Source organism: Trichosurus vulpecula, chromosome 5, assembly GCF_011100635.1.
Source record: "Trichosurus vulpecula isolate mTriVul1 chromosome 5, mTriVul1.pri, whole genome shotgun sequence".
Lineage (NCBI taxonomy): Eukaryota > Metazoa > Chordata > Mammalia > Diprotodontia > Phalangeridae > Trichosurus > Trichosurus vulpecula.
Window position 1 is genome coordinate 277898415 of NC_050577.1, and position 71256 is coordinate 277969670.

Genomic DNA, 71256 nt, shown 5'->3' on the forward strand with positions numbered 1-71256 from the left:
TTCTAATATATTTACCATGTGACCTTTGATATCTAGGTCATATATTGATTTGGAATTTATTTTGGCATATTGGTGTAGATGTTGGTTTAAATCTAATTTCCTCCAGACTGCTTTCTAGCTTTCCCAGCATTTTTTGTCAAATAATGAGTCCTTATGTCATTAGTTGAAGTCTTTGGATTTATCAAACACTATGCTGCTATGTTGTTTGCTTCTGGATCTTGTGTACATAATCTGATTAATTTTTCTGTTTTTAAACAATTACCAAATAGTTTTGGAAACTACTACTTTGTAGTATAGTTTGAGATCTGGTAATGCCAAATTCCATTCCTTCCTATGTTGTCTCGTTTGTTTGTTTGTTTCATTTCCCTTGAGATTGGTGTTCTTTTCTTTCTAAAGATGAATTTTATTTTATTTTTCTGCTTCCATGAAGTAGTTTGGTATGGCACAGAGTTTATAAATTAAATAAGGGCTATTGTAAAGATCAAATGAGATAATTTTTGTAAAGTGCTTTGTAAACCTCAAAGTGTGATAAGAATGCTACTGTTGCTGTTATTTTTATTATATTGGCACAGACCTACCATGAACAATCAACATTTCGTTTATGGCTGTTTTATTTCTACAGAAGCAGCATGGTAGAGAGACATCCTCAGAACCAGGAATGCCTGGGTTCAAGTCCCACCTGTCACACATGTTGACTGCATGACCTTATGCAAATCGCTTAACATTTTAGTGCTCTAAATGTCTCTATAAATCTATAAGCCACCGAGAAGGTGCCAACATACACTGGTAGAGGGAGTTTCCTCTTCAGCAAGCTCCATATATTAGTGAAATTGGTCCAGTCCCCCATCCAATCCTTTATTCTAAAGTGGTCACAAAGTTCCTATGTGTGTTTTGGTAGGGGAATTACCAGACATTTTATATGTTGTTTAGTTATTTTAAATAGAATGCTTTTTGGGGGATTCTCTTTCTGCTGACATTTGCTGGTCATATACTGATGATGCTTATGAATTTGTTTTATACTGCTCTACTTTAATGAAGTTATTATTCCAACTAATTTTTAGTTGGCTCTCTAGAAAAAGTGACAACTTGGTTTCTTTTTTGCCAAACTGATTCCTCCAACTTTTTTTCTTCTCTTTTTGCTAAAGCTAGTATTTTTTTATATTTTATTCCCCCCTCCCATTACACATAAAAGCAATTTAAAAACATTTTTTAAAAAGTATTGAGTCTCAAATTATATCTCTCCCTTCTTCCTTCTCCTCCCCCCTCCCTAAGATGGTAAGCAATCTGATATAGGTTATACATGTGCAATCATGTAAAATATTTCCATAATAGTCATTTTGTACAAGAAGACTCCAATAAAAAAAAGAATGAAAGAAAATGAAAAATAGCTTTAATATTAGGATTTTTAAAACTATATCAAATAATAATGTTAATAATGGACTTCCTTGCCTTACCCCTGCTTTTATAGAAGCTTCTCTAGCATTTCTCCATCATAGATAAAGCTAGTTCTTGATTTGATAGATAATGCTTACCATATAAATGAATCATCCATTTATTTCTGTGTTTTAGGGTTTTTAACATAAAAGCATTATTTATTTTATTAAAAAAGGTTTTTTCTGAATCTATTAATACAATGTGATTTTTATTATTTGTCATATTAATGTGGTTCATTCTGTTTATTATTTTCCAAACATTGAACCAACCCTGCATTCCTGTCATAAATCCAATAAATCCAAAACATAATCTTTTAAACATACTGCTGTAGTCTTTTGCTAGCATTTTTATTGAATAATTTTGAGTTGATATGATTTATAGTTTTCTTTCTCTGTTTCATCTCTTCCTAGTTTAGGTATCAGCATAATATCTATCTCATAGAAAGAATTTGGTAGGATCCCTTCTTTCACTACTATTGCAAAGAATTTTTGTGATATTGAAATTAGTTGTTCTTTGACGATTTGTAAGAAGTCACTTCTCAATCTATCTAGTCTTTTTATGAAGATGGAGATATGAAAGCTCCTTTATGGCTGGTGTGATAGAGATGATATCCATTTTATTTCCTCTTCATTTGTGAATTCTCCTTTAAAAAATTTTTATATTGGTAATTTGGTTTTCTTGGTTATTTTTAGAAATCAGATTAGCTAATAGTTTATTGATTTAAATTTTTTAAAAATAGTTTCTACTTTTATTTATAAGTTCAATTATTTTCCTCCAATTTTATTACTTCTTTGCTTTTCATAATTTCTATTTTTCTGTTTGGTTAGAGTGTTTTGATTTGTTCTTTCTTCCTTCTTTTTAGTTGCATGTTCAGTTCATTGACTTTTCCTTCTTTCATGAATGTATGTTTAGGGATATCAGTTTTCCCAAAGATTAGCCTGAGTTCCAAAGGTTTTGGTAAATTGCCTCATTGTTGCAGTTTTCTTTGATAAAATTATGTGTTGTTTGTATAGTTTGTTATTTGGTCCACCAATTCTTTAGCATTAAGTTTCTTAGTCTCCATTTAAGCTTGCATCCTTTCTTTAACTGACCTTTGACTATTGATTATAAATATATAGATTATATTTTTAGTGATTATTATTTTATTGAGTGGTGGTCAGTAATTTGGGTTTTTTTTTGCATTTATGTAAGAAGTTTTTATGATATAGGCCATGGTCACAAAAAGCTTATATCTTTATTGAAATATATATGTGTTATAATATTATATATATATGTATTTACACACATATAATATTCCATTTTATTTCCATTCAGTAATTACCAAAGCTATAACATATCTAGCTTTTCTAAAATTTTATTCAAGCCTTTAAAGGGTAAATGAAGTAATTTGCATTTACTTTATTAGATTTTCCTAAGTCTAAAAGGAGTATATTGAGATAACCAATTATTATAACTTTATTTTCTATTTTCTTGTGTAATTTGGTTATATTTTCCTTCAAATACTTAGATACTATACTATTCAGTGCATACATGTGTATATATGTATAGTATGTGTGTGTATAAATTTTACTGATTATTCACTGACTTGACAGGCTCTTGAGCAAACATGATTAAAGTAGTATTTTAGGAAGGTCACAACTCTAAATGAAAATAATTCCACAGGGTACCTTGGGCTCTCCTAGATTGTGAGCTCCTTGTTGTCTTTGGTCTTTCTTTGTATCCTCAGTGCTTAACACAGTGCCTGGAACTTAATAGGTGCTTAACAAATGCTGACTGCTGGGGTCAATTTGTTCAATTTGTCCACAAGAGCAGACTGTTAAATTTTCAGTGTGAGCATTTAAACCCTGGAAATTGGCAAGCACTACAATTCAAAGCTTTATTTGTTAATTGTCTAAACTTAAGAAAGTGATAGAGAAAATGTTAATAATGCAGACTCAATTTAAAGTGTATCTCCCTCCTCCTCCCTGCCCAAAGTTGGTTGTTAAATATTTATCAGCACACTCCCTACCTAGTTCAGGGCCAGCTTTACACATAGATTTCGAATCAGTTTCTTCATAGTGAGGTGATGTTGTTAAACTTTGCCTTTTCTTAATGAGAGCTTCACATTTAGTGACAGAGTAAGGGCAAATCCCCTCATTTCCTACAGATTCTGACTGATTAGAGCTGAATACCTGAATGGCTAAGTGTGTGGTGTGGCCTTCCCATCTCTTTTCTATAGCCAGTTACTGATCTAAAGTCATAATGACCATGGATTGTATCCCCTACTTGAAGAATCAGTGTAACATAGAAAAAAGCATGGTAGGCTTAAAGGCAGAAGCCCTTGGAGGAAAATGTTGGCTCCAATACTTATCAGCTTTATGAGCAACAATAAATATATCATCTAATGTATTTGAGTGTTTGTTTCCTCATCTCTACAATAGGGATATTAATGTTTGCATGAGCTACTTCATAGGGTTTTTTTTCTCACAAGAAAGTCACTTTGTAAATATTAACACGCTACAAAAATGTGACTTGCTTGGTATTATTTTTTCCTTGTTATCTGGAACTGTAGAGATTGGGGTGGGACTCATTACAGTTTTGCATTTGATCATATTCAGTTACATATTCAAGTTTCTAAGGGGTGGATGATATGCTATAAATACTGTAATTTTACCTTAGTCATTCACGACTAAGACTGCTAAAAAAAAAGTCAGAGGAAAACACAAGTACATCATTAAAGCATGCCTGAATTAAGTCTACTCAGAGGAAGCCCAGTAATGTTGAGTGAGTGCTGCCAGTCTATCCTTCAATTGCTACATTGTCTATTTTCAGTAGGAGCAGAGGTCTGAGAGGACTGTGGGTATTGACAAGCTGCCATATTTGGGGTGGGCTCACCTCTTGGAATGTCTTTCTTTCCTCACTTTATCACTATTTTTAAATTTGTGAAGTGGGAGGAAGGGAGAGTTTTTGCTTTATATTCTACCTGCACATCTGTTTTCCAAGAAGCCTGTGTCCACAAGATGCTGAAACATCCAAAAAAAAGTGAAAATCATAAATCAAAAAGCAATTTCAGGACACCAAGCAACTACTTTAATCCCCTTCATACAGACCTTACTGTATGCAACGTGCATGTGTTGCATTTCCGATTTTCATTTTTGCTGTTGGATGGTAAACATTCCTGTCTTAAAGTGTAAATGAAGTAATATGGCTGGGTAGGATGCCTGGGTTATGAATACTTGTATTTTGCTGAAACAAAGGCTACTGTAAGTGCCTTTGAGACATGTTCAGAGTATAGTTCGAGGCTTCTGTTTTATTCCCACCATAGCAGTTTTAGAAAATAGAGTGAACTCTCATTGAATCGACATCATAGGGGAGTGATGCACTCCACATAATTTAACTTCCTAGATCTATTGAAGCTTATTCCTTTAAGAACAAGCATTTAATGATTTTAACTATTTTGAGGGAAATCATAAGATCTAGAACTGACAAGGACCTTAGAATTCATCTAGTCCAATCTCTCAGTTTGTAGATGAGGAAACAGAGACTCAGAGAAGTAATATAACTTGCCTGTGGTCACATAGTCAGTTCATTGCAGATGTGGAATTAAAATCAAGACCCCCTCATTCTGAAATCAGGATTCTTGGTAGTTCACTGGGCTGCACCGAGATTTTGAAAAAAAATGGATCATAGGCTTCTCTGCCTTCTTAAACAGCACAAACCAAACATGATTTAACCTTGATTACTTAGGGTCATCACTGTGAGTAGTGATTACTTAGCTGGTACTGTAACAGAGTGATGCCCTTAGAGGCTATTGAAATGCATGGGGCTATTTGTCTTTGTACTCAATAATCCTAGACTTCCATGCTTTTCCAGTTCTTGTGACCTTCAGGCACTAATTAACATTATCTCTCACTTGCACAGAACTTAAGCTGCTTGCACCTAAGTAAGCCCCGGATCTCTGAGCAATTTCACATCCTGACTTTTTCATACAGAGGAGATCCTGGAATATTTCAGTCTCTGATCATCTCTGTTCTTCCTTCTGTGGTCTGAGCCATAAAGGGGGCATTTGTGAATGTGTAGAGATTCTAGGCAAAAAGACTCCTCAGAAATAGTACATGGTGTTCTCATTAAGCCAACCATCCCGGAGCTCTAGGAACATTACAAGGTTGTTGCTCTTTGGAAATCCACATTTTCCCTCCAGCTTTCATAGGAGAGACTCTAACTCAGGCATAGATAACTCTCTCACTTCAGCCCAAAATAAGAAATGAGAAGAAAAGGCAGTAGGTAGGGAGGTAGAAAGCTGAGGGAGTTGAAATATGACAAGGATAGAAGGGATGGTAAGGAAAGCTTTTTGGAAATTGAGACCCTTTCCCTCTGTTCTCCATACCTTATTCTAGCTGGATCTGCCTCCATCATAACCTGGGCCAAGATTACAGTTGTGACAAACTGTGTCCCAAGACTTTGCCTTTGGATAGCCTCCCACCTTCAAATTCCAGTTTTCAGAATCCTCCCAAATCTCCTGCCAAGTTGCATTGACTTAATATCTGACAGAAGGGCACAAGATTCTTTCTAGAACAAAGGACCAGTTGATCCCCAACTCATCCAGTCTTCAGATTCAGAGCCTTTTCTTCTAGCCCAGGGCTACCTCTCCCTCTTCTCCCTAGTCTCCTCTTTCAGCAACACATCCTTTCCCTTTCCTTCCCTTTCCTGGCGGAGGTAGGTCTCTTGTCTGTACCCAGTGTTTTAAGCTTACTCTGCCATTCCCATAGCCAGACGCATAAGTGAAGAAGCATTCTCTCACTCCTCTGATTCACATGGTCAGATCCCATGGCTAGGGACCTCAGGAGAAGAGAGACATGGGGGAAGAATTTGGATAGGGGAAAGTCCTAAGGATTTAGCCCTGGCTTCCTTGCCTCAGTCGCCTTGAATTCCAGATTTCCCTAACGGCTCCCCGCTGCCCCCTGCCTGCCCACACCTGAAGGTCCCTGTCCCTTCTTCCCTCCTCCATTCAGGGCTCAGTGCCCTCTCCTCTGCAAACACTTCCCTCCCTCTCCTGCTCCCTGGGCAGAGCTCCGAGGGGAGGGGCCGGAGACACCCCCTCCTCCTGGCAACTTCTCCTGCCTGTGGAGGTGGTGGAGGGGCGCTTTGCGTTCCTGAGGGAGAACGGGGGTGGGGGGCGTCCAATGTGACTCTCTTTCCTCTTTCCTCAACTGGGGACATCCTGGGAGAGGGAGGGAAATGGGGTGCTGAGAAGGAGACGTGCTCTAGAGAGGGGCAGGTGTAAAATGAGGGGCAGGGTGGGAGGAAGGGTCTGGCCCAGAACCTGGTATGGGGCAGGGGGAGGGGTCGGGGGAAGAAGCTCAGGTTACAGAGCTGCAGGGGGTGGAGGAGGTGGCCCGTGCTCTCGGCTTATCCGCTGGCTCCCGGGAGGGGCAGAGCGCATATAACGGGAGCCGCAAGCGGGTGCTAGGCGCAGAGTCCTGCAAGGCTGCTTGGGACTCCCTCTTGCTTGTCCTTTTCCAGAGGGGCCGGCTGCATGAGGGCACGGTAGAAACCGGGACCAGCACCTTCCTCCGCCGCCTCCTTCATCCTCCTCGGCAGAGGGTCCAGGGTTAGTCATGTTTCACCTGGGGGATCCAAGGACTCTGCTGCTTCTGGCCACTGCCCAGGTGCTGCTGATAGCTGCTGTCTGGTGTCAGGACGTGGATGTCCGTAAGTCGCTCTTTTCCTTACCTTTTCTTGTAGCTTCGTCCCAGCGCGACGAGGGTCCTCCTGGAGCCCACTGGTCATTTCTCCCTACTAGCAGGTGATATAGTAGCAAGTGATATCCGCTGGGGGCCTGAAGGGGATCAGGGACCCAGGGCTCTCTCACCAGGCTGTAGCCTTCTCTTCCCGAAAGCTGGGGTGAAGATACGGGAGGGGAGCTATTACAGCTGATGTCGGTAGAGCCACGGGTATGTCCTTAAATCCTTTAGGGTTATTCAGTGGGAAAAAAGTTTTCTGAGAGGGTTTATAAATTCATATTCTCTCTCCTTCTCTCCCTCTGTCTCTCTGTTTCTGTCTGTCTCTTTCTTTCTCTGTGTCTCTGTGACTGTCTCTGTCTCTTCTTCCCCCGGATATCCACACTACTAACGCTTCACACGCTTCACACTTCTCGCCTGAACAGTCAGAGGTCAGCAAACGGGTCACAGCCCATCTATCTATGGAGGAGAAGGATGGCCTGTGTCTGTTGGTTGACAAAGCAGCCAGGAGCCAAGGGGTTAACTTCCATGGTCTGGTGGGGGTGGGGGTTAAAAGGGGAGCTAGACAAAGGGGATACTCTGAGATAGACTTGCCACAAAGAAAGGTTTTTGTGCGGCTTTTAGAGACTTCACTCTCTTCCTTCCCACTACTGTTAACAAGGTGCAGTTGGGACCCAAAGCCACTTTCCTGCTGCATCCCAGAAGCCTTCATGGATTGCTCTCTGTCTCTCTCTGTCTCTCTCTGTCTCTCTGTCTCTCTGTCTCTCTCTCTCTCTCTGTCTCTCTCTGTCTCTCTGTCTCTCTCTCTGTCTCTCTCTCTCTCTCTCTCTCTCTCTCTCTCTCTCTCTCTCTCTCTGTGTGTGTGTGTGTGTGTCTCTCTCTCTGTCTCTCTCTCTCTCTCTCTGGAGGCCACCTGAAGGGTAGAAAGCATTCCAGACTCACCAGGCAATTTACTCCAAACACCCGTTAAAATAGCCACCACCCCCCTTACTGGGCTAGAGGTGGGGGTGCATACAAAGAACTACTTTGGTACAGTTATGGAGCTCTACACACCACAGTATCAGACGGTGGTGGAAGGGAATGCCAGTTGATTATGTCTATAAATCTCGATGCAACTGAGGGTCTCAAGGTTTACAGCCCAAATCCAAGCCCGGATCGCCCGCACCCTCCCTGCAACCCTCTTCGGAAAGGTTCCCCAGTCTGGGATTTTAGTCAGGACAAACGAAGCCTGGAAAGTTTATTAGGTAGAAAAGATTTTTTTTTCCTTTTCATATTTTTTTTTCTCCACGTGTTTGGGCACATTTCCTATAGCTGGGATGCCTGCCCCCTTCTTTGTATGTTACAGATTGTAAATCAATCTTAGAGGGAAAACTTTAAAGGGGGAAAAAGTCACTTTCCTGACGAGGCACTCTCCCTCTTCCCTGAAAGCAGGCGAGGATTCCAGAAACGATGTGGAATGCCGTCCCCACGGCACTCAGACGGAGTTTCCATTCATTAGCTGGGCTGGCTTGCCAGGGAGAGCTGGAATGGCCAGGGAAGTGCTCGCCATCAGGGGCACTGGGAGGATAGATCAGGGGATATACGAGGCAGTCCAGTGATGTGGCATTTTCTACACGCAGTCTGAGTAAATGATGGTCTTATCTTCTCCTGGCCACCGAATTGACACTTTCCTAACCTCAAATTCTCTTTTCTCAAACCTCCTTAACTACCGGTCTCTGAATCAGCTGTGTATTCGATCCAGTCTTTGAGAACGACCCCAACTCCAACCCCACACCCCCGCTACCAAAAAACAAAAACCCTTCCCCATCTAAAGTCCTTCATCCAGTATCTTGAATAGCTTTCTAAAATGGCAAAGGGCTTGCTGCTGTCTCTTGGTTCCAAGGAATTAATTTCGGAGGTGCCTGGTTGTGCCCAGAACTTCAGTGGCTCCTCCCAGAAGGCGGTTTAGGTAATGTTGCCCCAGAGAGGCTGCCCTGCCCGCGTGTCCTGGCTCATTTTCCGCTGCTCCCCCTGGTCCCAGAAATGTGACGTGGGGAACAGGCGCAGTCTAGAGAGACGTCAAAAAATGTTAAAAACCTAGAGATCGCTAATGCCTCCCCAAGGGACTGAAGTGTTTTTGGCTCGGGTGTCTTTGACCCACATCTGCATTTCAGAGTCTGCGCCTCTGAAAGCTCTCTTCAGTTCAAGCTAGAGACCTCAATCCCCTATTGTGAAGGTTTGTTTGCATTTGGGAGATTGGCAGCGATGGGTTCCAGATGGAGTTGAAATGCTGCCCGTATTTATTTTAAACTGGTTCCTCGCAGAGACCTGTGAATCGGGCTCTGTGTGAGCTCAGAAAAGACTCATTCATGAGAGGAGAGGTCCGGTGGGCTCCCCCAGGCTCCCACCCTTAGCACAATGCCCGCCGCCCCCACCTCCCAACTGCTACCATGGGGGCTCCAGCCCTTCTCTGGATGGCAAAGACAAACAATTCCCAGAAAGAGGTAGCTTTTTATAGGGCTCCCACAAAGGGTAACATACAGTACGGCTATAATTAGGGTAACCTTATAGGGGCCCAGTGTGATGCTATCAGCAGCCGTTTATTAACAGTAATTATGCCGATTAATGGTGCCGAGCCCCTCTGTCCACACCTAAGTTATCCAGTTACTACATTGGCTCGATTTTAAAGCAGCGTGTTTGTACAGAAGCACACTTCCACATGTTTCAGTCATAGATAATTACTCTGGCTTTCCTTTTCATAATTTACCTGCCCTCATACCTGACTCAGTTGTTCAGTTTCTGGTTCTGCTCAGCTCCTGACCCTTCTATGCTTTCTGCAGCCAGGTCCCAGTGATGCCCACAGGGGAAAATATCAACAGTACATGAGGCTATTTCTCCTACAGCTTTCCAGCTTTCCTTACAGGTATCCAGCCAACCCTGTCCCCACCTGGGTCAAGTCCCCGGGTCACCAAGGGTGAACCCATCAGCACCAGCAAACTTCATTCTAGAATTCCCTTAACAGCTGCACTTTCCCAAGCAGCTTCTGCATATCACCAGGATTTGCTTACTCTACCAATATTATACTTCTGGGCTAGGAGTATTTCCCCTGTGGAAAATGGAAAAATAAAAATCCCTTTATATTCAAATGGTAACACTATCTCTTCCAGAGCAGTGAGCAGGTCAGTCTCCTCTCTCTCCTTTGCTTTAGAACTCTCTCTTATTATTCAGTCCTTGATGCCCCTACTTTCAGGTTTTTGATGAGAAAACCAGCTCTGAGCTCTTCTGAGCACATGCTGCCAATGCAGCCAGCTCTTTGGCACAGTATACTCAGCTCCCTTGTCAACAAAGGGCTCCTTTGCAACACAAATTCCAGATGGGATGGGACGGTAAGCAGGACTCATCTTTGCTCTGCTCCCTTGGCCTTTTTGGGTAGTTGGGGCTGGATTGTCTAGACTTGACATGACTGGGCAATCTGTGCCCCTCCTAACAGCTGGGAAGCTGAATGTTGTGGAAATGAAAGTTGGCTCTCTCTAAGGAGACACGGCTAAGTGAGGCTTTAGGGACATGGATCATTCATTCATTCATTCCGCAAAGACTTTAAAAAAACCTGTTATGATGTACAAAGCATTGTCTTAGTCACTGAGAGGAGAATACAAACATAAATAAGACACAATCCTTGCTGTTTGGAGAAGGCATGTGTGCCCAACGTTTACATCGTGTGTTTCTGCAGTTCTGAGCATCTCCACCCTCCCCACACCTCCTCCCCGCTCCCCCCCCCCCCGCCCCTCCCCAATTCAGTCCTTTAGTAGGTATCTGATATTGGAGATTGTTACTAATATTTGGTTGGTAAAAACTCTGACAGACTCAAAAGAATTCTTTGAGGTCACATGTGGTTAGCCAACCCAGTAAAACCCAGGCAAAAGGTAGGATAAACCAAACACTTCTCACCCTGTTTCTGTGAGAACTACCCAGCTCTCCATTTCTCCTGTGTAAATCACTTCATCTTCAAAGAAGTGCCAATCCTGGAGGTCTCACTGGAATTACAGTTTCTTCCTCTTGCCTCCCCCACTCTGGCCTCTTTGTAGCTCAGCTACCAGAGGAGGGAGGAATTTAGGCTAGTATCCACTTGTGAACCTTCAGGGCCTACTCCCAAGAGCAGATATTCCCAAAAGGGCCTGAGAAACTGCAGAAAACATGCAGTGTAGTCAACTTGACTAACCTCTCTTCTGTCAGCTGTATTCCTGGGCCTGGGCACTTCACTGGTGACAATATCTTTGGGGGAAAAAAGTAAATCCTTTATGTTCCACTTTGTAGTTGTCTCAGAGGCAAAAGTGGTCTTTACTGACATTGAATTTATCTCTAAGACCTGAGTTTATATTTGACTTTTTGAATGGTAATGACTTCTGCAAGCAATGCCAACATTATAACCCTATTTCTCTTTTTCTTTTCTGACTTTCCTCTTTCTCACCCATTACTCCTACTTTCTTCCACACTCTTACCCTCCTCCCTTTGGTACAGAAAATGCAAACAGCTGTGTTCATGGAGGGCAGAGGTATAATGATAAGGATGTATGGAAACCTGAGCCTTGCAGAGTCTGTGTGTGTGACACTGGAACTGTCCTGTGCGATGAAGTAATCTGTGAAGACATGAAAGACTGTCTCCACCCTGAGATCTCCTTTGGAGAGTGCTGCCCCATCTGCCCAACTGACCCACCCACCGCCAGTGGTCGTAATTTATTTATTTATTGTTTCATAAATAAATTACTTGCAGTCAGAGCAAAAGCTTTCCCATGGATGGGGACCAGAGCCAGAAAGTAGGAGAAGCTGGTCATCCATGGGACTCCAGCAGCTGGGACTGAAAAGAAAGGCCACTTCTTGCTTACCCAAGACCCTTGGGACCACTCTTCTGGCTAGTGGATAGGAAATCTGAGACAGCAAAGGAGGTTTCTCTCTCCCTGCCCCTCTCTGCACTACCAGATAGTTACTGGTGGCACTGAAACTCAGTTTAGTCAGCTGGCAGTCCATCTAATACCCTCTGGAGAGATCTAGTAATTATCGTATGCAGAAAGAAGATCAAAAGCTCTTTAGCCAAGCCACAAATCATGTCTTCCTCAGTCACACACACCATTACTAAGAGAAGCCCCTTCAAATACACAGTCACCAGATTGGGGAAGAAATCATCTGTTGGCCAGTCACGAGACAGAAAGGACAGTTTTCCTCTTTTTAAGTACAGAGCTTGGATGATTTTACCCCCTTTCCATGTGCTTATCTCCCAGTCAAGGACAGTGTTACTAGGTGAAGTATGAACCAGGTTAGAGAAATCCTATGTGGAGGGTGGGGAGATTAGTTTGGGGCTGTGACTCTAGACCTTCTGTATCTGGTGTGAGGGCTCAGTCAATCCTTGTTAGTGTCTAGGGATGATATTGAGGCATCTTCTTTCCCTCCCTCTCCCCGCTCCCCATACTCATATTTACTCACATATCTGCTCCAAGTTTCTTGGTGGCCCCCCCATTGTTTCCCGTACCTTCACTAGTGGAGCTTAGTTTATAAGAAACAGAGGTGATGGAGAAGCAAGAAGTTGTCTTTCTGTAACACTTTACCTACACTGACTAAACTGAGAACTAATTTTAATGGCCCAAATTTCCAAATCATTTTTGAGGTGGCCAGTGTGAGTGAAGTGTTGCTTGCTAGTTACTTATTTTACTTGGGGAAAAATAATTGGGAGATTGTAATTTGGGATTATGCTGAAATGCTTTTTGTAACATTTGCATTTTGCTCTTTGCTGTGCTTGCTTGGAGGAGACAGGCACCTCTCTAAAGTAAGGCTTTCTAAGTAATCTTTAGCTTGGGAAGGTTGGGGGAGAGGGGTGGGAAGGGGCTTTCTGACTGGAAGCAAAATTAGACTGAACAAATCCTCTTATCTTGAGTGTTTCCTTTCTTTGTGGCTGACTAACTCTTCTCTTTGTTGCTTCACCACTATCTCACTTTGTTCATTCCGTTCGAGAAACCTAGAGAAATTTCCACTGTTCGTAGAGCCACATAGGCTCGAAGAGTCTGAACATCCTGACAGTTCTGTTTATAGGAATCACACATAGTTATTCCCTCATCATATTTCTCCCCTCCCCATTCAATCCTTTCTTATATCTTCTTTCCTGTTTTGTGTCCTTTGAAGGGTAATTATGTGTTTAATAAGAAGTTTTATTCATCCATCTCATGATACTTATGTTCTGTTCCATTTTTTCCCCTTTCTAAATAGGGCATCTGGGGCCAAAGGTGAGATTTTTTTTGTTTTTATCAGAAATTTTACTTATGTTTTCAGAGAGCTATTATACTTGCTCTCTTTGTATGGTCTTTAAAAAGTATCTCCCACCCAGTACAGCAACTCCCACCTCTGAAATCAGAGGTGCTTTGATCACAGTAAACTTGCTTGGGTTTCTGTTTGGTGGGGTCCCTGTAGTACAAGTATCTGTAGATTTACTTAGGGTAGATTTATTGCTAACTGTCTAATCTAGGGAATATTTTGCATTACAGGGACAGAAAGGGGAGCCTGGAGATATCAAAGATGTAAGTTGTCAGTTTTCCTCTACATACAGGTCATGTTTCTCAGTGCCATCTGTTTAGGGGTGTCCTGTTTGTGCTTTTCTCTAACTAGCGGCTCTGGGTTCCTTTTTTTTTAATACAGGTTGTAGGACCCAAAGGACCCCCTGGACCACAGGTGAGAAAAATAGAGAAATCAATCATCTCTAGCCCTGCCCCTAATTGAGCATGAGTCACTTGCAGTGCCTTGGATGTTATCTCACTGTTTTCCTTCTCTTTCAGGGACCTGCAGGCGAACAAGGACCCCGAGGTGACCGTGGTGACAAAGGGGAAAAGGTAAGTAAAAAAAGTACATCCATTGAGCCTTGTTGCCTCCCTGTTCCTTCTGTGGTCTCGCCACACGCCTGGCTACTTCCCCAAGGACAAGCTGTGGGCAGGTGGTTACTGGGCCCATGTCACTGAACACTGATGCCTTTATCTTTATGCCAAGGGTGCTCCTGGACCTCGTGGTAGAGATGGTGAACCTGGTACCCCTGGTAATCCTGGACCCCCTGGTCCTCCAGGACCCCCTGGCCCCCCTGGCCTTGGTGGAGTGAGTATATTTACTTTGCTCTCTTTCAGAAAACTGACCCATAAATGTATATTCTCATTGGTGTGCATATTGATCTGGCTGACTCTCAGGGATTTCCAGGAGTAATTAGACTCATTATACAACCTCTCTAGACCCTCCAGACTATAATTTAGCACAATATTGCCTTTATTCAGCATGAGGCTGGGGAGCGAAAGGCTGCCTGATCTAACTACACACTAGGGTTTTCAGTAGGGAAGAACTTCAGTTGCCTAACTTGGCCTCAGAGCCGTAGGACAGATTTATTCTGATACGGGAAAAGTTCGCCTGGATAGTTGTATGCATTGAAAGAAAGAGTGACCAGTATCCTAGCAGGGTATCTGTCACTGCATATGCCAAATACTTTCCCTGTTAGGTGGTCTGGGTCACTGGGGAAAACATTTTGGAATTGACTAAATACATAATTTCATAGTTTGGATATTTGCTATATTTAAGAAAAATTAACCTTTGTAAGTACATAGAGACCTACCACATCCATTACCAAAGTCTTTGGAGGCTGGTGATCTGGATTTCTCCTAGGGCACTGGTTGACTATTAAACTCTGAAGCCTTAAATCACATAAACAGTTTTTTCTTATGTGTAGTAATGACTATTATTAAACACAATTATTTGATAATTTTTTAAAAAATTTGATTAACCATTTCATAAAATTGAGTGAACATAGCAAAGGGATTGAAGGAATATCAAAAAGGCAAAGGGTATGGTGACAGCAAGATCACTTAAAAGGCATTTCCAACCCTTTCTGTCCTCAGTAGGTATTGTCCAGTAGTTGGAGTTTAATCGAACATGTTTCATCCCTTTTAAGAAATAATACACTTGATAAATTGAAGAAAACCAAGGTAAATTTGAGTCCCTAATGTTATGGATTTTGTTTGCAGAATTTCGCTGCTCAGATGGCAGGAGGGTTTGATGAGAAAGCAGGAGGTGCTCAGCTGGGAGTGATGCAAGGACCAATGGTAAGGAAGGCAGAAGTTATCTCAGACTGAAAGGGTCCATCAGCGAAGGGGACTATCTTAGAACCAGGGAACCTGGCCATTTCCATCAGAAAAAATCCCTGCTTATAGTAACGTCACTTTCCATTACTTAGCAGAGAGCTGACTTAAATGCTTGGTCTTAAATGACTTAGTCTTTCTTCTTTGAGTGCACTCTTTGTCAAATGCCAAGTAGTTTAAATGTATTACCACAGGGGGTTGGGAGGTGGTGTTGATGATGGTAGTGGTTGGATGGGGAGGAGGTGTGCGTGTGTGGAGTCATATAGGCTGATTTGTTTAAGGGCTAACCTCTGTTGCTTTTGGAGGGAAGGCTAGAGAATGTAGACAGCAGCTACTGTTCCTCAGGATCCCACAAGATTTTCAGCAGGAAATTTCAGCCCTGCGGCTTTACTTGGCACATGCTAAATGAAACTCAGAAACTTTAGTAAACAAGGCTGCTTTCCAGGACAAAGTCAGGCTGGGTTCTCTTTCTGAATGGTGGATGTGTAGGGAAGGAGGCCATATGAAAGAGGTGGCTGACAGTGGGTAACCCCTGTAGGTCACTCTTCCACTGCAGAATTACCCCATTGTTGCTTGTCTGGGCTGCTTGGCTTGGGTACAACACATTGGATGATGGTGGTTAGGCATCTCCTGTTAAGGGCCCTTGTTTTGTGTTCCAATGCAGGGCCCCATGGGACCAAGAGGACCCCCTGGCCCCTCTGGCGCACCTGTGAGTATAGTGACAGCCCTGATTTTAAATACTTTTCAAATGATTTTGTTTTTCAATTCTTTCTCTAATCTTCCTGCTGTGAGTGGCTAACCCAAACTTTCTGGCTTTCTGTTTTAGGGCCCTCAAGGTTTTCAAGGCAATCCTGGTGAGCCAGGAGAACCTGGAGTCTCTGTAAGTATCCAAATGTGGCTATGCTTCTTCCCCTGGGGATATCCACACAATACAACACTATTACCCCAACCACCAACACCTTTGGGGCCTACATTTGTTTCACTCCCAACAGAGAAGGCTAGCAGTGACCACCCAGGAATGTTATTACAGCATTATCTTTCTTGGGGTCACTATTACTAACCTAAGATATCCCATTACAGTGACAAGACAAAATTGCCTCACGCTGCTTGGCAGGCTGAAACCTTTAGGCTTTTGGCATGAAATAAATTTTGGAAACCACTGAGCTACCTAGTTGCTTAAAAGAATCCCAGAGAATAGATGTTTAAAAGTACATATTACAGGATCACCAAAGTCAATAATCCATATTTGAAACCATCAGGTTAAAGATAGTCAAAGGCAAAAAGAGCATGATACTTCTCTGACTGCCACCTCTAGAACAGATCTATAATGAGTGAGCAGGGCCAGGGAGCCCTTACTGCTGAGACTGTGCGAATGCAAATGAAACTAATTACCTTAAAAATCACCAATTTTAATTACTTTTCAAAGGATTTGGGACTACTAAGTGAGATGAGGGAAGGGCTAATTACAGAAGAGATGTGATCACATTTCTCTTTCCTGACTCCTAGGAATGAAATCTCAGCAACCTAGATTCTTCTTAGTATTCTCTTTATGAAACTGGCCCTTAACAACCAGCTGCCTTGCCTTAACAACTAGCTTGCCATTACATGACCAAAGGAGTTTGCATCCTTTCCTCACCCAACCCTGACTCAACCCCAGTATGATGGGGCTATACCTCAGGGTCATATGCCATGAGCATGGTCCCCACTCTTTTTGAGGTCTGTGGATTAGGTTTAGGTTTGTGATCATTCCCAAAAGTATCTGAGCTTCCCAGAAGAATCTTCATTTTCAGCAGCATCTGTCCATAGGGGGCCAATTTGGTGTGGTTCTCTCTTACTGTTTTCCAAGACAATAACATTTGTTTAAGAGTGGAGGCAGAGAAACTTTTTTCAGGCCTTCCTCCTGGCGGTGGTAGTCAGACTGTTTAACAGCCCTTACTGTTGCCCTTTGAATTGTGGGAGGTATCTGTCAACTGACTAAGCTCAGGATGTTGTTATCTCTCTTTGTTTCTAGGGCCCCATGGGTCCCCGAGGTCCTCCTGGTCCCCCTGGAAAACCTGGTGATGATGTGAGTATAAAATAAAACTGCTATCTTGAGGGGGGAAGATTGGAAGCCTGTGAAAAGTATGGAGATATTTGTTCGGTGTGATCCTTAATATAAAAGAGCCACCATTTTGTTGAATGTTGAATGCTTAGAAGGAAAGGAAACCTGCCTACTTTAGGAAAGGAGTTGTTTGACCCCACCTCCAGTTACATGGTGGGGTCAGTAAACGCATTGAGGAGAAAGACTCAAATTGGGAAGCCCTGGTCAGTGATGCCCATTTTCTATGGGAGAATAAGCTCAGGAGTTCATGGGATGATGGAGTTACAGATTGAGGGCTAGAAAGGACCTTTGAGATCATCTAGTTCTATCTCCTGAGTTCACAGAGAAGGAAACTAAGCTTTCCTAGGCTGTTGCTCCACACATGGTGGAAAGAAAAATGCTAGTCAGTAGCCCAAGAAATGATAGGAAAAGATCGAAAAATAAAAGCAGGGATAGAAAAATCACAAAGAAAGTAATATGTAGAGAAAGATAAACAATAACAGAAATGTCCAAGAAAATTAAACTGTTTTGATTTTAAATGAGTTAGAAAATAGACCAATTCATAATTTATAACTAATGTATAATTCATAACTAGTGAAAAGGAAAGAGTTGTATCTCTAAGCTATCACTTAAATCTAACTAGCATTCATTACAGAAGGATGAGTAGTTCCTAGTACAAATAATATTTCTCAAGGTTGAATTCATGTACCTGGGGTGATAGGGAGAGTGAAGTAGGCATGGTCTCTGCCCAGTTGTATTAGTTTTAAGATAGATCTTATTAGGTGACCAAGACTTTGGAGGCAATGGCAGGATAAGGACATGGGGAATTTGCCCATTGGTGAAGCAGTTGGCAAATGGAATAAAAGATTTTCTTTGGATGGGTACAGAGGGACTCTTGAGAAGTAGTAAGTTCTAAAGAGAAGTTTGAGGGATTAAAAAAAATGAGTCAACAACTGGGCAGAAAACCTTTGGTCTTTGAAGATGCATGGGATTGGAAATAAAAGGGGCCGTTCTGAGGGTCCAAGAGTGGCAATGGTGTTGTTCTGAAGTGAGCTTAGTGTCAATTATTGCTGCCCTCAGGGTGAAGCTGGAAAACCAGGGAAATCTGGTGAACGTGGTCTTCCAGGTCCTCAGGTATGTCTGCTACCTTTCTGCATCCCCAATACCAGCCTTTTCCTTAGAATGGAGTTAAGATGCTCAAACCTAGAACCCGACTTTGCTTAGTTCATTTATACAAAGTAAGCACTCAGGAAGAATTGCCTATTTATAATTATATTTATAATTCATTATAATAAATATATTTATAATTCTCCCAGCACAGCAGTGAGACAGTACTTTCCCTATGTTTCACTAAAACTTCTAGCAGTGGGAAATGCTGCTGTCTCTTTTTGATACACAGGGAAACATACATAGTGGGGAAGGGACACAATCACAGTCATGGATTTGGAGCTTCAAACCCACAAAGTCCACATTCTGGACTTCAATCATCCTGATTGCTTTCATGAGACTTTGCACTATTTCTTCAAAGTATTGTCCAAGAGATAGAGTTTGTACCACTTAGTGCCTTTCTGTTTCCTTTACATTTTATTTTTGGCTTGCAGGGAGCTCGTGGTTTCCCAGGTACTCCCGGTCTTCCTGGAGTCAAAGGTCATAGAGTAAGTATTTTTTATAACAGGGAAGGAGGGTAGTCATAGGTCATGGTGGGGTAACTGGGAGGAAAGGAAGGACTGGGGTAAAGGTAGGGATAGAGGTAGTAATGTCTCCTTGTTTTCCAGGAATGTGACTGAATTTCCTCTCTCACTCTCTAGGGTTACCCAGGCTTAGATGGAGCCAAGGGAGAAGCTGGTGCTCCTGGCGCTAAGGTAAAGAAATAAGAAGACACATAGAACATAGGTGCTCTGGGAGGGAACTTTTCCTTCAGTAAGGAAAATTCTACCAATCTAGAATTTACTGCAGGGAAGAAACACTAATGAGGCATTTCATACTCTGTAGATGGCTTAGTTGACAGTCTGTATTAACTTAAGGTAATTTCTCTTCCTTTTTCCTGGTGAGGACTGGGTGTTCCCAGGAAAGATCATAGGGAGCTTTCCCAATCTGAGATGTTAATCTGGGAGTGTCTGGTCAGTTGACAGGTTATGCAGACACTGCTTTTCCTGCTTTTTGCTCCATAGAGAATAGGTTCACACATGTTAACTTGTTGCCTCTTTTTCCCAGGGTGAAGGTGGATCTCCTGGTGAAAATGGTTCTCCTGGTCCTATGGTGAGTAGGGGTTTCATTTTTCAAGAACTTTGGAGCTAGGCTTTTCCTGGCACCTGAATCCACCTTGAGAAAAATCAAGCATTTTAACATTTGCCGTTGTTACGTCCCAGGGTCCCCGAGGTCTACCTGGTGAGAGAGGACGGAATGGCCCTCCTGGTGCTGCGGTAAGTGTGGAACCACAGCTCCTACCTCAGGGACCTGGGGTGGGCAGTAGTACCTGGGCCAAGCCTTAGGTTGGCTACTACCCTGGAGGACAGAGCGCCCCTCCATTATTTCAGTTATCTGTATTGCAAAGGTCTCACCTACTCCAGTGAAGCAGGTTTGTTCATTCTGAGCTCAGGCAAGTGAAATCTCTGCTTTGACTAAATGCAGCCTGATAAGAATTTTCCAAATTCCAATTTCCAGAGAAACTCAGAGAGAAACCGTTTTCTTTGCTTTTCTTCACCATTTGCTATTCCTCACCCAGGTGACTCCTTCTTCTCTAATTCTATAGCTTATTTTAAGTCCTCTTCTTTATGCTACCTTGCTCCTTCCCCTGAGTTTCCCAGGCAAGGGCTACAGTATTTTAGAGGACCTGAAAAAATCAGTTTGATGTTGTCAGATGCACACCAGCTGGTGGCATAATCTTGCCACCCTATGTTCCACTTTGCCCAGACAGCTTCAGAGAAACATAAGGAATTCTAGTAGCAGCACAGATACTTTGGCAAGAAAGGGGAAAGATGCCTGGTAGTCCCAGGCTCAAATGCTTGATTCTACTCAGAGAGTAATGATTTCTGGTTGAATGACACTATTAGCTGATGGATCACATCTATCTGACACTTTGAAGGTGTGCAAGGCACTTTTATATATTCTCGTTTGATCATTCTCTCATTTGAATATAGCTCTGCCACCTGCCGTCCTGGGATTCATAGTTGGTTTTGTCTGTCTTGCCTTTACTCCTTAAGTATTTCATAGTCTGTAGAGCCAGAAGAGATCTTAGTAGCCCCCTAGTCCAATCCTCTTGCTGTATATACCATAATATTAGGTCATATTTATATAATGACTTGGGGTTTACAAAGCACTTTCCATGCAGCAACTCTGTGAGGTGGGTAGAGGTGCTATATTTGTTCTGACTTTAGAGATGAGGAAACTGAGGTTCAGATTGTTGTAGAAAAAAGAGAAGGCATCTCTGCCTATTCATTCCATAAGTAGTTATTGCATGCTTGTTATTTGCATAATATTCCTCAAGGAATTCCAATCTCTTTTCTTGGAAGGCAAACGAGATAATTATGTAATATGCCTTATACCTACATGTAAACTTTAAAAACTCTATCTAAACTATATAAAAGTGAGTCATTATTGTTACAAATATAAATGCATGAGAGAACCAGAATACAAAAGCCAGTGCATGATAATGAAATCCAAAATGGAACACACAAAGATAGTATTCAGCCAAAAGTTCACTCACTGGCAAAACACAAAGAAGGGTAGTGGAACTTGAATTAATGAATGAAAAAGCATTCATTAAGCATTTACTATGTGCTTGGCATTGGGCTTTTGAGGGGATTTTAAAATTTGTATTTTAATAATTAAGTATGCGCAAGAGAAGGGAAAGACTCATAAAGGCAAAGAAGCCCCCTTGGGTATATGTTGGAAAGTAAAGAGAGGTGAGATTGGGTAGACATGGGATGATCAGTTGATGGAGGACCTCATGTTCTAGGATCAGCTTTGATACAACACACAATAGGGGACCACATTAAGTGTTTGCCATGGGTTCATAATATGATGAAAATAGTGCTTTAAGAAGATCATCCTTTCAGCTGAGAATATTCCATTACCCAAGCTAAGGGATCTCAGCATCCTGAGCGGGAGACGGATTGCTACATTTCTCTGATCACTGGCTAAAACAGCCATCTGCTGGCTTTACATTTGTATAGGAAAAATTGCCGCTTAAAAGCACATCAGTAAAATAACTAGGCATGACCCCCGTTCATTGGCAAGGGCTGCCAAAGGGCATGCTCTGGAGTAGTGTCACTTTGTGTGAGGAGGATTAGAGACTATTTGGCCCCAGCCAAGAAGCATTGCCATTCCTGCCAATTACCAGGATGCCAGCTTGTACATATTAGAGAGTAGAAGCAATTGCTTTTTAGAAGGCCTCAAGTGAATAGATGAAGAGGGTACTGCACATTCCCTCCTTTTTTTTTCTCCCTGTCTCCACTGGCCCAGAAGAAGGTCCATTCTCTTCTTTTTGCTTCCCATTCCTACGGCATATCAGGATGTCACGTTACAGCTTTAGGTTCTGGCTTCTCTGACTGTATGCCCATTGATGCTAGTTCATTCTGCTTTCCCATACTGACCATCTAACAGACTCAGAGGCATTCCTTCTTCTGGTAGTATGGGCCCTATCACCCTTGCTGGGGCAATAGCAGAACAGAGAGGGAAGCTCTTATAATAATCATGTAGGCTCACACCTTGTTGAGCCTTGGATCTCCAGCTCCAGGACTATGCCAAGCTGGAGCATCTGCCTCTCTGTGGTCGCACACTCTCCTTGGAGCCATTCTATGTAGCTGACCAGGTTTCTTACCCAGGAATAAAAATAAATAGAAGTCCCAGCGCTGGGCTTTCCCAGCAGGAGTTTAGCCTCCGTGCACTAATTCCACAGCTACTACCTTAACCTCTCTGAGCCCCCAGGTATCTGTTCTGGAGTTGCTCGAAGCCATGGGAGGTTACTAACCTTCCCAAGTGGCAAGTTGAGCTGGGCTTCTCTGACCAGGCAGTAGCAAAGCGTTCGCTCTTCCCCAACCCTACTTTTAGCCCAGCTTTCGCAGAGCCTGAGGCTCTCTCTCTTCTCCTTCATGCTTTAGCACCGAGCTCTTCTTCAGGAAGTCTGGTCTGGCTTCAAATGCCCCAGAAAGACCATTCTAATCTGACTTTGTGGCAAAGTTTCTCTCTTCCCCACTTTATCTTTACTATCACAGTCTCTAGCCACTGCCTCTCCGACTTGTTTCCTCCTTTCAGTCACAGGTCTCTTTCATTATTTGGCCCATTTTCCCCAGGTGAACCTTTGGGTTAGAGAATTTGGGTAAGCGAGGTAGGAAAAAGAGCTTTTGACCCTGAAATATGCATGATGACCTCAATCTCAAGAGCCCTGCCTATAGCGCTTGGCGTACTACGTTAATGATTTATACCCACTTCCCCCGCCCCAGCCCGGCCTTACCCTCGTTCATCCTCAGTTCCATTCTCTGGCCTTCGATGCTTTTCTGATCTCTCACAATCACTGCATTTCCTTTTTCCTAACACTCTCCGTACATGGGCATTTTTCCCCATTGAATTTCCTCCTTTATTCTTCTAATTCCATCCAGTTTATTTCAACAAATATTTTCTAAGTGCTTTCCCTGTGCAAGTCACCATGCTAGCTTTTGAGGACAAAAAGAAAAGTAAGTCCCTGTTTTCAAAGGACTTAATTCTGCTGGGAGAGGTAATGGCAGTTTAGTATAGTGGGAAGAATACTGGCTGACTCTAAGTTAGAGGACCTGGGTTCCAATCCTGTCTTTAATATTTACCACCCATGTGACTTTGGGCAAGTCACTTAAGCCTCAGTTTCTTCATCTACAAAATAAAAGAATTGGACTAGATGTGATATTATAAATCAATGTTATTTATGGGTTAATTTGAGGTAGGCAGGGACTCTACCAATAAGGGGAATCAGGAAAGGCTTCCCATAGGAGGTGGCACAAGAATTCAGCATTGAAGGAAGAGAGGGAGATGACCAGAGTAACCCTGAAGGTGAACATGAAGTGTATCCCAGGCTCAATAGAAGGAGATGGAATGCTGAGCTGGGACAACAGCAAGGAGGCTAGTTTGGCCACCGAGTATGTGAAAGGAAGTAACATGAGATATGACTGGAAGGGTAGCCCAGAGCCAGACTTCTAGGACTGGTCCATTTGAGGATGATCTTTCTGCACCCCAAGTGCAGGAAATCCTTTGATTGATATAACTTGTGCTAGTAGCTGGCCCTATAGATTTTGCCTAGTCACTATCTTCTATGTAGATGCCTAGTGCCCCTAGGAACTAACTCTCACTAACATTTTTTTTTAATTAATCAAACACTTTGCAGGAAGTATAGGTACCCAGAGCACCAGACACAAACATAATATGGGCTGCCTGTTACTTCTGGAGGCACTGCCGAATAGAGTTGTCAGGGCCTGATGCTTCAGGCCAAGACTTGTTTCCAACATTCCCTGTAGAGGCTTGCAGGTGCTTTCTTTGGTTAGTGGGTAACCCAGCTATCGGAGCAAGGGGCATTCTTGTTTCAATCAGGGTTAGACAAATCAAGATGCTGCTCAATTTTTTCTGCCTCCCATCTGCCTCCCATTAAGACTTGGTAGGGGTTTATTTATTTATTCATTTATTTATTTCAATTAACAAGCATATGTCTTTTCTCCCTTGTACATCCCTTTCACCAATTGAACAACAATAAAAAGTAAAAGTAAAACTTTTGTCATAAGTATGTGTAATCAAGCAAAGCAAGTTCCCACATTGGCCATCTTCAAAAATATAGGTCCCATTCTGCATCTTGAGTCCATCATCTTTCTGTCAGGAGGTGAATAGAGTACTTCAACTTTGGTCCTCTAGAGTCATGGCTGATCATTGAGTGGATTAGAGTTCTTAAGTCTTCCAAAGCTGCTTTTATTTATAATGGTATTTTACTGTATAAATTGTTCTCCTGGCTCTGCTTACTTTACTCTGTGTCAATTCATATAGTTCTTCCCAGGTTTCTCTGAAACTACACCTTTCATCATTTCTTTTGGAGCAATAATATTCCATTATGTTCATATACTATAATTTGTTTAGTCATTCACCAGTTGGTGGGTACCCCCCAGCAGAGATTTAGCAGCCATAAACTTTGGGGCTCCCCTGAGAGAGAGAGAGAGGCAGCACCTCTTTTCCTTCCAGTGAGCCAAGTATAGAACCAGTGGCCTGTCTCTAACACATACAGGCATCTCCTCTGGTCTCCTTTAACACCTAATACCTCCCCCATGTAATTTCCTTTAGAACCTACTGTTTAATCCCAAAACATGGGCTTTATTATAAGAAAAATGAAAGAGTCATGGGCAAGCTCTTCCTTTTGTGTTTAAGCCTCATTTGAAATGTGAACTCCAATTAAAGAAGTTAAGTTTCTTGTTCAAAGTCATGCAACCAGGAGTCCTCTCCCCCACTGACATAGTCACTCCTCCTTCCACCATACAATATCTCCCGAGGGAGCACAGGGCCAAATATGACTACTTCTGGGATTTACTAATAGTAGGTAATGAAGTGCTTTAGGAGCCAGGGACAGCTCCCCATACCTCCCCTGAGATGACTTTTCAGTCAATGAGGTATCACAGGGTGAGGGTCAGGGTGCCCTTGGAGTCTCTTAGGTGAATGTCAGCTGACAGCAGTAGGACAAAGCTGCCCAAGGAAGAGCTGGGACTGACTTCTACCTTGGGTACTTAATGTGTGAGCCTGGCCAAGTCACTTAACTTTGAGCATAGTTTTTTTCATCTGTGAAATGGAGATATAATAGAATCTCCCCCATAGAGTTGCTGTGAGGGTCAAATAAGAGAGAAAGTACTACATAAAGGTCAGCTTGTCTTATCATTTAATTCAGGTAAGTTGTGATGAGAAGACATGCGGCTCTGGTCCATTTATGAGCCAATGTCATGGATTGCTCCTGGATGTATTGGAAGTGTGGCTCCTGACTGCTTGTATTCACAAACAGTATATTCTCGTACACAGGCAGGATGAATTCAAATTGTCCTTTGGTCTTTAGGTTCTCAAACCCAGATTGAGTGAAAACAGGCATTATTTTCAAATAATGTCCAGTTTCTAGGACACTCCAAACTTAGTAACTTCCTAAATTCTTGTGTGTATGTTTGTATGTATGTATGCATATGTATGTATGTCTGAGTATTGGGGAAGAGGAAGTCTGTTTTCTATTGGAGTTTCTAGGAGATTGACTTCTCTCATTGACTCCCTTTTCCTTCTGTTTTTTTTTTTCCACAGGGTGCTCGTGGCAATGATGGTCAACCAGGCCCAGCTGGTCCCCCTGTAAGTTGACTCATACCTCATTTATTGTTGTTGTTGGGAGTGATGGGGGAGGGGGAATGTTAGGAAATCACAGGCTTGGGAAAGCTCACTTTTGATCATGTTCAGAGTCAAATACTCATTTTGAACTCTGGAGCTAGGCAAATGTAGGCTGAGGTGTTTCAGAGGTTCCCTTTGACCTTAGAATGCTGCCTTTAATGAGGACCTCTGTCTGGAGACCCCTGAGGGCATTGGCGTCTGAATGCCTGCTGTGTTCTCTTTAACTGGAGACTATAGCCAGAATTTTTGTAGAGCTCAGACAGGCTAATGTGGGGGAGGGGTGAACTAGAGGCTCTCTCAGAGTCTTTGGAGTTTTGTCCCTTTCCCAGCCAGAGACTCACTACTTTTCTTTTGTCCATAGGGTCCTGTCGGTCCTTCTGGTGGTCCTGGATTCCCAGGTGCTCCAGGAGCCAAGGTAAGTCTTCGCTGCCAGCATAACTGTGAATTCCAAAAACACCAATGAATTTTGCCTTCCCATCCCCCCCAAAAGAGGGTTTTTTGAGCCCCTCTTCCCTTCCAAGAAATCTCAATTCCCTGCCCCCATCCACTGCTACTCTCCATCTAGGGAATGAATAAAGCCAAGAATTTCTCTAGGGTCACCTGCTGGAAGGAAAAGCAAAGATAGCATGATAAGCAGTTGAAGGTAAAATTACAAACTCCAGCAAAGGAAAGGCAGAGAAATACAGGAGGGAGGGGAAAAGAGAGAGATCAGAGAGAGGATAGTCAACCAGGTGGGAAAGGTAAGAGATCCGCTTTCTTTCCAGCAGTCTTAGGAGAGGAGTCTAGGAGAAGCATCAAAAAATAAAGCAGCCCACAGAACCAGGTCAGAATGGGAGGAAAAGGAGTGATAATAAAATGAGGAAACATTACTCCCTTCTTTCCTCCCTTCCTCTCTACTTTTGTTTCTTCCAAAATCTCATTTTTTTCTGCCTCAGTTGGTATACATGGTTTTTATGGGACCCTGTTTGTTTTTAAAATAAATTCCATTAAAAAGAAACCTATGAACTTGACAAACCCAAACGCTTCCATATACTAAGAACAGAAAAAGAAGTTTACAGATGAAAACACATATATCTATTACATACAGCTTGGTTTAAATAAAGAAGCACATATAACAAATTCAGTAAGTTAGAAAGTTAGTTCCAAAATTGTCCTATTTATCTCTGTCGTCTTTTGGCCTTTGTTCTGTTATCTTCGGTGCATTTTAGAATGTTTCACTGATGTTCTTAACATTTCTTTCCTTTTTGTCTTTTGGCACAGCTATCACTGTCCCTAGCTTTCCCTATTCTAACCAATACGCTATCACTCAAAAAGCCGTCTCCTGTAACTAATAAGCCCCAGAGCCCCTGACACCTTGGTCCTGTTTGAAAAAGTCTGTCTCATTCTGCACTTCTCGTCCTTGGAGTCTTGGCTGGTCATAGAATCGGTCAGACTTCTTAAATCTTTCTTGATTGTTTTGTTTTGCAGTGTTGTAGCCAGTGTACAAATTGTTCTTCTGCTTACTTTATTCTTTTTTTTTTTTTTTTGCTTTTGGCAGGGCAATTGGGGTTAAGTGACTTGCCCAAGGTCACACATGTCCCAAGTGTCTGAGGTCAAATTTGAACTCAGGTCCTCCTGAGGCCGGTGCTCTACTCACTGCGCCACCTAGCTGCCCCTGCTTACTTTGTTCTTCATGCAATTCTTCCATGTTTCCTTTTCTGATAGCACAACAATAGTCCAATATAGTCACATATCATAATTTGTTTGGCCATTTCCCAATTGAGGGACGGGGTGTCCCTTAGTTTCCAGTTCTTTGCTCCTATGAATATTTTTGTATTTTGGGGTCTATCGCCTCTTTCTTTGATCTTTTTGGGGTATATGTTCAAAAATGATATAACTGGGTGAAAGGATCTGCATGGTTTAATAATTTTTTTTAAAATATAGTTCCAAATTGCTTTCCAGAATGACTGGTCCAATTCAGAGCTCTACTAACATGTATTAGCATACCTGTCCTCTTCCATAAAGCCTCCAAAAAAGAGCTGTTTTCTTTCTTTTTTTTTTTTGGTTGTCTTTGACAATCTAATGGTTATGAGATGGAAACTTATGGTTGTATTAATCTGTATTCCTCTTATTAGTGATTTGGAGAATTTGGATGTGGTTGTTGATGGCTTGCATTTCTTCTTTTAAGAATTGCCTGTTTGTTTCCTTTGTGATTTATCTATTAAGGAATGTTTCTTATTCTTACAAAGTTGAGTCAGTTCCTTGCATATTTTGAATAACAGACCTTTATCAGAGAAATTTGCTACAAAGATTTTTTTTCCTAGTTAGCTTCTACTTCTAACTGCATCTATTTTGTTTGTGCAAAAACGTTCCATTTTTATATAATTAAAATTGTCTATTTATCCTTCTGTGATCCTATCTGTCCCTTTTTTTGGTCAATAACTCTTTCCTTAGCCATAGTTGTGAAAGTCTCTTCTTTGCTTCTCAAATTTGATTGTGATATGACCCTTTCTATCTAGGACATGCATTCATTTGGAGCTTTTTCAATATATAGTGGGAGATCTTGGTCAAAACCCAGATTTTGCTAGACCACTTTCTGGTTTTCCCAGCAGTCTTTGTCAGATAATGAGTCCTTTCCCCCTAGTTGAAGTCCTGGCATCTATCAAACAGTATGGCATTATGTTCTATTGTTTCTGGATCTTATGTACCTAATTAATTTTAATGACTAAATTTTTATTTTTTTAACCAGTACCAAAATAGTATTGATGCCTATTGCATTGTTTTATTGTTTGAGATCTGGTACTGTTAAACTCCTTTTCTTCCCACTTTTTTTTTTTTTACTAATTCCTTTGAGATTCTTGACCTCTAGCTACTCCAGATGAATTTTATTATTTTTCTACTCATACAAACTTTGTTAGTTAGATTTATATGGCACTGAATTTCTTAATTCTGTTAATTTAGGTAGTACTATAATTTTTATCATGTTGGCACAGTCCGGATGTGATCAATTTCTCCATTTATTTAGATCTGTCTTCATTTCTCTAAAGATTATTTATAATTTTATTCATATAACTCTTGTATATACCTTGATAGGTGGATCCCTAAATATTTTATGCATTCTATACTTATTTTGAAAGCAATTGTTTTTTTCTATCTCTTCTGGATGGTTCTTTATATTTTTGAAATGTTTCATTGATACTTTTTTTGCATCATTATCTCTACCCCATTCCCATGTCCTCCCCACCTCTCCCTACCCTCCCTGAAGAAATAAATAAACCTTTCAAAGTCATTTTAATAGAGTTCTTCAGAGGATTAGTAGAGGCTAGTGGGAGATTACAGCTCAGGGAAAGGCCTCTGTGACTCAGGAGAGAATCCAGTGTGAAATTTCCTGGAAAATCTTGCTGAGTTTAGGCCAGGAGATGAATGCGGTCAACTGGAATCAGGTTGCTTTTCCCTCTTGAGGTTTCCATGGCAACCAGACAGTAGTTGAGCCTCTGGGAGCCAGGTGAAGGAGAGCCACTGTGAAGAGGGACAGAAGAAGGTGAAGGCACTTGACCTTTACAAAATAATGATTGTAAATGGAAGATAAGAAAGCTCTGAGAAGAGGAAAAGCCAAACCCAGAAACCTGAGCAGCCTTTGCCCTCCCTTTAAGTCAGTGCCCTGCCCCTCTCCCTGAATGACTTTGTTTTTAACAAACATGTTTAAAAAATTATAATCTTCAGGAAAAAAGGATAAGTCACAGGAAAAATTGGTTTGTTTTATGTTGGATTGCCTGAGAATTCACCCAGACTAGCCTGCTCCGGGGTATATGCAATCAGACCCTTGAGGCTGAGAGGGCCTTTGCTCCAGCACCCAGGTTTTCCCCAAACCAGTTTCATCTAGGATTTTGAGCAGCACTTTAAACATTCTAACTCCACCTTGGGGAAATGGATTTTATGAGGTCAGGTGTGGCATTAGGGGAAGGCTAAATGATTAATGACCTAGAAGGTCAGCAGTCTTTTCAGCTCAACTTCGATGACGATGTTGACAACGACGACGATGATGATGATGATGATTGATGGAGTAACCCACTTAGTACTGCCATAGCCTCTAGTTGTAGTGCTCTCCTGTGGCTATTCACAATGTAGAAGGGGTCTGGCCCCATATGGGGTCGAGACCCACAGTTTAAGAAGTGCTGAAGGGGTCTTGAGTGGAAAAAGTTTAAGAAGCCCTGGTCTAGAATGACCAGGGTGTCCCAGAGAAAGAAGAAAATTTGTCATGAAACAGCTCTCATGGCTTCAGTTTTTATGAATTTCTAAATTTTTTGCCTCTTCAAAAGTTATATATCTGAAATCTATAGTTTCTGGCCTAATACATCCTCTCAGAGCAGCAGATGGCTCAATATAGATGAAAGCTTGGGAAGACCCATTACAAATTCAAGAACATTAATTGGTGTGTGCTTCTGTTTATGAATGGATACATGCATGTGTAGACACATGTATGGACACACAGATATGCATATGTATGCATGGTTGGATACACATATGTGAACACGGATGTGTGTATGGGACCTGGAGTTTCTGTAATCTGCAAGTAACTGGCATATAAACTTTACTTACTAACTTGGTGACCAATTTCCTTCTCTTGTTCCTTTCGTTTTACTGATGTTTATATTTCTCACTTTTTAGGGAGAAGCTGGTCCTACTGGTGCCCGTGGTCCTGAAGGTGCTCAAGGTCCTAGAGGCGAATCTGGCACCCCTGGGTCTCCTGGGCCTGCAGGAGCCTCCGTAAGTGATAACTGCTCTCTAGCATAAATGGCCTTGGGAGAGATGAGGTTGGCCCTGTGGAGGAGGGGTACACAAGACAGTGAGGAGGCTTCTGGGAATAACAGGAAATCAGATCGGGACCTACTCACTCCCCGACTCCCTGAGGCTGATCCCCCATCCAGAAAATCCAGAAAACAGGATTCCCCCTTAGGAGTTATTGGAAAAGGTATTACCATATAGAAGAACATACAGGACAGGGTAAGATTCTGCCCCCACAACATCTCTCAAATTTTTCCTATCTACCTTCATTTATGTGGCCACCATCCTTGTTCAGGTCTTATTACCTTTTCCCTGGACCATTGCAATAGACTTCTAATGGGTCTCTTTACTTCAAGTCTCTTCTTTTGTTAATTCATTCTCCACCTAGCTGCCAAAGTGATTTCCCCAAAGCATAGGTATAACCACATCACCCCATTGTTTAATAAATGCCAATGACTCCCTAATACTATATAATAACCATATAGTAATTCTATAATGATCAAATGGAGACACCTGTGTTTGGCATTTATAACCTAGCCTCAACTTACCTCTTCAGGCATATTATTTATTATTCCCCTTCCTACATTCTTCATTTTGGCCAAACTAGTTTGCTTGTTCATCATAAACATTCTATGTCCTGTCTCTGCACCAGACATGTTCCCCATGCTTGGAATGCACTCCTTTCTCACATCTGCCTGATTTTCTTGAAATCTTAGTTCAAACACTCCTAAATGAGACTTTCCGACATCGGTCCTCATTTTTAAATGCCCTGTCCCCATTACCTAATATTTATTTTGTACATATTTATATCTGCACATATTGTTTCTAGATAAAAAGTAATCCCTCTGAGGTCAGAAACTGGTTCATTTTATCTGGCATTCCCTCCAACACTTGGCATAATGCTTACTACACAAAAGATACCTAATAAATGCTTGGTGATTAATAGGTTAGTGGGTCCAAGGGTTCTATTCTTCTCACTCCCTTCACCATATGAAGGCTACTCCAGGTTCTAAGAATTCACTGGCTTTTGTCCTTCACCACTCCTATACTTCCCTACAAATGAGAGGGATTTGGATTGCCTTTATTCCTTCACCCCTCAATGAATCATAATCTCTAAAGTTTTCCTTCCAGCCAAGCCCTCCAGACTCATTCTCCTCATTTTTATTCTGAGGCATCCTTCTTTCAACCCTAGCTTTCTCCTGGAAGGAATCAGCAACTTAAACTTATCTTTTTTTTCAATTTAAATTCATCTAAAATAAAGTTATTTATTATTTTGAGGACAGTACCAGTCCTCAGCTTCACAATTAACCTCCTTATGAATTGGAAAGTGAGGTTCTTTTTCTGCTGCTCCAATAATGTCTCTCTGTTTTTAGGGCAACCCTGGAGCTGATGGGATCCCTGGAGCCAAAGGATCTGCAGTAAGTGTTGCCCCCTGGCCTTTTCCCTTTCCAGTTGAGTTTCACTGTCCTAGGATGAGAATAGTCTAGCGATCTCTGAGTAGTGAGAAGAGACCAGAGAGACCAGGGAAAGGCTCTCTCAGGGAAGGGATTCAGAGCTTAATATTTACTTACTTTAAAATTATAATCTAAGGAGATTGTATATTGCTCACCCTATAAGGGACTTCATCTGACTTAATTTTTGGGAACTTGTGACTTTATGATCACAACTCTTTAAAAATATGACAGCTTGCACAGTGATGCCTGGAGGGTTACAAGTTCCTCATCTCTGCATCCTCTAGTCAGGGTGAGCTTCCAGAGAAGGTAATATTTTAATGTTCCCTTTGGATGAGAGCAGGGAGGTGAATTTGGTACATGAGTGCATATAGATATTCTGATCATAAGCAGTACTATAAGGTAGTGAGCAGAGATGGAAGAAGGAAGAGTCCATATAGATATTCTAATCATAAGCAGTACTATAAGGGAGCAAGCAGAAATAGAAGAGGAAACAGGGGAAGAAGATGGCAGTCCTGCTCTCACTCACAAATTCTCTCTAATTTCCCACTCCAAAGCCCCTGGAGTGGAGCATACATTCCCCTTTCTCCTGACTACTCTTTGCTTGTTATTGACAGGGTGCTCCTGGAATCGCTGGTGCCCCAGGCTTTCCTGGTCCTCGTGGTCCTCCTGGTCCCCAAGGTGCAACTGGCCCTCTCGGTCCTAAAGGTCAAACGGTAAGGGCCTCAAGCTTACATTGAGTCCTGAAGGGCTTCCCTTGTCAGAGGGTCATAGGGGATCCCATCCTGAATCAGTTTCTTCATCTGTAAAAAGTGAGGAGTTTGGATTAGAATGACCATTAGGATCCCTTCCAATCTTAAATCTACTATCTCACAATCTTTAGTCAGACCAGACCTGCCCTTCCATGTCACTGAATTATGGGTCTTCTCTTCTTTGGGATCACCAATGGCTTTCACATACACACAAACATACACACACATTTTCATTTTATAGTGGACAGAGTTACAAATGAGAACCTTTCTTTTTCTTCCTTCAGGGAGAACCTGGCATTGCTGGTTTCAAAGGTGAACATGGCCCCAAGGGAGAAACTGTGAGTATCTGGGACTGAAGCCTTACCATCATTTTTTCTTTGTTGCTCTCCCTGTCTTGGAACCAGTCCACCCAGCTCAGAGCTCACATCTTTGGCCTTAGACGATCCAGTCACCTGGGAGACACATTCCTTTTCTTGGGGCTACTTAGTAAGGTCATGAAGACACTCCTTTTACCACAGGGCCAATTCTTTAGCGCAGACTAAGTTCTTAGGTGAAAAGTGTTACTGATTTAAATTTTTCCTGGTGCCAGGAGAATGGGAAAAGATAAAGTTATATATCTTTGCCCTATGCTTGAGCTTTGGACACATCACTGCTATTTAGAGAGAAGATCAGGATGGTGAGGGGACTGGAGAGTATCACAAATAGAGATTAGAGGACTCAGGAGGGAGATGATAGCTGTCTTTAGACTCCTGAAGGCCTGTTATGGAGTAGAATAGAGGGTTTAGAGTTATTCTGCTTGGTTTTAGAAACCTAAGTTACAGAAAGGCAGACAAGCTTGACATAAAGAAAAACTTAGCAACTAGTGCTATATGCAGGAGTGGAATTGTCTTGACAGGTCATAACCTCCTCTGCCATTGGAGGTCTTCCACTAGAGACTAGATGATTATTTTGGGGTATGCTGTAGAGGGAATTCTTAAATCAAGTTCAAGTTGGACAAACTCTGAGGTCCCTTCCTGAACTTAGATTCTTTGATCCCATTGCCAAAATTTTTCCTGGAAGCCTAGGAAACCTAGACAAAATATGGTAGATGGAGATTTTGAGTTTCATATCTGACTACCAGAGCCATCTATATTCTAGATGATCTAGTCTAACTTACTCAAACTAGAGAGGAGAAGTGAGGGTATCCTGAAATGGAGGAATCAGCCTGTCTATATAGATATCTGTTACAGGAAGCTCAGTGCCCTGAATGTGTTTATCAGTATCTTAGAATCATAAGACCTTTGTTCAAATCTCAATTGGGGAGGGGTGCCTATTGACTGATAAAACCACATTATCTATGTTCTACCATATTTTTATTTATGTTGTTAAATATTTTCCAATTATATTTTAATCTAGTTCAAGCTATACTCAGGTGTGGCTAGCTACAATACAGCCTGTGGGCACTGTGTTTGATATCTCTGAGCTAAGGCACCTTACCTCATTTCTGGCTCAGATTTTGTACTGTACCCATCAACTGAGTAAATGGAATCAGTGACAATGTGGATATGGGGCCCTGCTTCCTGTAGTTTCCAGAGATCCTTTCCTAACTCTGGTTTATTATTTTCATTTTTACCCTTTCGCCCTTGTTGTTAGATAAATTTGCTTAGTAATTTTCTAAATGCTTCTCTTCCTCTTTGGTCAGCAATGTCTTAGTAGACTTTGAGCTTGGCCCTATTCTTCAGCTTTGCTGCTCTGTATAGACTGAACCTTTGGATTTATTTCTGGCCACCATGCATACCATGGAACTGTCCCATGTCCCTCTATGTCAAACCCCAATGTAGTTTGGTGGACGGGGTCTTCTCTAACAGTTAAATCATCTTCTCCCAAGGATAAATTTCATCAGAACATCTTTCCCCAGGAAAGGATGTTATGGGCTGCTTAGATTTACCAGAGTAGTAGCTGCCCCCAAGAAGCATCCAGATTCTTAGCAGACTTTACTTTTGTGCTTTCCCCTCAGGGTCCTGCTGGACCCCAGGGACCTCCTGGTCCAGCTGGTGAAGAAGGCAAGAGAGGTGCCCGTGGAGAGCCTGGTGCTGCTGGACCTGTGGGTCCTCCTGGAGAGAGAGTAAGTAGAACTGTCCTTCCTCACACTAATGGTGGGATGTGGCTAGAAAGCCACCAGACTGAGAGCTAGAGAGTTGGTTCCTAATACTGGCCTCTACAGGGACTTACTCTGTGTGTCCTTGGGCAAATCCCCTTGACCTCTCTGGTCATCAGTCTCCCCTTTAGTCTCTTTCTCATAACAAAAGCTAGAGATAATGATTTCTGCCCTATTCTGTGTGCTTCCATGTGATGACACACATAAAACCCTGTGTGAAGGACAGGTAGGGAGTTATTTTTAACACCTTACTCTACCCTACTCTACCCCTAATAATACAGAAGTCCAGAGAACCTTGTTTCTGGGTAGATAAAGGTGATACTCTCTCATTTTAATGGCCTGAGCAGGATCTATTCCTACTTCTTTACCGTGCTTCTTTCCTCCCAGGGTGCTCCTGGCAACCGTGGTTTCCCAGGTCAGGATGGTCTGGCAGGTCCCAAGGTAAATATATTTAATTTTATCCTGAAACTGATGGGCTCTCTGCTTTTGCCCCATCTGGATGTTATATGGGTCTCCTACTAATTCCCTCTTTTCTTTTAACCTCTTGTTTGACAGGGAGCCCCTGGTGAGCGTGGACCCAGTGGTCTTGGTGGTCCCAAAGGAGCCAATGGTGACCCCGGCCGTCCTGGAGAACCTGGCCTCCCTGGAGCTAGAGTAAGTTTACCAACCCTTTGGACAAATGTTTCTAGGATATAGATATGACTTCCATACCCATGTATCAGAGATCATAGAGCCCTGTAAGGAGAGCTTTGTTGGACACTTGTAAAACAGATAAAGGTCAGAAAAGGTGACCAATGCCATAGCAATTTCAGGAAGGACCCAGTAGAATGGAACAGTTTACTTCTTTCAAGTCTGTGCAGTCATATATATACATGCTAGAATTCCTTCCCCTGCCCACTTTCACATCCTTTTGCAGGAAGGATTTGCTCTCCAAGGTCTCTGGGTGATTCTAAGCAATAGGGAGCAAGGAACGCATAATCCTAGCATCAAGAGCTGGCATCCAGGGGTGGCTCTGGATTTGACTCTAGGCCATGAGCCCCTTCCATTCTAGGAAAGGATATTGGACTCTGGCCTTGCCACCTACCTCTTCTTTGCTCCATTTGGATTTTATGACTAATTACCTCAGAATTAGAAATCTTGTCCCCATTGACCAGCACTCCTCCTCCTGCCCCTTATGACCATTCTCTCCTAAGAGTGTAGGAAGGACAGACCCTGAAGTAGCATATAAACTAATGAAGGGGAAACATCATCCCACCCAGGCCTCCTGATATCAATTTTCTTTCCTATACACAGGGTCTAACTGGTCGTCCTGGTGATGCTGGCCCTCAAGGCAAAGTTGGTCCTTCTGTAAGTTAAATGCTTTTATTTTCTAGGCCTGAAGGTTGAAGGATAGGAAGGAAGAATGGTGTATATCAGGAAAAAATATGTTTGGAAACATGGCTAGGAAGAGCAATGACAAGATAGATATGGGTGATTTGGGGTGGGGAAGGGTACAGACCGTACTAGACTGGCTAGTAAGACCCTTGTGGGTAGCATATTTGAGACTTATTTATCGGGACTTTGGGAGCAAGGTATTGTGTATTGAATGGAGTGTATGGGTTATGAGGAAGCTAATTAGCATTGAAAATATGTTGTGCCAAGAAAATTGTCCCTTTTCTTGAGGAAGGAGAAAGCCCAGGATGTTTCCTTTCTAAATCAGGGTTTATGAGACAAGCACTCCAGCACATGATTAATATAATCTTTTTGAAACTAGAAAAATCTTATGCTGAGCCCTTTATGGTTAGATATTGCTAGTTCAAATTCTTGGCTCTTACCTGATCCTAGGTATATAGACTTGGAGGTACAATCTCTAGTGTCTGAAATTGATGTCCTATTTTTCAGGGAGCCCCTGGTGAGGATGGTCGCCCTGGGCCTCCAGGACCTCAGGGAGCTCGCGGGCAGCCTGGTGTCATGGGATTCCCTGGTCCTAAAGGTGCCAATGTAAGTCATATCTTGCTTTTTCCCCTCCCCTATGTGATGTTAGCCCTCCCATCTTGTGTTCATTGCCATTTCTAGTTCATGAACTGCTAATCTTAGGTCGATAGAAGACATCAGTCTCAGTGTCGTATGTAGTGCCAGCCTTCATGTTGTGCCGTCTATAAGCTCTATGCTACATGAAGCCTAAGTACCCAAGGTCTGGTGAAACACAATTCTCCTTAGAACTACCAGCCCTCTAAGTCATTTTTAATTTTCAGTGGTCTTGGGCATGACACTGCAACATGGTGGGAAGTTCTTGGACAATCCAAATCTATTTCCTACCTCAAACTGGATATAGAATTGGCAATATGCTTCATCCTCAATCTGCCACCTAATTGCCTTTTGGGAGAATATTGTTTCTCATTCAGTTTCCCAAGGACTCTATTTGTCCAAATTGCTTTGGCTTAACTCAGGCAACCTAACCACAAGACTGTTTCCTTTCCACCAGGGAGAAGCTGGCAAGGCTGGTGAGAAGGGACTACCCGGTGCTCCTGGACTAAGGGTAATTACACTCCCTTTGATCATAGCTGTCCCTACACCTCCACAGCAACTGTGAGCCTAGGAAGGCAAAGAGGGAATATTGGAGGAAACATTTTAATAAACATCACTCTCAAGAAAGGAACAGACTGAGATGGCATCTTTCACTTTAGTCATTGGTTGATAATTTTTTAATGAACCCCAGATTGTGGTAGATCCCAAGAAAGCCTCTGAAGGATATAGGCTTTTTAATCTTTGGCTCCTTTGAGACAGTGGATTGGGTAGGCATTTATATGCTTTCATGATGGGAGAGGACATGAAGATTAGGGAAAGATATTGAAAGCCCAACAGTGTGAAAAGAAATGCACGTGGCATAAGAATTAATTCCAAAACTACAATGACAGAAGAAAAAGACAGAAATGGAACTGGAAGGACAACACTTTGGAGTTCAAAGAAGGGATGGAAGTAGAGGCGGAAAGAGATGGGGCTGAAAAATGTGCGTTGATAAAAGGGATGCTGAGAAACCAGAAAGTTTAAGATGAGTGTATTTCTGTGCTACTGGAAAGTGGATTTTACTCATGGAATTGTTTAAAAAAAAGACTTGTGGAGAGAATGGAGATGGAGAAAATATCCTGGAGCCTGAAATTAGAGGGCTAGATAAACAGAAGAGGGAATGTTTCTTGAAGTCACCTGAGCTCACTATACTGGCTTTTCTTTCTTTTTTTTAGGGTCTTCCTGGCAAAGATGGTGAAACAGGTGCCTCAGGACCCCCTGGACCAGCGGTAAGCACTTGCCTACTCTCTCATGAACATGGGCATTGGGTTTGGAGCCCAGAGGTAGAGAATGCCTCAGTCCATCTAGAAATGTTAGCAGATTTTGACCTGGACAGTTCCCAGACATTTAAGTCCTAAGTTAACAATAATCACACCACACATGGCCATTGGGATAGATAGATGGATAGAGCATAAACCATTAGGCTGCTCTGAATTCCTATCAAGGTTACCAGTGGTATAAGCTACTAAATAGGGAGAATTGCAGCTTCCTCTTGGTGTGTGATATATATACCATACATATATGTATCCCTAATATTGGAAAAGTCCAGGAATTTCCTAGTTTCTCCAGTTTCTTGCTGTATTCTTTACTTTGAGGACCCCTTCCGTTGTGACTCCCAGCTGTTCACTAGTGCATTCTGTTTACTATTTCTCTAATCTCCTTCAGGGTCCTGCTGGTGAAAGGGGTGAGCAGGGTGCTCCTGGACCATCTGGCTTCCAGGTAAGTGCCAGATTCACTCTTTTTTTTCTAAGGCAGGAATGGATTAGATGAGGGTTGTTTCTGGACCACAACGTACACTGTCAGAGGGAAGTAGCACCTACTGGCTGCTGAGTGGGAGGAATGGAGGAAAAGGCTGTCATTCCATCCTGGGCTCTTAGAATATTTATCCTTTCTTACTTCTCTCTGAGACCGAGTCTGAACCAAGGATGCAGATGGAAAGACCACTTATTGCTGTTAGGGCGAAGTCACTCCTTCATCCTGTGTTTAATATGTATCTCTTTGGCTTCTAGGGACTCCCTGGCCCTCCTGGCCCTCCAGGTGAAGGCGGAAAACCAGGTGATCAGGTGAGTGTCTACAACCTACTTATCTGGAGGGAAAGGAGTCTTTTGATTTTCTTTGCACTCCCAACAAGACATGTATAAAGACACATAACCTAAAAGTGCTCTGTCCTGAGAATTCTATCAAAAACCCATTTGACTGTGCTAGCATCCCTTTCATTCAGAGGCAAGCAATGTAGATTGAGGTTCCCAGGCTAAGAATACTTCCCCAGTTTCCCTGAGTTCACCACACTGTTGGAGTCTGCCTCTATGGGCCCCAAAACAAACTATTGCCTGGGCACCCACCACTTGTGACTTCTGGAAACTTCCTCCCCAATCTGACATCCTTCTGTTTTCCCAGGGTGTTCCTGGTGAAGCTGGTGCTCCTGGTCTTGTGGGTCCCAGAGTAAGTATGATGTCTAGTTGGGTTACATTATAGCATAGCTCTGGCCATTTCTGGACTATCTCTCTGGGACTTGCCCTTTCCTTTATCCTACTCATTCTACTCATGTGGGTACTCATTCCCTTAAAATCTGTTCTTCTTTCTTGATTAATGCTATTTGGTTAAGTGCCCCTGAACTCCCCCATCCTTATCTTCCTTATCTCTGCTCCTAACTCTCCTCCACCCCTTGTAATGGGGGTGGTGTCCCTAATCCTGTTCTACCCCCTGATCTTTCTTTGATTTTCTCTACCACAGGGTGAACGTGGTTTCCCAGGTGAACGTGGCTCTCCTGGTGCTCAAGGTCTACAGGGTGCCCGGGGTCTCCCTGGGACTCCTGGCACTGATGGTCCTAAAGTAAGTGCATCCTGAGGATTTGGGGGCAGGGTGTCATCATGTTGCCCTGAGAAGAAGCAAAGGCTTCTACCCTCTAGGGGAAAGGATGGAGAAGAGTCCGTAAAGGACAGAGAGCTGGAAAGAGTAGGAAGGGATAGGATGGGAAAAGGTAGCATGGACAGAGAAGATCATATACAAGACACAAGTGCCCTTGGAGCCCTGGTAGTTGATGTTTCACATCACAAACTCTTTCTCTTCAATTAGGGTGCTACTGGTCCAGCTGGCCCTAATGGTGCTCAAGGTCCCCCAGGTCTGCAAGGAATGCCCGGTGAGAGAGGTGCAGCTGGTATTGCTGGACCAAAGGGAGACAGAGTAAGTACCAGTTCTTAAGCATGAATGTTGCCCCACTTTCCATCCATCCCACTACATTCTAGATCATGTCCCTGCATTGTTCTTAAATATTCTCAGGGAAGTCCATTATTGGGAATTGGAGGGAGTTAGCATGGTCTAGAATGGCAGCTTCTTAACATGACACCTTGGTGAATGGCTCAGTGGCCCCAGAGTGTGTCTGGTATTTAGGAGAGGAGTCTGTAAGTCAGGACATTTGGTTTCTCATGCCCACTTGAACACAAATCTGCATATATGTGAGCCTGGACCAATTTCTCTAAGTAATGATATTCCTTCTCTTCTGAAGGACTTGGAGATCCTCTGGAAAGGGGCTATATAATTACATAATCCTCTGGGGGCTATATAATTAGAACTTCTCTGAATGGAATTACTTTCTCCTCCTGTTGTTAACCATAATCCAGATTATTGGGTTGTGTCCTTGGTTTCCAGAAGCTTTCCCTTTGCTATTCTCCCTCTTTTCCTATCTTCTTGATGAATTAAGGACAAGGCCCTGTGTCCCAGTAATCACCCGTCCCTTTCTACTTCCACACCTTCTTCCCTCCTTGAGGCACCCATGGTGTTCACACACATCTTTCTGTGGCTCTGTGCTTCATGATACCACTTCCCTCTGCCCCAAATAAACATCCTTCTCATTGCTACCTCCACCCTAAAAATAGTCCTGTTCCTTTTCTCCTTAGATTTGCTTTACAGATTACTACTCACAGTCTTTAAAAGGTTCTCAGCCTCTTCTCTCCTATCACCTTCCGTTTCACTGCATTCTTTCCAGTTAAGCAAAGGACAGCGCTCTCTTATCAGCTGGAAATAAAGCCCTTCCAGGACAGTCTAACCCGGCCCTGCTTGTTGGTGTGAACAGGCTCCTTGACCCTTTGACCTCCTCCATAAGTGCTTGGTCCCTTCTCCAAACTTGGTCATTTCCGTAGCTAGAAGTTGGGTCTTGGCTTTGCAGGGGAGAACTTAGGCTCTGTTTCAGAAAACACTTGCAGTGGAGTGGTGGGTGGGGTCCAGAATCCCCATTAAATCCTGTCTTTATCCTTTTAGGGTGATGTTGGTGAAAAAGGCCCTGAGGGAGCTCCTGGCAAAGATGGCGGCAGAGTAAGTAAAGGGAATTTTGTCCGTGGCGGGTTGTAGGAACAATCAGAGGGTATGATTGATACTCTCCCAGGGGACTCAGTCTCTTGTACTTAACCCCAGGGTATGAGGACAGAAATCCAAAAGCTTTTGGGGTGGATTGGCCCTGCTATGGGTCAAGCAAAGGCAGAACCATTCTAGCTTAGAACTGGGATGAAGAAGAGCAGAGTAGAGCAAATGGGAAAGTTGATGAAATTCAGGGAGTTCAGGAGAGCAAGCTGGTTCAGTGACTGAATCTTTATGGAGGTTCTCTGCTGTGTCCCAGACACTGTCCCAATACCCTAGAAAGTCTTGCTTCCCTTACATTATCTTCCTTTTCCCTAGGGTCTGACTGGTCCCATTGGCCCCCCTGGCCCTGCTGGCCCTAATGGCGAGAAGGTGAGTTCTCTCCCTCAAGTAACAGTTGTCAGTGTCTGCAGATAACACACTAAACCAGGATATTCCCCTCTGTATTTTCTCATTTTAAGCTCCCTAAGTACTTATATTTTTTCTCCTTGCCCATCACCTCTGACCCTTCTCTCCTTTTGTGAACCGAGGGCACCTCCAAAGAGGGACTACTATTAAGGAAGGGCTGTTGGGCTAAATGATTGGAGTTTCTACTGTTTTTGGGTCTTGTGTTTGTTTGTTGGTGTCACAGAGTTCCTCTAAGTACCCACGTCACTGTAGATTCTCCACTTCCCTTCATCTCGTTCTTTATCTTCTCTCTAGGGTGAATCTGGCCCCCCTGGTCCTGCTGGAACTGCTGGTGCCCGTGGTGCCCCTGTAAGTTCTTATTCCTATTATTAAGAAGACCCCCTCCCTGATCTCCTGCTCACTTTGAACCTGGACTAGCACTCCACTTCCCAGCATGCTCTGTAATCTTTTTCCATCTAGCTGGTGCTTGAGTCTCTGAAGGTTGTCTAGGAAATGTGCACCTTTCCTTCTCTTTGGGCCTGGGTGGGAACATGAAGGACAATGAAAAGTGATAAAACTGGATACTTGAGTTTCATTGGCCATGCTTAGGACAATTGTGCTAAAAAGTAGATTCCTGAAGCTGGATTTGTTCCTTTGTCAAAGGACTCTGGAATCTTCAGTTACTTTCTGATGCCCTGTAAAAGACCAGGAGTCAGACCAGGAGTTCTTAACTTTTTTTGTGTCATAGATCCCTTTGAAAGTCTGATGAGACCTATGTCCCCCTTCCCTGAATAATGTTTTAAATGAATAGAATGAAATAGATCAGATTACAAAAAACCCCAACATATTGAAATATGGTAATCAAAATACTAAAATTTCCAAGTTCATAGACCCCTTGGGCTCTGTCCACAGATGCCTTGGGGGGGTCTATGGACTCTTGGGCATGTAAGTGAAATATAGAGATCATTGCTTTAACACAAATGCAAATAGGAACTGGTCAGAAGAATTTTTAAATTCAAAAAGTCTTAGTCAAAATGAAATTTTATGCCAGGGAGCATCATGACCAACAGATTACAGGACCTGACACTTCAGGTTTCTAATTTTGATAGCTATTTATTAGGACCAGGGTGGGGGAGATGCTAAATCCAAATTAGTAGTCTCTCTTTTCTGTGGGTTCCCCTCAGCCTAGGCTTCAAGGTGGCCACAGCCTTTCCTTGTCTTTGGGTCCCAGGGTGGGAACTAAGATAGTCAAGTTGTGGGAGGCTTACCTACCTGCTCACTGGGATTCCTTGTGTTGCAGGGTGAACGTGGAGAGACTGGACCCCCTGGCCCAGCTGGATTTGCAGGTCCTCCTGTAAGTAACTTCATCTACCCATTGAGTCATTGGACCTATATGTTTGCCATTCAGTTCACTATGGCCTCCAGAATGAGATATGGATCAACTTTCCAGGGCCTCTCTAGGCTCTCCTCTGTTAGATCTGGTTCAATACCTTGGGAGTACTTTGGGGGACACAGAACCTCCAATCAAGGCCATGTACTAAAGCCAGGAAAGCCAGGGCAAACCTCTCTCAACCCTGAGCTTTCATAGAGCTCTTCTTGTCTTTCTGTCTAGATAGCTTAGCTTCTCAGAAGGATTTTCATGAAGTTTCTTGGATTGGTCCAGAGGGATAATCATATAAGGAAACAAGCTCTGCCCATTTCAATGCCTCTTGGACCCTCATGGCATCATTCTTCTATAGTCAACTTTCTCTCTATTATGCATGTGATGTGGCGGGTGGTCTAGTAGGCCTGTGTACCCTGGACTTTGTCTTGACCTGTAGGGGATGAGGAGGTAGGATAATGATGTAAAGATTTGGAGAAAACTTTAGTTCTCTCTCTAACCCTCTCCTAATATTTACTGGGGCTATGGTGTGCTTTCCAACACAGCACAACACATGCTTCTATTAACCTGGAGAAGGGGTATCAATTATTTATGTTTATTCTTTTGTGAAACAGGGTGCTGATGGTCAGCCTGGTGCCAAGGGTGAGCAAGGAGAATCTGGTCAGAAGGGAGATGCTGGTGCCCCTGGTCCTCAGGGTCCATCTGGAGCACCTGGGCCTCAGGTAGGTGACACTAAGTTCTCTGAAGAATTTATACTAGGAGCCTGGATTCACCATCAGGGTAGAAAGAGGTATCCGGCCTGGGCTAGGGTAAGCTGGCCATAAGAGATCAAGGTCATGGCTAAGGGGGGAAGGTTGATGCTATGAAGTAGCTGCTACCTCCAGGACCTCAGTTAGTCTAGCTGTTCCTTCATGGGGCCCTCCCTGGGCTTGAGTCAGGCTTCCATTCAGGAAGCAGCTTTTTAGGAATAGTTTGATCCTTCCATCGATAAGCCCAGACCTAGAGGCAGCAAAAGCCAATACCTTGGTATCTGTATTTCTGAATCTAAGGGAGAAGCTACTGGAAAGATCAATGGGAATTCAGAGAGGAAGGCTCAGGATGGATAACTCATCCCTGGAACAAGGGGGAATTTTGTGTGTGTGTATGTGTGTACGCGTACGTGTACGTATGGAACCAAGCAGAGACCAACCATTTTCAGTGTCTACAATGAATAGAACCAATTAATGCATCTCCACAGGAATGGGGGTTGGGGTGATATATCAGGAAAAACTTCCAGGAGTGTTGGCTCTGTGAGATACCACAGCAGGCTTCCAGGGAAGGTTGGGCATCTCCAACCCCAGAGATCTCCCAAAATAAGAGGGATGCATATCTGTCTGGCCTTTCCGACTGACTCTAGGGCTGAACATTCAACACTTACAAGTCCATTATCTGCATCCAGAATCTTCCCTTTTCTGATTTCAGGTCCCCAAAATAAGGATCCTTTAAGGTAGTATGCTACTCTTATTTTCCCCAACTCACTTAACTCTTTTCCAATCGTAGGGTCCAACTGGAGTGACTGGTCCTAAAGGAGCCCGTGGTGCCCAGGGTCCTCCTGTGAGTGTCATCCTGTCCCTTTTCCTTCCTTTCCCAACTCATTTTGGTAGGGACCAGAGGGAGGTGGAGCTTGGAGAAGATCATAGGAAGTGAGGGAGTAAGGTCTGGGAGAATACCAGACCCTTTCTCGGCTCTTCAGTGCTACTCACAGAAGCTCTCTGTCTCAGAAGGGTCTCTGTTAGACTTTCAAGTCACATAGAGAGCCTCTGAGAGTGTTCAGAAGAGATGGAAAGGAGTGGATAAGCCTTGTGTGCTTGTCGTAGGGGCAGAGCAGTTCTGTTATTCTCATTCCTGTTCTATTTGTGTTCTGCTGTTTTGTTCTTTCTCCTTCGGTCCTGCCAACCCCACAAAAGCAGGGCAGCAGTTTCGTGGTGGGGGTGGGGATGAGAGTTGGGCTTACATCCATGCAATAGCACATGGTGTGTTTCGAGAGCCTGCTCTGCCTTGCTCCAGACTGCCTTTTCCTTCCTTTATTGACCCTTCCATCTCCCCAGGTGGGCCCTACTTTTTGGGAGCAGGTTGAGAACCAGAGCCCAGTGCCTGTCAGGCATCTCTAATGTCAGCACTTAGGCCAGTCAGTCTTTGGGACCTATGGACAGTAAACCTCCCATGTTCTACCTTCCTCCCTCACAGCCCCATGACCCAACCAGAGGAGCTTCTTAGACTCCCAGAATCTAAGACTTAGAGATTCATTCTCTAAGCTTCTTCTAAGAGCTTCTTCCTAGGCCACAGGTTCAATGACTTCTCTTTTCTTACTCAGGGAGCCACTGGATTCCCAGGAGCTGCTGGCCGTGTTGGACCCCCAGGTTCCAATGTGAGTGATTGATCCTGGTTGGTTGCTCCCTCTGCCTCCTGGGATGGGATGTGTATATGTGGGCATTGGGGGTCAGGAGAAGGGTGGCAAGACTGAGCATCTTGGCACCACAGACTGGGACAGGTCACCCAAACAGGCACTCAGCGGACTCCCACTGAATCGCCTTCTCTTTTCCTTCCTGAGTACCGGAATAGATTCGGGAGAATAGAGCAGGCAGGGAATACCTTGTGCATGAAGACCAAAGCCAGCCCAACATAAGCAGCTGTGGGAAGGAAGAAGAACTGGCCCTTAAGTGGGCACACATTTGTCCCTGATTCCCACCTTCTCCACTAACTGGGAATAGTACTCTCTAGTGGGTTTGGGACTAACTGCCCAATATGGAATCCAAAAGTTCCTGATTCAGAGAGAACAGTGAGGCTCAACTGCCTTTAATTAACAAGAGCAGAGAAAGTTTGTTCTTCAGGGGTTGGACCTGATGGACTAGATCTGAGAGATCTTTTCCTAACTCAGATTCTATGACTTAATGAGCATTGACTATGTGCCTGACACTATACTAGGCATTGCGGGAATATGAAAACAAAAACAAAAGCATAAGGTATGGTCCCTGCTCATAAAAAAAAATCCTTATTATCCAGCCAGGAGACAAGTACAATTCAAAAAAGAGAACTAATCAGAAAAGCAGTAACTGAAAAAGTCTCCTATTTTAAGCACCTCCTGATGTATAAACTCTAAGAAGTCCATAGGAGCCCCTATAGGAGTCTCTGAGGAGGGAGAGAGCTCCCTCTGATGGACTGAGCTCTCATGGCCGATTTCACTGGCGCTGTGGATATTGGTTGGGCCTTGAGGGGACAGACAGGATTTAGGTAGTTAGAGAGAAAGGTGCTGGGCATTCCAGGAATGAGTAAAGTCCTAGAAGCAGAAGGTTAGACCATTCACTTGAAGGCATAGTAGAAGATAAGACTGGGAAGCAGATTGGGGCCAGATTACCTTAAATAGAGGAAACAAGAAAGGCAGGAATGGTTTTTGCAACTCCTAAGGGAGCTGAAGGCATATGTACATCATTCCTAGGTTACTGATGGGGTGAAGTGGGAAATCATGGAGACCTGGTCCTCATTGCCTGTGTTTTCTTCTTCAGGGTAATCCTGGCCCCCCTGGTCCTCCTGGAGCTGCTGGAAAAGATGGTCCCAAGGGCGCTAGAGGAGACAGTGGTCCCCCAGGTCGGGCTGGTGATCCTGGGCTTCAAGGTCCTGCTGGAGCCCCTGGCGAGAAGGGAGAACCAGGAGATGATGGTCCCTCAGTAAGTCTTGTGGCCCAGGCTTCCTCTTCCTTCTTGGGGCACCCCACAAATATGGCCAGTGCCTGGTTCCTAAGGACTCAGCTCAAAGCTGAGCACTTAGAGCTCTCAATCCATCAGAGGGAGCTCTCCAACCTTCCTGTTCCTTCTCCCACTCACTTTCTATGGCCAATAAATGGGGTAGCTTTTGCATTAAAGTGGGGGAGAGGAGGTGGGAGGGAGATTTTTTTTCGAGGGAGGGAGAGAAAAGAACCGTAATATTGGAATTCCTTGGGAAGTAATTCTATGGGGATAGGTGTGGATTGGCTTCCCGGGATCAGCTTTAATTTTGTCTCTTCTTCCTCCAGGGTCCTGATGGTCCTCCAGGTCCCCAGGGTCTGGCTGGTCAAAGAGGAATTGTTGGATTGCCTGGTCAACGTGGTGAAAGAGGCTTCCCTGGTCTTCCTGGCCCTTCAGTAAGCATTCATCTCTCTTGGTTATTGAAATAGACAGTGGCCCAGATGTTGGTCTGGAGCACTAACCAGAACTAACCATGTTGTCACTGAGGTCCCGTGGGTCAACCTCCCTCCCTACATAGAAACTATTTCCAAGGTCCCCTACTCCCTCTGCCACCCTCCAGCTGAGGGGATTCCTGATATATCACTTCATTATCCTGAAGGGAGTATTGAAACTACAGATAAGGGTGGCTAGCCCCAAGCTCCAAGGTCTGCAATGGAGGGTAGGGGAGAACAATGAGCCCAGAGGCAGCTTCTGCTCAGGGCCCAACCCTGAAGATTGACTGAGATTTTATCAGCACAGCCTGGCTATCTGTCTGATAGCATCAGTTGGCTATTGGCTTCCCACATCTCTCACAATTGTTGAAGTGAAGTCCTCTTGCAGAAAATTACTGGAGGGCTATGAATTCAATATCCACATTCTTGGTCTTTCTCTAGGGTGAGCCTGGCAAACAGGGAGCTCCTGGAAGTTCTGGAGATCGTGGCCCTCCTGGTCCTGTGGGGCCTCCTGGCTTGACTGGTCCTTCTGGTGAACCTGGGCGTGAGGTGAGCAATGGAGCTCAACTACAGGAGAATACTCCCACTATGGAGGAGGCAGAATTCCAAGATCTGTTTCATTCTGGCCTCTCCAGTGAACACTAGCTCCATAGTAATGGAAGCAGTCATTACGAGGGGCTGTTAGGATGAATTACTGGTTCTTAAGCAGCCAAGAATATAGGTGTATGGGAGGATAGTAGTAGTCAACGGTGACTGAATTGAATAGGACTAAGGGGCAGAGGGTGTGTAAGTGTGCAGAACTAGATGCTAGGGAAGGAGGCAAAAGGGAAAGGAATGAGAGGAGGAAGGGGAACTTGAGAAAAAATGGGTCAGCAGGGCAAGGCCCAGCCTTGAAAATGTAGGGAGGAGCTTGCTGACTAAAGACCCTTGAATGGGTCTGGGGAAGGACCAGCTCCCTCTACAAAGAATAGATATGTTTCAGAAGATTTTTCCACCAGAGATGGAAAGGGATATCTGAATGACAGTGCCAGGCCTGGGATAGACAAAGCAGGAGTGGGGGAGGAGGAGAGAGGGCAGCCCTGAGCTCATTTCTGTTTTCCTTTGCACAGGGAAGTCCTGGTGCTGATGGGCCTCCAGGCAGAGATGGTGCAGCAGGAGTGAAGGTGAGTGTGACTCCTTCCCATGAGGGTCATAGGAAGACAGGTGCATGTATTCTTGCCATCAATAACCACCTCTTAGGCACTTTTCCTTCACTGGGGCTCAAAGCATCTGCTTTTTGGTTACAGGAGACCAAATTAAAGTCAAACCCTGCACTGGTCCTAAGAAAATTATCTCCTTATCTCTGATGAGTGGAAGTGGAGAATGATGCAGGAAGAGAGAGACCATACGATCTCCTTTAGCCCTGGGAGAAGGTTTTAGCTCCCCTTTGGCTTGCTTAGGCTGTGACTGACAACAAAAAGTGTCCTTTGAAGAGTTTGGCATGAAAGAAGAGAGGGGCCATAACCTCACAGGGCCTGAGTGTGGTATTTCTCTCCTGACAGGGTGATCGTGGTGAAACAGGTCCTGCTGGTGGTCCTGGTGCCCCCGGACCCCCTGGCTCTCCCGGACCCGTTGGACCAACAGGCAAACAAGGAGACAGAGGAGAAGCTGTGAGTATCTTTCTGTCAAAGCATGTCTAGATTTGGTATGGGGAACCAGCTAAGTCCTCATCCAAGCCACCAGGATGCAGGTATAGGCAGCAAAACAGAGATGGGGACTATATTTATTGATGTGCCCTGTCCTGAACTCTCAGACATTTCTGGGCAGGGTAGGGACTGAAAAGTAGCTCCAAGTTACCTCAGTTCAGCTGGGTCAAGCTGAATGGGGCAAGGACGAACCTCAGGCCTGACACCTTTGCTCAGAGTCTCAGGTGGGAGGTGAGGGAATAGAATATTCTAGCTCCTGGGCTTCTCTCTGATATGGTTCTGTCTTTCTCCCCAGGGTGCACAAGGACCCATGGGCCCTGCAGGGCCAGCTGGAGCAAGAGGAATTGCAGTAAGTGCCTGGGAATTCCATAATGGGCCTTGTCAGTGACATAAGAGGACAAAGATTGCCCTTCCAACTTTGCCCTCCTGTCCAGCTTTAGCTCACACTCCTTATCTGCCTTCTAGGGTCCTCAAGGTCCCCGTGGTGACAAGGGAGAAACTGGAGAGGCTGGTGAGAGAGGACTGAAGGGGCACCGTGGCTTCACTGGTCTTCAAGGTCTCCCTGGCCCCCCTGTGAGTACTGATACTAATGGCTGTCTGCCCATGGTCCACTTACCTTCTCAGAGCCCACTTGGGTTTTTTTATGCCCCATAAAAGGAACTCGGGATCATCTTGGGTCAAACCCAGAGTTTTCCTAAGGTTTGGGGGAGAGATAGAAGAAAAAGAAAATGCATAGGATATTATTGATGTAGGAGAGTCACGCTTACCTGCCTCTTTGGGGTCAGAGAGGGCTGCTCACCTAAAGACAGAGACCTATCCGTGTGATGACCTCTGACTTTCTCCAATACAGGGTCCTTCTGGAGATCAAGGTGCCTCTGGTCCTGCTGGTCCTTCTGGTCCCCGAGTAAGTTGTGGAAATGGGGGGAGAAAATGGGCTCTTTGCCAGGTTTGTAAAAAAGAATCCCAAATGTGAGGTCAAGCCATGGCTTGGGTGTTCATATTTTGAGGATAGATATTTCTGGGGTCCTTGGCAAATGGGACTCAATTGGATCTTACCTCTTTCCCTTGATCAGTGAGTGACCATGGCCCCATGATTGCTCCCCTTTTCTCTATACAACAGATGCCAAATCTCTGTCATGTCCTCAAAGTATATTCCTATATCCCTTCCACTTCTAATCTTTTTTTACCCTTTGGATCATTGTGACATTAAGCTAGATATAGATTAGAAATATCTGGGGCTGTGTGTGAAATTAGTTACCCAAAGAAGCAAAATAAGCCTCATTGACACAATCTGGGATACCATTGATCAGGTATAATTATAACCAAAAAGGATCAAATGGTCATAGTGGTCCACCAACTGAACATGAGGTAGTAGCTCAGTCCCGATTTTTAAAAACCCTGATCCAGCACCCACATTATAGTAGGATTATCTGTGTGTGTGTGTGTGTGTGTGTGTGTGTGTGTGTGTGTGTGTGTGTGTGTGTTTATGCCTGTCTCAGATCTTTATCATTTGCAGGACAGTCTCCCAGCAACTGGAGTGAGACCCAATCTTAAGGCTTCTCACCATTTCTCTTTTTTCATCTTCAGGGTCCACCTGGCCCAGTGGGCCCTTCTGGCAAAGATGGCTCCAATGGAATCCCTGGCCCCATCGGCCCCCCTGGTCCTCGAGGTCGCTCTGGTGAAACTGGCCCTGCTGTAAGTGTCCCATCTCCATCACTATGCCCATATTTCTAACTAAGGGAGTTTTTTTGGAACTACAACAACTAATGGGTTCCTAGTCACCTGCTGTCCATAAGTAGCTATGTGGGTGACAGGGTCCCCTTATCTTTCCTACCTGTGGTTTCCCAGGGCCTTGGAAGGGCTCAAAGTTGGTAGAGATGTGAGAAACAGGGTAATCTAGATCCTGGCCCAGTGCTGGCTACCATTCCCCTTTCTGGAGAGGAGTACTCTCAGGGTTTAGAAGAAGACTCTTTCTCCTGGGTCCCTAGCTAGTAAGAATGGACACAAAATGGGCACACTCTCCCAACTCACACAGCTGATTTTTTACCTGGGGTTCTTTGTTTTCTACCATAGGGTCCTCCTGGCAACCCTGGACCCCCTGGACCTCCAGGTCCCCCTGGCCCTGGCATCGACATGTCTGCCTTTGCTGGCTTAGGCCAGAGAGAGAAAGGCCCTGACCCCCTGCAATACATGCGAGCTGACCAAGCAGCTGGCAACCTGCGGCAACATGATGCTGAGGTGGATGCCACCCTCAAGTCCCTCAACAACCAGATTGAAAGCATCCGAAGCCCTGAGGGCTCTCGCAAGAACCCAGCTCGTACCTGCCGAGACCTGAAACTCTGTCATCCTGAGTGGAAGAGCGGTAAGGGAGGAAGGCAGGGACTGTATGAAGCTCAGAAAGATCCAGATTCTAGTTCTGTGGCCCTGTGGCTCTGTGTAAAGTGAGAAGCTTCTTAGGTCAGAACTCAGTATGAGGCCTCAAAAGTTCCAAAGTTCCACTAAGTCTCTGATGTCTTCTTCCTGCCCCACCTGCAAGATCTGAGCGGATTCTGCTCTGACAGCCAGGCCCACACTTCTCTTATGTAGTCTGCATACTAATCTCTGCTGGGGTCAATTCTGTGGAAGATTAGGATCCAAGCAGACCAACTCCTCCTACTAGGCCACCAGCTCCAAATTATTTTTTCCCTATGACTTCCTTTGTGTTCTTTCTCATGTACCCTTCCTTCCCCTGGGTCCTCCAGCAGCCACTTTTTCTTTCTCTTCACTGACCTCCTGATATCTTGCTTTGTTCCCTCCCTTCTCCTCCTGCTCTTTGTGTTCCCTGCCTAGTTAGCCTTAGTCCAGTTATCCAAGCTTCCTTCTGCCCTATGTTCCCCGCAGTATTGCAAACTACTCTGCCTACTCTGAGCTATACAAGTTAACAGGTGCCCAGTTCTGATCCAGGAGACCTCTCTCCCTGCAGGAGACTACTGGATTGACCCCAACCAGGGCTGCACCTTGGATGCTATGAAAGTTTTCTGCAACATGGAGACTGGTGAGACCTGCGTCTACCCCAACCCATCAAGCATCCCCAAGAAGAACTGGTGGAGCAGCAAGGGCAAGGAAAAGAAGCACATTTGGTTTGGAGAAACCATCAATGGTGGCTTCCATGTGAGTACCCCCACCTCTCCTGAGACTGAGATGAGCCAGCAGAGTCTTGTTTTCTTATTTGTTTCAATCTTCCATTGGTCTCAGCCTAACAGCCAGAGAAAGGCAGGAATGATTGTCTTCAGTTATAGAGGAAGGAACAGAAGGATCAGAGGAACCCTCTAGGAAAACCAGACCTTCAAAACACATGTTCTACCCAATGTCTCCTTTATACTGAACCCAGAATACCCATTCCCACACGTAGAGACTTCCATGAGCCATGAGGAATCTCTGCTGTCTAGAATCCTACAATCCCTCGCCATACGATGGGCCTCCAGGTCTCCTAACCTTACTTTCTGCCCTGACAGTTCAGCTATGGAGATGACAACCTGGCTCCCAATACTGCCAATATCCAGATGACCTTCCTACGCTTGCTGTCCACTGAGGGTTCCCAGAACATCACCTACCACTGTAAGAACAGCATTGCCTACTTGGATGAGGCAGCTGGTAACCTCAAGAAGGCCTTGCTGATCCAGGGCTCTAACGACGTTGAGATCCGGGCTGAGGGCAACAGCCGATTCACATACAGTGTGCTGAAGGATGGCTGCACGGTGAGGGTCCCCCAAACAAAAAGAGTCAGATTGGGCCTGAGATCCTCCATTGAGGATCCTCTATCCATTAAGGTCTAAGGCTAAGTATGGAGTAAGGAAGTGAGCTGACCTACAGACCAACCATGTCTGTGGCCCAGAGTGCCTGACCAAGATATCAGGTATACCTTTGAGGGAATAGCATGTAGAAGAAAGGCATGAAGAAAGGTTGGGGGACATCTTGTTACTCCGTATTCTTCTACTTCTAATGCCTTTCACTTTTCTCAGAGGATTTATATACAATGAGTGTTCAGGATGGCTCTGAAGCTATTCCTAGCCTGAGACAGAGTATAGTTAAGAGATAAATAAGCCCCACTGCTGGAAGGATTAAATCTTAGATGGGGCAAAAAAAGAGGGCTGGAGCAAGGAGGTGGGAGAAGGGTCTCCTCCCTGAGGACAGGGAATTTAAATGTGGAAGGTTTTCAGCAAGTTAGAAAAGGGGCATTTGGGTTTGGCTAGTGAGTACTGCCCAGGACAAGAGGTCCTTTTAATGGAACTTTGTTCTTTGAGCAGTTTACGCACCTACTAAACATTATCTTTTCCCCCTCTTTTCTAGAAACACACTGGTAAGTGGGGCAAGACAGTCATCGAGTACCGATCACAGAAGACCTCCCGTCTCCCCATCATTGACATTGCACCTATGGACATTGGGGGGGCTGATCAGGAATTTGGTGCGGACATCGGCCCTGTCTGCTTCTTGTAAAAACCCAAACCCAGAAACAATCCAACACAATATGTACCAAACCCGAAGGACCTGAGTACTTTACAATCTCCAGTCACTCTAGGACTTCTGCACTGAATGGCTGACCCCAACGGATGCCCATTCGTCCACATGCTTACATTTTGGACATTTCCCCCCCTCCTATTCCAAGAGGCCAGAACTGGGCAGACCTCAAAGTAAAACCTCGGTGATCTATTTATTTATTGTCTTCCTGTAAGACCTTTTGGTCAAGGCAGAGGCGGGAAACTAACTGGTGTGAGCTAAAGCCCCCCAAGTGGCTGCCCCCAGACTAAGCATGAACCCTTCAGGTGCCGGACAGATGCAGGAGTTGTGTGTTATCATACACAATGGTGCTATTCTGTGTCAAACACCTCTGTATTTTTTAAAACATCAATTGATATAAAAAAACCTTGTTGGAAAGTACAAGTTGATCTGAGCTTTGTTCTTTTGATTATGTTCCTTCAATCCCTCTCTCTGGAGGGATGGCCAACAGTCTTTCTAACCTAAGACCTGCCCCCCTCTTGTGTGGTAGGTTTTTGTTTTTCAACCAAGATGAAGGAAACTGAGGCCATACCAGCCTCATGCTTCCCTTGTTTAAGCTACCTCACACTGAAACGAAGCCTGTTTCTTCTTGTCAACCTTGGAGCCAAACAGAACTCAGTAGCAGAAACACACATTTAACTGGGATTTGGGGAGAGCCCTGTTTTTGAGGATGATAGTATGGAACCCCCAAATTCTGGGTTTTCCTCCTGGGGAAGGTTTAGCTGGAAAGGAGTGGCAGGTGCAGCCTGTGCTTTGGGGGTGAGAACCATGTGTGGGCCACTGACCACTGGGTAGGAGACATCAGGGAAACCTCCCAGAGAAGGGCAAGGGTGGAGGCAGGAAAGAAGCCAGGGGCAGTAGATACTTGAGATACAAATGGAAAAGCTGCATGAGACAGACTTTGGTAAGGGGTAGGAGTTCCTGCCTCTCCACTCCTGTTTTCCCCAGCCGGGTTTGTGAATCAAACCCCATCATCTCTCCTTGGCCTTTCTCCTCCCCACCACCATCAGGTGCTCCTTGCTTTCCAATGACTTTTTTTTGGGTTAACTAGAGAGTAAAAGTTGTCGGCCCTGGGGGTAGAGAGGGAGGCAAGGCAATCTCAAGAAGAGCCGGGACCAAGGACTCTGCACTATTTTGTAAAATAAACTTCTAAAGATATTTGACAATGCCAATTTTAAGTGTCCTAGATTAGGAGCCTCAAACACACACAAAACCCTCTCCATGGATAGTTCTTGTCTTGTCTCTGCCCTTTCTCCATTCCCTCTCCCTACTCCCTCCCTCCACAGTTCAAAAGTAGACCAATTTTCTTGCAAAAATAAAAACTAAAAAGACACCTTTGTTGGATTTGTTTGTGTATTAATTTCCACTCTATGATGTAACCTTTGTTGAATGTTTATCTTACCTGGGATATTCCATGACAAACCAAATAAGACAAATAAAAAATGTTCATTAAAAACCAATAACTAAATGGCTCTTATTTTATGATAAATAACCCATTGCAACAAAGGCAACTACAGGGGAGGAGGGGCATGACCCCTACAAAAGCCTATGGGGTGAACCTTAATTGGACCAGAAGAGCCCATATTGGACTAAACCAAACAAATTAAAGGAGGCCTGACCTCCCCTCCGGCCACACTTCCAACAATTCTATCACATCTATTTTAGAATCCAGTTCACAGCATCAAAAGACCATGCATACCTGCCGAGGAGGGACCAGAGTTGGTATTTGAGACCAGGTCCTCTAATTCTAGTTTATTGTCATCCTCTCATCTCTGAGTGGGAAAGGTGATTCATTTCAACACCTACCCCACGCCAGCCTGTAGCCCCCTTGGTTGAACCATGCCCAATCTTGTTCACTTCTTGGATGCCTAATGCAAGAGAGAACACTTGATAACTCTTCCATGTGGAACTGAGGAGTAAAACAGAGGATGAAATGAACAATCATCCATCAATAAGCATTTGCTTTATTGTTATTGTTATTATTAAGCATCTGCGATGGGCCAGGCGGTGTGCTAAGTACGGAAGTTACAAGGAAGGGAAAAGATAGTCCCTGCTCTCAAGGAACTCACGGCCTAATAGAAGACAATATGCCAAGAACTACGTACCAACAAAACACATGCAGAATAAATATGAAATAGCCAACGGAGAGAAGGCACTAGAATTAAGAGGAATCAGGAAAAGCTTCTCTTAGAAGTTGGAATTTTTGCGAAGACTTGAAGGAAGCCAGGAAGGCCAGGAGGCAAATATGAGGAGTAAGAGCGTTACTGGCCTGGGGGATAGCCAGTAAAAATGCCAAAGATGGAGTGCCATGTTGGAGGAATAGCAAGGAGGGCAGTGTTGCTGGATCGCAGAGAATATGGAGCAGGGGAGTGTAAGATATAAGAAGACTGGAAAGGTTGTGAAGGAAGGTTATAAAGGACTTTGAACACCAAATATAGGATTTTATATTTGAACCTGGAGGTGATAGGGAGCCACTGGAGTTTACTGAGTACAGGGGTGACACAGTCAGACCTAAGTTTTAGGAAGATCAATGGATTTGAGTAGGGAGAACTTTGAGGCAGGCAGACCCACCAGCAGGCTATGGCAAAGTCCAATTGCAAGGTGATGAGGTCCTACTCTAGAGTGATGTGAGTGTCAAGAGGAAAGAAGGGATTTTGAGAGATGATGCAAAAGTAAAACAGACAGACTTTAGCAATGGATTAGATACGGGGGAGTGAGATAGAATTGAGGAAGCAAGGACAACCCTTAAGTTGGATCTGTGATTTTATCAAGATGGGTACTGACCACAAAAATATGTATCACAGTCTATACCTGCCTACTTATCCTGTGCAACTATGGTGTTGTGGATAGTACATTGGACTGGGAGACAGAAGACCCAAGTGAAAATCTTAACTGACACTTAATAACTGTATGATCATGGGCAAATCACTTAACCTCTTTATGCTTCAGTTTCCTGATCTGTAAAATGAAGAAATTGGGTTAGATGATTTTTGAGGTCACTTCTATCTCTAATTCTATCATCCTATGGTGGTACAGCGGATAGAGCGCCAGCCCTGGAGTCAGGAAGACTCATCTTCTGGAGTTCATATCTGGCCTCAGACACTTACTACCTATGTGACCCTGGGCGAGTCACTTAACCCTGTTTGCCTCAGTTTCTTCATCTGTAAAATGAGCTGCAGAAGGAAATGGCAAACCACTCCAGTATTTTTGCCAAGAAAACCCCAAATGGAGTTACAGAGTCAGATGTGACTGAAATGACTGGACAACAACATGATTCTCCTACAAATCCCCCATAGGACATCACCGTCCTCCAACATGTTAGAGGCCTCCTAGACAAAAGCCTCTGCACATACAGAAGTGAAAACCATCGTTATCAAAGTTTCCCAAGATGTTTCCTAGTCATTTCTAATGGAGAAGTTTTAATGCAATTGGGACCTAGACCAAGAAGAAGTCCTCTTGGATGCAAAAATAGAGAAAACAATTTTAAAGCTCCGAGAATGATAGGTTCTGGAGGCAGAGTCAAGATGGTAGAGTGATAGTATTTTTTCTTAGCTTGCACAACACACCTCCTCCCTGACAGCTGGAAAAATGTGCTATGATGAATTTGGATAAGGAAAATCAAGGAAAACTTGAGAGTGATTTTTTTCAGCCTCAGACAGCCTAGGAAGATAGGCAGAGAGGTGTATAGATATTGGAATGGGTGCTGTAAACTTGCAGACTGCCAGGCCTCACTGTGAAAAGAGCAGAAGGACATAAAAAGATAGAAGCTCAGGTCAGACATCCCCCCCACGCCCCCATTCTAAGTGCATCGAGCCCAACACTAACAAAGTGCAAAGTCAAGAAATAGGAGGGAAGAATTAGCAAACAAAAAACTTGATGACAAAGAAGTTCAAGGCTCAAAAACAAAAGAAAATAACACCTACAAGTAAAACTTCCAAAAAATGTAGATTGGACACAAGCCCAATAAGAATTTTTGGAAGAGTTTTTTTTAAACTAAAAATAATTAAAAAACCAAATAAATGTGTGACAAGAAAAATTAGAAAGGAAATGGGAATTATGCAAGAAAATTGTGAAAAGGGAACAGCTTGGAAAAAGAGATATGACACATAACTGAAGAAAATGGCTCTAAAAACTAGAGCTGGTCAAATTGAATTTAATGACTCTATGAAACATCAGGAGATAATAAAGTCAAAAGAATGAAAGATAGAAGAAAATGTGAACTATTTCATTAGGAAAAACAACTGACTTGGAAAATAGATGGAGGAGAGATAATTTAAGAATTATTGGGCTACCTGAAAACCATGAACAACAGCAAAAAAGAACCTAAACATCACATTTCAAGAAATTATAAAGGAAAACTTCCCAGATATCTTAGAACCAAAGGACAAAATAGAAATGGAAAGAATTCACCAGACATCTCCTGAAAGAAACCCTAAACTGAAAACTCCCAGGAATATTGTAGCCAAAATCCAGAACTCTCACATCAAGGAAAAAATACTGCCAGCAGCCAGAGACAATTTAAATACTCAGGAACCATAATCAGGATCACACAAGATTTAGTAGCTACCGCTTTAAAGAAATAGAGGGCTTGGAATGTGATATTCTGGAAGGCAAAGTATCTGAGATTACTGCCAAGAGTAATCTATCCAGAAAAACTGAATATAATACTACAGAAGGAAAATGGATATTTAATGAAATAGAAGGCTTCCAAAAACCTTGATGAAAAGTTCAGAGCTAAACAGGAAAATTGACATTCAGACCCAGGACTCAAGAGAAGCATAAAAAGGTAAACAGGAGAGAGAAATCAAAGACTAAACAAGATTAAACTGTTTGCATTCTCACGTGGGGAGAAGATACATGTAACCTTTCAGAAAATTATAATCAGTAAGGCTCTTAAAGAGAATCTAATTAGACAGAGGGGTTGGATATGATTTTATTATGTTCAGTTCCAATGATCTCAAAAGAATGGAAGGGTGGGGAAGAGGAATGCACTGGGAGAAGTAGAAGAGAGAGGAAGAATAGGGAAAATTACCTCATATAAACATGGCATGTGAGGAAAAGTTTATACAATGGAGGGAGAAGTGGACAGGGGTTAGAACCTGAAACATTCACTCCTATATGAATTGATTCAAGGAGGAAAGGATAAACATATACACACAGTTGGGTAATGGAACTCATCTTACTCAGTAGAGAGGTAGTAGGAAGAGGGGTTAAGAGAAACAGTGAGGGAAATATGATGGAGAGTAGATTAAGAGAAGCAGTGATCAGAAGCAAAACAGAATTTTAAGGAGGGGACAGGGTGAGAAAGGGAAGATTAAATATAACAAATAGGATAGATGGAAATATATAGTTAACAATCCTAATTGTGAGTGGATGAAGTCATCCATAAAATAGAAGAGGATAGCAGAACAGATTAGAAACCAGAATCTAATAATCTATTATTTACAAAAACACATTTGAAACAGAAAGAGTCGAAATAAAGGGTTATTACTAAAAGAAAGGGCTGTTATCTATTATGTTTCAGCTCAAGTTAAAAAAATGCAAGGGTAGTGATCCTGATCTCAGATAAAGCAAAAATAGATCTATTAAAAGAGATAAACAGGGATTTAAAAAAAACATTTTCATAAAAAGAATGAATTAATATCAATACTAAACAGATGTGCACCAAATGGCATAGCATCCAACTTCTTTCAAAAAATTAAATGAATTATAGGATGAAAAAGAAAATAAAACTAGTCGAGGGCATGAATTTACTCCTTTCAGACCTAGATAAATATGACATTAAAATAAACAAGAAAGAAGTTAAAAAGATGAATAGAATTTTAGAAAAGTTAGAAATAATAGACCTTTGGAAAAATTAAAAGGCAAAACAAAGGAGTATTCTTATTTCTCAGCTGTGTGTCACACTTTCACAAAAACTGATCATATACTAGTTCAAAAAACCTCACAAACAAATGCAGACAAGCTGACATATTGAATGTACCTTTTTCTGACCATAACGTAAGAAAATTACATTCAGTAAAAGACCTTTGAAGCATAAATAAAAATTTAATCGGGAACTAAATAATATAATCCTTAAAAAATGAATGAGTAAAAGAACAAATCATAGAAAAAATCGTTAAAGATAATGACAACCATAAGACAACATACTAATATTTGTGGTGAATTCAGTCAGTATTCATGTTGATAACCTTTGAATATTCTGGCCCTTCAGTCCTTCAACCCTTACTGGTATGACAATCCATCTCCACTCTACCTCAACTACCCACAGGGATACCTTAGACCCTACCATCACCTAAGACTGTTCTACCTCTATGATCTTGAACTCTGAAATTCCCCTCTCCAATCATAATCCACTGTCTATATACTTCTTTCACTGCCTTACTTTATCCTTAATATGACTATCTGTTCCTCCATCTCCCTCTGCATCAGTTGAAATAATTATGATTTTTGTTGTTCTTATTATCAATATGATAAATTCATCTGGTTGTTTTTGTTATCGACATAGTCAATTATACTTATAATTTTCCTATATTGTGTGGAGAAAAAGACTATGAAACAGACATTGAATTTTTGAGAAAAGAAGGAGAGTGGACCTAGATGCTGGTAGGTAATGGCAACAAGGATCTGGACATGGTGATATAAACAGGTGATGTGAACTTCAAAAGAGGAAAGGTTTCTGAGTGATGGTGAAAGAAGCAACGGCTGAAAGTAGAAGAGGGAGGCAGGGAAAAGGTGACAAACATTATGTCAATTCGGAGTCAATATGGTAGAATGGGAAGAATTGGATTTACTGACTATACTTGTTGACTTACTTGAAGTCAGAGGTTCATGGTACAAATCCCAGCCTTGATGCAAGCTACCTGTCAATCTCTTATACCCTCTGTCTTCTTATCTGTAAAAATGAAGATATTGGACTGGATGGTATCTAAGCTCCTGTCCATCTTTAAATCTATGATCCTATGATACTCTTTGGGCTCAATTTGTGGTCCCACCTTCTTCATATCATTCTCATAATGGAAGTGGTATTACAGAAATCCAAATCCCATCTAACCAGCTTCACAAATTCATCTTTTTCTTCCGAAACCCTCCCACTTCAATAAGCAGCAAAGATTCAAATGCTACCTAGACTTTATGTGTGTATGTGTTTGTGTGTAATGTATGTACATATGTATCTATGTATGTATGTATGTAATTCCTCCCATTATTCAGTGGGTAGTGCCATAGAGAAGAGTAAGAGGTTAGGCCAGGCCCAGAAAGAGTGGCAAGGGAAGAGTTGCTTTAAAGACAAAATCAGGTTTCTATGAGCACTAGAAGATGGAAAGAGAAGGAAAGGATGAGTTTGTTAACAACAAGGTCAGAGTTAAAGGACAAAGTGGAAGAACCCAGTAGGACAAAGAGTCTGGGGAGGAATTGGGCTGAGTTGATGTTTCAACAATTCAGCTAGCAGCTACTGTGGGGGTGTGTAAAACCAACAACAACCAGCACTCTGAATGTTGTAAGCCCAAGTTCTTTTGACATGCTTTACTAAGGAAAGCAGCGTTAAGGGGTTACAATCTTACTTTAATCCAACATACAAATATCATTCACTTAATTCAGGAAAAAGCCAGCACCCTGAACTTCAGAACAAATACAAACAAATTACAAACATACATTTATAAACAGACCAAATACAATTCACAGTTACCAAGGAACCATCAACATTTGAGCTCAGCTGGAAGCTCAGCAAGGCTGGCTCAGAGTCACGCACTGCTCCTACTGTGGTGAGAGCTCTGAAAAAAAGAAAGGCAACCTCTGGTTTTATATATTTTGTTCAGGGTCAAAGGTGAGTCACACATGCGACTCACCCACGTGACCTAAAATCATCACAAAAATGTGACTTAAACCTATGTGGTCTAAAAGCCTCTGATGTCACAAACATGTCACTCAAATCCATGTAAACTAGGCTTTCCTTTGAGGCAAGGAGGTCATGAAAGACTCCTAATTTAATCAAGGAAACAAAGGCTAGATTCTTCAAAGACACTTGGTTGAATAAGTGCTAAGAGCCCATCTTGATTCCCAATACAGTTGAATAGGAAAGACATTTTTACCTCTCCAGAGGGTGACTTTAACTCATGGTGTTTAAGGGAGCAAGAAGTAATTTAGGATTATCTGATGGCAACTGGGTTTTTTCCCACCTTATTTAAAACTGAATTTGTTGTCTTTCCCCTCAAAACCTCCCTTTTCCCTAACTTTCCCATTACTGTCAAAGTGTTCTCCCAGTCACTCAGGCTCATGAACTAGGCATCATCTTTGACTCCTCACTCCTCTCACCTTCTGCTTCTGGTCATTGGCTGACTCCTGTCTATTCTACTCTTGTAACATCACTTATATATGCCTCCCTTCTCCTATCTAACTCTGTCACCACCCTGGTGTAGGCCCTCATTATCTCATATCTATATTATTGCAGTGTCCATCAGGCTACTGATAGTTGATCTCCTTACCTCAAGTCTCTCCCTACTCCAGTCCACTCTCCTGTTAAAGTGTTAAAGCTGTTAAAGTGATCTTCCTAAAGCTCTTCACTTCCCTGGCTTCCTTCATGTCCCAGCTAAAATATGACCCTCTACAGGAAGCCTGTTGATTATTTCCTATTTATCCTTTATTTAACTTGTTTGCACGTAGGTTGGTTTTTTTTGCATGTTGTCTCCTCCATTAGATTATAAGTTCCTCAAGTTCAGGCACTGTCTTTAGCCTTTCTTTGTATCCCTGGAGCTTAGTACAGTGCCTGGCACATAATAGGTACTTAATAAATGTTAGTTCATTGACTGGGTGTCTCGTTACACTGAAGCATGAGTTAGGCCTTTGATGCTATTTTACAAATAAAATAGTCACAGCAGCTATGCAGAAGATGGTCTATATGAATACTGAGTCACATTATTCTGGTAGGTCATGCCTTTGGCTAGGAAATCTCCAAATATGTGGTCATTGCATAGAATGAAACTCAATATCACTAGTTGTAATAGTACCTGCATTTTTGGGTCCAAAGTAATCCATGTGAATCATTCTTGGGGACCTCCTTAATATCGGTATCAATGGCTCCATGCCGCCTCCATCCCCTTAGTTGGGGGCCTCCTTAATATCAGTATCAATGGCTCCATGCCACCTCCATCCCCTTAGTTGGGGACCTCCCTAATATTAGTATCAATGGCTCCATGCCACCTCCATCCCCTTAGTTGGGGGCCTCCTTAATATCAGTATCAATGGCTCCATGCCACCTCCATCCCCCTTAGTTGGGGACCTCCTTAATATCAGTATCAATGGCTTCGTGCCACCTCCATCCCCTTAGTCGGGGACCTCCTTAATATCAGTATCAATGGCTCCATGCCACCTCCATCCCCTTAGTTGGGGACCTCCCTAATATCAGTATCAATGGCTCCATGCCACCTCCATCCCCTTAGTTGGGGACCTCCCTAATATCAGTATCAATGGCTCCATGCCACCTCCATCCCTTTATTTGGGGACCTCCTTAATATCAGTATCAATGGCTCCATGCCACCTCCATCCCTAGTTGGGGACCTCCTTAATATCAGTATCAATGGCTCCATGCCACCTCCATCCACTTAGTCGGGGACCTCCTTAATATCAGTATCAATGGCTCCATGCCACCTCCATCCCTTTATTTGGGGACCTCCTTAATATCAGTATCATTGGCTCCATGCCACCTCCATCCCCTTAGTTGGGGACCTCCTTAATATCGGTATCAATGGCTCCATGCCACCTCCATCCCCCTTAGTGTCAGGGAACATCCAAATCTGACTTTGTCAAAAGTCCCTTGGCTCCAACTGCAAACAGGCCTACAAAGACAAAATTGCTTTTTTTTCTTAACATGGAAAGAATTTGTAGCGTAACTATTAGTTTTGCCTTTAGCAAAGCTCCTGTAGCGCTCCATTGAAAGAGGAAAGACTCCAAGTAAGTCCTTGTTACTTAGATTTTCCTCCCAAGAATAATTCACATCCTCACACTAGATGGTGCAGTTGGGCCTCAGTGGAAAAACAATGACCTCCATATTAAAGCAGTAATTTGTGTCAAAAGGCATTCTATTCAAGGGGTGAATTGTCTAGCCTGAGGACTACTTTTCACCAGCAATGAATTACTCTCCCTAGCCTCCATTTAGGACACAATGAATACTGGGCACCAAACACATTTTCTTCACCCACAGCAGGGACTTACAAGTATGCTGTTTACTGACTCCCAGGCAGCAAGAGGGGTACGTCCAACATGCATGTGTACCTTTTTTACCTAAAAAACTTTCTTCAATAACTCCTTAGAAGGATTTCCTAGAGTCCAGGTTGTATCTTCAGGTTGTATTTTTCCATCTCTTCCCCTGGCCTTTGCCCAGCCAGGCCACTTTCCATAACACTCTGTAAATTCTCACAGAGAAAAAAATTGAATTTGGAGTCAAAAATTCTGTGTTGAAACCTCAACTCTGCTACTTACTATCTATGTGACCTTGGGCAAATCACCTTCGATTTCAGTTTCCTCATATGCAAAATGAGGAGGAATTGACCAGAAAGTCTCCTAGGTCTGTTCTAGTATATTCTCTGGTATGTTGAACCTTGATTCCTACCCACAATGGTCACCCCCTCACCTTTCCCCTCACTCCCTGTTCCCAAACCACAGATAACTAGCCCTAGAGGCAAAATGAAGGGGAGTAGGGAAAAGCACATGGTCAAGCTTATTATTCCAAATTGAATCCCTAGAAGCTTTGGGAACGGAGAAGGGAGGGAATGAGAGGGGCAAAGCTCACAACAACCCTTAGCTTCAAGTTTTTGGCCCCAAGAGGATCCTTCCACAATTCCTAAATCCCCAGGGACCTCAAGCCACAGGGTATGGTATGGAATCCAGGTGTCCCTTTGTCCACTGTGGTCCTGAGGTTGGAGCCAACATCAGAATATATGTAAAGCACTTTGCAAACCTTTAAGCCCTGAATAAATACCAGTTATCATTATTATTAACCTAAAGTCACCAGGCCTCCAGTCTGGCTATTAATACCTTCCCAGATCCTTCTATGGCATTCCTGCTGTGCTCAAGCAAGGTTTATGGAGCAATACAAAGGTGTGCTGGCAAATGTTTAACAACTGGGCTCCCTGGGGGGAAAAACGTATGCACACACTTTTAAGTTTATCTGCATTATCAACACTTTCTTAAGTCTAGGCAATCAACAAAACAGTAAATCAAGCCCTCATTTGTGGTGATTGCCGGTAAAAGCACTAGCTCAAGCGTACCAATGGCTTGGAGGTGGTCTGAGAGATGTACAAAGGTTAGCTCACTGCTCACTCACCAATCCTTCTATCCCAGCCAGTATTGCTCCATCTGTTCTAGCAGAGGAACCCCTGGCGAGAGTATCTAATAATCTGCCTAACTAGCCACAATGCAGCGGCAGGGGAAGAATCAAATCAGCAAGATTTTTTAAAAAATTAATTTATTTTTGGTTTTCAACATTCACTTCCATAATCACAATAATCTTGGGCTGAGAAGACATAAGGATGTATTGTGTTGGGAGGCTGGGTAGGGACAGACGATAGACAGTATTTAGAACTGGAAGAAATCTTGGAGATGGAATTTGGAGGCAGGGGACTTGGGGTCAAATCTAGTCTCCTCTTTCTACCTGTGAGGCCTTGGGCAGAATGCTTACTTAATCTTTCTTGTTCTCGCTTTCTTCCTCCATAAAACAAGAACTAGGAACAAAGAATTTTGGGCTGCAAGGGACTTTGGATCTCATTTAGCCAACAGCCTCATTTTACAGATGGTGGAACTGAGGTCAGGAGAGATTAAAGTGATTTGCACAAGGTCACAAGAAGTAAGTAGCAGCAGAGATTCAAAGTCAGCTCCTTGGACTCAGGCCAGTATCATTTGTACCTCATTGGTTAGCACCTTTAAATGGTTTAGTTTCTTTACAAAATCAACTTGCAAGGCAGGGAGCAATTGGGCTTAATATCTCTTTCAGTTGCCCTTTGCACAGAGTACAGGATAAAAATTGAACTGAAATGCAGCAGGAGAAATTGAGATTGGACTCAGAAAAGACCTTACTGCCCAAGAAGGACTGTGAATTCTATCTTCTCTACCCTTGAAGCTTTTGCCTTGGGAAGATTTGGGAATTGCATAATAAATACTCTGGACTAAATAAAGGATTTACCTGGAAGCACAGAGAAAGACCGGCAGGCAGCCTCTAGGGTTATGATTTCTTGCTAATACAGTATATACTTCATATATAAAATCTATTTTGCATGGAATATATCATATTCACTCTATTTTGTTGAGAGTCATAAGACTCTGACCTCCTGTGAGATTCTCTTGATTAGGTTACCTTGTAAGATTAACAAGGACTTCATTCTGGCATTGTTAACAGCAGCACTAGTATTAGGTGGTGTGGTGGACAGAGCTCTGGGCCTGGAGTCAGGAAGACCTAAGTTCAAATGTGGCCTCAGACGTCTACTAACTGTGTGACCCTGGGCAAGTCATTTAAACTCCATTTGCCTCAGTTTCCTCAACTGTAAGTTGGGAATAATGATAAACACCTACCTCGCAGGGTTGTTGTGAAGATCAAATGAGATAATGTTTGTAAAATGCTTAGCACAGTGACTGGCACATAGTAGGTGATATAGAAGTGATTATTCTCTTTTGCTTTCCTGCTAAGTTGTGAACTCACCTTGTCCTGGGTACTCCTTGGCCCCTTGTACTACCATGCTTGAGGATAAATGACTGATTCATAGCTGTTGGAATTAGTCTTTAAAAGGAGATCTGGAGAGAGCAGGAGATGAACTCAAGAGCAACAGACAGATATAAAGAGACTCTAGTTCCCTGAAGGGAAGCTTGTATATGAGGTGAGAGAAGAGCAGCATGATTCTAGAGATAGCAGTGGGCAGAGGACCCGGCAGGGTTCCTAACCAGCCACAATGCAGAATCAAGTCAGTAAGAGGTTACTTACTAGCTATATATAATGACTTATTCTTGCCCAGCACTTTTCCAGTTCCATATCTTTGTTCACTTTGTTTCCTATTCCTGGGATAAACTCCCTCACTCTCTTCATATGCCAAATTTCTGCACCACCTTTAGTGTCTGGCTCAAATGCTGCCTCTTCCAGGGATCCTTTCCTGATTCCCCTCCAAGTCAACAACAACGAGCTCTTCCCTTTCAAATGTCATGTAAGAATTTGTTCGCATTTCTCCAAATATCAAGCAATGTTGTGCATTGTAGTTGTTTGTATATGTGCCATAGACTGTTAAGAGATTTTAAGTTCAAGGAGTACAGAGCTCTTCCTTGAGTCTTATTACAAGTGCTTTATCTCCCCTGGTACAATTTCTGGCACACAGTAAGTGCTTGATAAATGTAGGTGGTGAGCTGGCACAGTTGATAGAGCATCAGGCCTGGAGTCAAGGAGATCTGAGTTCAAACCTGGCCTCAGACACTTACTGGCTATGTGACCCTGAGCAAGTCACTTAACCTCTATTTGCCTCAGTTTCTTCATTTGTAAAATGGGAAGAGTAACAGCAATCTGCAGGATTGTTGTGAGGATCAAATAAGACAATATTTGTAAAGCATTTGTCACAGTGCCTGGCACATAGTAGGCACTCAATATACACTTATTTCCTTCCTTCATTGTTGATCAATCAATTGTCCAAGTTCAATTTGCAGAGGCTCATCACTAGAAGGCTGATAACAGAAGATTAATCTTTTCAGCCATGGCTACACTGAAGAAAACATGGATCCCCAAAGTTCTGAGGTCAATATATTTATTGTATATTATGTGTTCTCTTTCCCCCTCTTCAGGGCCATGTAAATTCTATGAGGGCAGGTACCACATCTTGATTATACCTCCCCTAGCATCAAACACAATTCTTTGCCCCAGCAGGTCCTGAAAGAATAAATGAAACAATGAAAAAAAGCATTTATTAAGTGTTTCCTGTGTGCCAGGCATTGTGCAAAGCACCGGGGATATGAATAAAAAAAATAAGATGGTCTCTGCCATTAAGGAGCTTACATTAAATGGTCATCAAATGAAGAATGGATGCTTATATTCCATTTGGGGAAAAATATGAACTAACGAAAATGCTATGGTGCTTGGGGTCAGAAAATATGAGTTAAATTCTTACTTTGTGACCAGATTTCCTTTGCCTTGGTTCCCTTACCTAGAAAATGAAAGGGATAGATGGATAGATGATTTGTAAGGGGCTTTCTGGCTTTAAATCCTTTTACTTTATACTATTTAAGCCTATAGCCAGCCATAACCACAGTCCTGTTTGAATAATATGACATAGAGAACATGTTCATAGACAGAATTTATTTCTCATTATTGAGACCAAAAGAGAGTTAATGGGAAAATTATTTGGATTATACTTCTCAGAAGGTGATATATGAGTCTGCAGCATGATGATATCACTAGGTGAGTGATATGCAGTGTTAGGAGTTTAAAAAATGTTGCAAGTCTCTGAGGTAGGTTGGTATGGGGCAGCAAAGATGGTGGGAAGAGATGGGGAGTAAGAAGCAAGTAATATTGATCAGGCCATGGTATCTTGAAATTCCAGAATCCTATCCAAGATTGAAGATAGTTATGAGAGATGGCAGTAAGAATCTTGTGTTTATGTAGTTCCCATGATTTTATTGCCTGTTAGTTGCTTCCCTAAGAGAAAGTAGTATGGCTCCCCAAAGTTTTGAAGTCAATATATTTATTGTACATTATGTGTTCTATTTCCCCCTAAGCTGCTGTGATGGGATGAGAAAGGAAAGAATTAAGCAAAGCAATTTCTGACTTTAATTTCTTTATGCTGGTGAGTGATCTGACTGTATCATTCTGTTACTGTATTGTTAGCAAGACTAGCTAGCAAGACATTAATTGGGGAGTTGACTGGTGCACCCTGGGAGTATTCGAAAGTGCGATGCAGAGAACATTTAATTCATTATTTTTTGACCTGCATGACTGGAAGCATGGTGGTACAAATAGGTAAATTGTAAAGGAATTAGAGTGGGGTGGAGGTGCAAGAGAAGATAATGAGTTCTGTTTGGGGCATGTGGAATTTGAGATGTCCATAGAACATCTAGTTCTGAACTATCCAATAAAGAGGTGGTGAAGTGAGACTGGAGTGCAGGAGAGAGAGTAGGACTAGATATATAGAAAATGAGAATCATCTTTATAGCAATGACAGTCGAACTGCTATGCTACTCTGCAAGAAGGTAACTCCTTTAGCCTAGAGGCTCATATTCTTTTTAAATCAATTTTCCTCCTTGTCTTTAGGGAAATTTAGCCTTTGGATAGAGAGGTAGTTTTAAGCTACTTTGGAGGTGCATGATGCTTGGCTATTGGACCATGGATTAAGTGCTCTAGTTGGAGTCAGGAAAATCTGGGTCTGACTTCCTATCTGTGGGTCTCTGAGAAAGTCATTTAACCTCTCTTAACCTCCATCTCCTTAATTACAAAATAAGGGGAAGGACTTGATGACTCCTAAGGTCCTTTACAGCTCTGAATCTTATGTACTTTGCAAACAGCCACAACAACATATAAAACTAACAATCACATGGCAGACGGGAATCCATAGATGTCCAAACAAGGAGATCCTTCGGGTTTTCCTGTTCTCTTGTTCTAAGGGCTCACATCCCTGTTAGTTTGGAAGTAATTCATACCTCTTCTCATTCCTTCCGATTGCAATTCTTACTTTTAGTAACGTTAGGAGAGAGAGAAAAAAATTGGCCATCCATCTCTGTAGGATGGATTACAGAGACCTGAGAACTTGCTTTCAGGAAACTGTATTTTTTTGCCCCTCAGACTGAAATCTGTTCTTCATGTCATCTTGTCTGCTTAACAAGTGAACTTCTGGACATTTTGGCATATTTTGAGAGGAAGGAGAAGAGTTGCCCAAGGTTCCAGCAGAATAATCCCACATATAGCCATAGCCCCTCTCACAGAAACGGAAGGGAGGCATTCCAAAATCACCTGCCTCCTCCTCATCACCTAGGGGTACTTTTAAAAGAGCCTGGACATCTGCCAGACTTAGGGCAGCAGCCTCCATCAGGGTGGTGGTTTTAATTGGGCACTACATTCCTAAGGAGAAGGCTGATCATTTCTCACCTCTGTCCTGTTCCAGGTTTGCTTCATCATCACAGTTACAACTAGTTATCCTACTATAGACATGAGCTCATTGGTGCTCAGGGGTGGGCTAGAGCAGAGACAGGTCAACTGGGTAACCACCCCGTCTTGATCTTCTCCATTCATATTACCCACTTTATGGCTTTATATTCATTGAGTTGAGTTTTGGAAAGAGCCACTCAACTTGAAAGGTAATGGGAACTTCAGGAATCACAAGGGGCAGAATGAACTGTATGTTATCATTCCAAATCCCCTACCCCTGCCCAGCTCTGCCCAAGCATTTTATCCTCTTCATCTTTCTTCTTCCTGTTTTTCCAAATAAAAGTTTATATAACCTGGAGAAGCCGAGGGTACCATGTTTATGCCCCCCTTTCCCCTCATTAAAGGACCTTTGAAGTATAGATTAAAAAGTAATTGGGGGAAATCTGGTAGGCAGAGCCAAGATGGTGGCTGGAAAACAGGGACTCACTTAAGCTCTCCCCCAAATCCCTCCAAACACCTGTACAAATGGCTCTGAACAAATTCTAGAGCCGCAGAACCCATGAAATAGCAGAGGGAAGCAGGTCTCCAGCCCAGGATGGCCTGGATGGTCACTGGGAAGGGTCTATCGTACAGTGCTGGAAGTAGAGCATAGCCCAGTGTGGCCTGCTCTAGGACAGACCAGACTGGTAGTTGGCCCAGAGTAGGCCTTAGGGCCATGAATCATTGAGCAGACTTCTCAACCCACAAAGGCCAAAGACCATGAGCAGGTTAGTGGGAAAACTGCTAGATGGAGTTATAAAGTGGTCTGGTCCCAACCCTGGGGGTGGCAGAGGTGGTGCAGTGGTGGTGGCAGCAGCAGCAGGAAGCTCCTGCAGCTGCTTCCAGAGCTCCAGTGTCAGCTGCTTCTAGAGTCCCTGGCTCACACAGTGGGATGAATCAAGCAGCAGACCAGAGCAGGAGTGCAGAGCTTGCTTTGTCCTGCTTGGATCTGGGTTGCAATCCTGGCTGGCGGTTCTTAGGGAAGGAGGAGCACTACTGTGGCAGAGCTTGCAGTGACAGTGGAGTAGAAGTAGCTCTGAAACCAGCAGCGAAGCCCCTCAAGCTTGGAACAAAGTACTCTCTACTCTACAAGCAGTCATACCCTGACAAAAAGCTCAAAGGCCAATTAGTCGGCTGGGAACATGGCCAAGCAGTGAAAAAGAAGGCAGACTCAGACTCAGACTCAGACTCTAGAATCTTTTTTTGGTGACAAAGAAGATCAAAACATACAGCCAGAAGAAGTCAACAAAGTCAAAGAACCTACATCAAAACCCTCCAAGAAAAATATGAATTGGTCTCAGGCCACGAAAGAGCTCAAAAAGGATTTGGAAAAGCAAGTAAGAGAAGTAGAGGAAAAATTGGGAAGAGAAATGAGAGAGATGCAAGAAAACCATGAAAACAAGTCAATGATTTGCTAAAGGAGACCCAAAAAAATACTGAAGAAAATAACACCTTAAAAAAAAGAATAGCCCAAATGGCAAAAGATCTCCAAAAAGCCAATGAGGAGAAAAATGCCTTGAAAGGCAGAATGAGCCAAATGGAAAAGGAGGTCCAAAAAACAACTGAAGAAAATACCACCTTAAAAATTAGATTGGGCGGTTGGGGAGGGAGGAAGGAGGCAAGATGATGTTGGAAAGCACTATGGTGTGTGTTGATAACAGTGAGTACATGTGGAATGGGGATTTCCTGCCCGCACAGC

At 43.2% G+C, this 71256-nt stretch overlaps 2 protein-coding genes across 2 annotated transcripts in view; both read left to right on the forward strand.

The window, feature by feature from the left end:
• The first annotated feature begins 7031 nt into the window (after positions 1 to 7031).
• Positions 7032 to 53356, forward strand: COL2A1 (collagen type II alpha 1 chain). Its single transcript, XM_036759531.1, has 54 exons — positions 7032 to 7125; positions 11652 to 11858; positions 13388 to 13404; positions 13663 to 13695; positions 13814 to 13846; positions 13951 to 14004; positions 14159 to 14260; positions 15175 to 15252; positions 15953 to 15997; positions 16115 to 16168; positions 17300 to 17353; positions 18449 to 18502; positions 18970 to 19023; positions 19177 to 19230; positions 19583 to 19627; positions 19738 to 19791; positions 25652 to 25696; positions 26094 to 26147; positions 30380 to 30478; positions 31870 to 31914; positions 32565 to 32663; positions 32984 to 33037; positions 34696 to 34803; positions 35224 to 35277; positions 35392 to 35490; positions 36130 to 36183; positions 36718 to 36816; positions 37301 to 37354; positions 38058 to 38111; positions 38548 to 38601; positions 38892 to 38945; positions 39280 to 39324; positions 39616 to 39714; positions 39958 to 40065; positions 41140 to 41193; positions 41554 to 41607; positions 41938 to 41991; positions 42923 to 42976; positions 43618 to 43725; positions 44543 to 44596; positions 45357 to 45410; positions 46546 to 46707; positions 47052 to 47159; positions 47637 to 47744; positions 48305 to 48358; positions 48737 to 48844; positions 49176 to 49229; positions 49346 to 49453; positions 49731 to 49784; positions 50468 to 50575; positions 50954 to 51242; positions 51843 to 52030; positions 52375 to 52617; positions 53210 to 53356. The coding sequence occupies exons 1-54, from the start codon at positions 7032 to 7034 to the stop codon at positions 53354 to 53356; spliced, it is 4473 nt and encodes a 1490-aa protein (XP_036615426.1).
• A 17824-nt stretch (positions 53357 to 71180) lies between these two features.
• The window catches only part of LOC118852076 (26S proteasome non-ATPase regulatory subunit 4-like), a gene marked incomplete at its 3' end in the record, with an annotated part of 2314 nt that continues 2238 nt past the window's right edge, over positions 71181 to 71256 (forward strand). Inside the window, 1 exon segment of the mRNA XM_036761721.1 lies at positions 71181 to 71256. This exon segment is cut by the window's right edge and continues 42 nt beyond it. Within this exon segment, the coding sequence (XP_036617616.1) occupies positions 71181 to 71256 (76 nt within the window).

Excerpts from the sequence above, each read along its gene's own strand:
- COL2A1 (XM_036759531.1), top strand. The coding sequence starts at position 7,032 with ATGTTTCACCTGGGGGATCCAAGGACTCTGCTGCTTCTGGCCACTGCC. Across the intron at positions 16,169-17,299 it reads CAGGAGAACCTGGAGTCTCT|GGCCCCATGGGTCCCCGAGG; the intron begins GTAAGTATCCAA and ends CTTTGTTTCTAG. Across the intron at positions 36,184-36,717 it reads AAGGCAAAGTTGGTCCTTCT|GGAGCCCCTGGTGAGGATGG; the intron begins GTAAGTTAAATG and ends CCTATTTTTCAG.